The following is a 72,089-nucleotide window of genomic DNA, read 5'->3' as shown; positions in this document are numbered from 1 at the left end:
GACCACAAGGTAATGAAGCAGTGGTCAGCACGTAATGTCCACGAGGCCCTCAGGGGAAAGGCGACTGTGGAGGACGTTGGACGGTTCCCTGAGCAGACTGTCAGAGTCATCTGGCAGAACGCCTCATCACCAGAACTTACAAACAAGCACCAAGACCTAGCTTGGCTGGTGGTGAGAAGGGCCCTCCCTGTCAGATTCTTCATGTACACCCGAAGACTCAGCGCCATTGCACGCTGTCCTCAGAGTGGCTGTGGGGGAAATGAGATGGTCACCCACCTCCTTGTGGAATGTGCCTTTGCAAAGAAGGTCTGGAGAGAGATGCAGTGATATTTGTCAAGGTTCTTCCCGAGCAGCTCTGTAACACAGGACTCTATGCTCTACGGACTGTTTCCAGGGACACACACCGAGACAAACATCAACTGCTGCTGGAAGGTCATCAACTCGGTGAAAGACGCTCTTTGGTCTGCCCGGACCTTGCTGATCTTCCAGTGCAAAGAGCTGTCCTCGACCGAGTGTTGCAGACTGGCACATTCCAAGATCCAGGACTACGTGCTGAGGGACGCACTCAAGCTTGGGGCAGCTGCCGCTAAGGCGCAATGGGAAAAGATCACTGTGTAAGGTCTTACCAGCAAATGTGCACTGAGGGGTGGGTAACAGTGTAAATCCCCCTTGGTCTGGGTCATTAACGCTCCAAGGTATAAAAGAAACATGACAATGGAAATATTTGAGAAGGAATTGTAACGTAAAGAGCGATTGTAACGTAAAGAGCGATATGTGTGTAAGGTTAACAAAATTGAATAGAAGAAAGTCAAGGGAATGTGCAACTCTGATGGAAATGTGCAGTCAAGACAATTCGAAATGTTCTGTAATGTTTATGATAGATTTTATGAATAAAGTATATTTTTGGAAAAAGAAACTTCCCACAAACTGAGACCAGACAGAACGGCACTCGTGGGGGTCTCCCAGGGGATCGGAGGCCCCGAGCTGCATGCTTTTTGTGCAGAGTGGTGCACTGGCAATACCGTGGCATAGCCACCTGGTTGCCATCCTGGCATGGCCAAACTGCCATTTTTTGTGTGCGTGTGAACGGGCCGAGGGGTGCCTGTCTGAGTGTTGGGGAGCAGTGTGGGAGCCGGGGACCCTCGCAGTGTGTTCGGGCTGGGGGGGGGGGGGGGTCGCGGGGAGGAGATTGCAGTCTTGTCGGCGCAGAGGGAATCTTAAGAACCAGTTTTAGTGGAAATCGGTTCGATTGGCAGTCTAGCAACCTGTGGCAACCAGGGACAGTGTTCTGGCTGAGAACAATCAGTGATTGCTTCCTGCGGGTTGCTTCTGAGAGAGCTGTGCAAAAGTGATTAGACCTTGAACGAAGAAGGAGTTCTCTGCTGAAGTAAAGGATTAGTTTATTGTTCTGAAGCCTGTGAGCATTTGGCACATCTTCACTATATATTTGAAATTCTCTTGAATTTACAGAGAAAGTAGACAGCCTTGCCAGAGAAAACCCTCAAGCTCAGAAGAAAGAAGCATCAAACCAAAAGCTTGAACTCCTTAAAGACTTTAGCTGAAAGCCATCATAATACATCGGAGATTTTTATCCCTTTTACTTTACTGTAATAATCCGCACGAAACATATGGGGTGGGAATGCTTGTCTTCCCTGTTCTACTGGCGGAGTACGAGCTCCCCCACTAGGAGCGGAGTATCTCACCTAACACATGTATATAAGGGTCAGCTAGTAAGGCACCAACAGACTAGGAACCCCAGTAGGGATCTATCGGGTTATGTAGGTATCATTTGTGTAAATAAAACTTTGTTTCTTATAATACTCGGTGTGGACGCCCCATGTCCTTATTAAACTGGCGATGAGGAGTAAACTGGTTTACTGTCGACACTGCAACCTACCCCAGCTGAGCCACCTCCCCGATTTTCTGGACCCAGGTTTGGAATTGTTTAATTTGCCATGCTCTGTTTGGTTGGTTTGACAGCAGTGTTGAAGACTGGGACCAATATGCTGAACGAATGCATTACTTTTTCCAGGCCAACAATACCATGAAGAATGAGCGCTAGACAGTCATACTGTTGATGACCCGTCGACCGCATACATTTAGGGTGATCCGGAGTCTCGTGTACCCGCACACCGGATATGCAATCATTCAACCAGCTCGTGACACTTGTGACGCAACACATTAACCCAACCCCGTCGATTATCGTTCAAAGATATCGGTTTAATACAGCAGAGAGGTCCTCCGGTGACTCACCGAGTTCGTATCTTGGCTATGGAAGATAGCTGAATTTTACCAGTATGGAACTCTTTTGTCCAAAATGCTCTACAGTCATTTGGTCTGCGGTATTAATTATATGGAGACTCAGAAAGAACTTTCGGCTGAAATATCCCCGACATTTCAGCCGGCGCTATCGATCTCCCTGTCCTAAGAAAGCATGGAACATGGCATCCAAGAGATACAAGGGATGGAGGTGAACATCTTGGGCATTGCCCCTCACATGGTATCCTCGTGTCCTGGACCAAATGGCGCTGTGACTCTGGCCCCTGGGCGAAGAGCCAGCCATCGAGACCTGCGACGTCAGCGAACTGAGCTGAAGGTGATTTTGGTCCATGTGAGACGTGTGGACGCCTGTCCAGGTGCACTCGCAGGCAGCAGGAGGGCCAGCGATCCAGGTGCCCCGGTCGATGTACGTGTCAGCCCCAGGGCTGGGCCTTGCAGCTGGATGACCCAGAAGAGGCAGAGGATGAGGCTGAGATGCAGCTGAACTGTTTGGTAGAGCCCCCATGTGGCCCCTACTCACGTTCCGAGACAGGTGGATGGTCATATGCACCAAATGGAGCTGGATAAGGGAGCGGCCGTTTCTGTGGAAGTGCAGAGCACTTTTGATCTTATCAAACGAGGAGTGCATATTGTGGCTTACACAGCAGCTCATTTGGCCCCTTATACAGGCAAATGGCTTAATATCGTGGGGTCAACCCTCACTCCGGTGGTATATTTCCCCTCATTGTTGTGCAAGGAAATGGCCCTAGCCTGTTGGGCTGTGATTGGCTACATCAGCTGCAGTTGGATTGGCAGCATATCTCCAAATGGGGTTTGGTGGTTCGTGTACGGCACTGAGAATGTCCAGCCATTAACGGGGTATCATTAACGGGGCCGTGACCAAAATCCAAGTGGACCCGAAAGCCCAGGCCCGATATTTTCATGCTCGCCCAGTTCCTTACGTTGTAGTGGAGAAGGTTGAGACCGAACTTCGGCGTTTAGAGATTTTGGACATTATTTTATCTATGCATTTCGCTGATTGGGCGGCGCCTGTGGTCCCCATAATGAAGCCAGATAAGACAGTCTGGGCATGATTCTCCGTCTCGCCAGCCAGCCAATGGGGTTTCACATTATGGGCAGTCCCTCGCCGTCGGGAAATCCCCGGGCTGCCGGAGAAACGGAAAATCCCTACAGAGGAGAATCCAGCCCTCTGTCTCTGCAGAGATTATAAATTGTCAGTGAACATGGCTTCGAGATGGACCGTTACCCTTTACCATATATCGAGGATTTGTATGTCTCTCAGCTGGCAGCTGTACATTCACAAAATTGGACATGAGCAATGCTTATCTACAGCTCGAGCTCAATAAATCCTCCCGGAAATACGTCACAATTAATACCCATAAGGGATTCTATGAGTACACCCGGCTCCTGTTCGAAGTATCCATGGTGTGCGGAGTCATCCAGCGCTTCATGGAGAACATCCTGCGTGGTTTGCCGCACATTGCAATTTACGTAGATGCTGTGTTGGTCACAGAGGCAATGGACCAAGAACATTTGCAGAACCTTGAGGCGGTGTTGAAGCTGTTTTTCGAATATAGGGTCCACCTACTCCGCACAAAGTGCGTGTTTCACACAAAATAAATGGTATATTTAGGATATCAGGTGGACAGAGATGACCTATACCCAGCTGCCGAGTAGGTACGGGCGAACAAAATGGCCCCCGCCCCCCCACTCCGCGAGATGCGGAGAACTTTGCTGTTTTCTGTGAGTACTTAATTACTCTGGCCAATTTATTCAAAATTTGGCTACTATCGTAGCCCCCTCCATTTGCTCTTCAAGAAGCACCAGCCTTGGGTCCAGAATGTGGCGTTTAAAAAGGTGAAATGGTGGTTCGCCCCTTCGAAGGTGTTGACACATTTTCACTCCTCAAAACTATTGTACGTCATGTGCGATGCTTCACAGTATGGCATTGGGGCAGTTCTGTCCCATTGGATAAGCAATGGCCATGATCATCTGATTGCTTTTGCAACCTGGACACTGTCAGTGACCGAGAGAAAATATGTTCAGATCGAAAGAGCAGGTCTGGCGGTCGTATTTAGTGTAAAGCGGTTTAATCAATACGTCTATGGCTGCCATTTTCTTATCGTCACCGATCACAAGCCATTGTTAGGCCTCTTCCATGAAGACAAGGTGATTCCTCCAATAGTGTCTGCGAGGATCCAATCCTGGACTTTATTATTGGCTGCTTACGAATACTCTTTTGAGCACCCCCAGGGACCCAGATTATGCATTGAGCCGTCTTCCCTTGTGATCGAATCTGCGAACTCCCCTACAGCGGACAAAGTGATTGCTGTCCCAAATTATATGGACTACTTGCCCGTCATTGTCTAGTGGGTTCGTGACTGGACACAAACCAACCCTGTGCTTTCCAATAAAAACAGAAAATACTGGACAATCCCAGCAGGTCTGGCAGCATCTGTGGAGAGGGGGCTAATGTTTTGAGTCTGGATGACTTTTTGTCAAAAGAGTACTTTCCAAGGTACGGCATCTGGTGCTGTAGGGTGGGCAGCAGCAACATCTACCAGGGGAGTTGAAGGCGTTGTCCTCCAAATTGTTGGAGCTGACCGCACAATACAGTATCCTCTTATGGGGCATGAGGGTTGTTGTTCCAATGAAGAGTCAGGCAATCGTGTTGACGGACCTTTACAACGGACATCCCTGAGTGTCCAAAATGAAGATGCTGGCACAAAGCTACATCTGGTAGCCAAGTTTGGACATGGATATTGAGACATTGGCCGAGCAGTGCTCCATCCGTCAAGAGCATCGGAAGCTCCCTGCGGTGACACCTCTACACCCTTGGGAGTTGCCAATTTTGCCAGTCCCTTCTTGGGTTTTATGTTTCTCATCCTGGTGGATGCCCACTCAAAGTGGCTGTTGGTCCACAAAATGGTATTGATCACTTTTCAGGCAACAACTGAGCAATTATGTATTTCTAATTCCATCCACGGAATCCCTGAGGTGCTCGTGACCGATAATGGGGTCTTGCAAAAGCAATGTCCACACAGCCCTATACTATCAACATTGAATGGTTTAGGAGAGAGGGCCGTGTAAGTGACTAAATGGGGGCTCAAGTAACAGACGTCTGGCTTGATGAACACAAGACTGGCAAGATTTTTATTTTCGTACAGGACCACGCTGTATGCAGTAACTGGGGTAGCCCCTGCTGAGATGTTAATGAGTCATAGGTTTCATACGCGACAGAGTTTGATTCTACTGGACAGTAGCGCAAAGGTGCGCCGTAGCCAAGATTTGCAAGAGCGTTGCCCAGTTCAAGGTCGACCTCTTTCATGCTTCACATCTGATAACGCGATGTTCTTTCATAATTTCTACAATGGTGCTCAATGCCTCTCTGTGATTGTTGTCTGTCAAACGAGACCAGTCTGTTACCAAGTCCAGGTCCAGGGAAACTCATGAAATGGCACCTGGATCACATTCGCTCATGGCGGTTGTTCCATCGTGAAGTGCCTTGGAAGAAACTGTCCTGGATCTTCCCACTCCATTGCCGAAACCAGCTTGCTGTGATGCCTACAGTCTCTCTCAACGCCAACGTGCCCGATGTGCCTTGCAACCCCGAAATGGAGAGGCAAACCTCTGAGGTCTCGGATGTCAACTCTGTAGTTCAGCTGCTTTCTGACGATCATCAGCCACGACGTTCCAGCTGCAGGTGTTGTTCACCAGCGAGGTGTATGCTGATTGACCTGGCACATCAGCTCCATGGTGACTTGCTGTGACCGAAGAGACTCCGACGCCCTCCGCCTGCTCCTCCTTCACCTCCTCATCACTCGTCAAGGGGATCTTCAGACTGTGGGAATGAGGAATGAAATATGGAACCTCCGGGGTGGGAATGCTTGTCCTCTCCTTGCTCCTGGCTGAGTACGAGCTCCCCTGCTTGGGGCGAGGTTTCTCACTTAACACACGTATATAAGGCCGGCCAGTAAGGCACCGACAGAGTAGGGACTCGGTAGGTATCCATTAGGTAGTGGATATTGTTTGAGTAAATAAAACTTTGTTTTATATTTTACGTGGTGTGGACACCCCATGTCCTTATTAAATTCATCATCAGTTTTTCTTTCATTTCCCTCTGTTGACTGTTTGTGTAGAGTGGGGCAAGTTGGGAAGGAATGTTTGAGTTTGTCAGTTGCATTTTTATCAGCTTAATTATATTACTGCTAATTAATAAAAGGTTAGTTGCGTGTCAAATTTACAATCCTGTGACTCTCATCTAGTCCTCAGGTATTTTAAAATAACATCTAATTTCACTTGTGTTATGACTCCGGGTCAAGTGGGACTGGAATTGACCGCACACTAGCCCGGGCAGTCATGACAATAGTAGCATTCAAAATACATGAAGGGAAAATATTTTAAAGGCTATGGGAAAGGGTACAGGAATAGGGTTAATTGGATTGGTCTCCCGAAGACTGCAACAGGTGCAATTGGCTGATTGGCATCATTCTGTGCAGTATCGTTCTCTGATTGTATAGGGTGTAATTTTAACTTACCCCTGGCTTAATGAAGCTGGGAGCCTCACAATTAACCTGTCTTAATCTGACGTATTCCTCCCCCTGTTCCAACCCTGCCCCTTCCCAACCATGCTCCAACCTCCAGTAACAGGTTCTCTATTGACTCCTGCAACCTGTTTTGTAATGTTTCCCTTCTGACTGGGAGACAATAACACTGGCTTCCGGGCAATGTTCCTTCAAAATGAAAAGACACTGACTGTGGAGTCAAAAAACCATGGTTTGCAGGTAACGCATCCTTCCAGATTTCTCAGCTGAATGTCTTCCCAATGGATTTGAAAAGATGCTCTTGTTGACACTGGGGCTTATGATTCTAGGTGGTGAGGACAGGGTGGTGGGGGCAGGGGAGGCTTTTACATCCCATCTCTTACAGATACACTCCTTATCTCATGAAGAGAGACATCTACGTTCCATTCTTATGTAAGCATCAAACTTGACATAAACTCCCAGAATCCTTCTACTGTGGCATTTTTTCTATACTGTGCCCTACTTCTCAGTCAAGTTCCTAATAAAGTTTGATGTCAGTCTCTATTAATAAAGTTAAATATTAACAATAACCTAATAAACTTGCAGAGCCAAGTTGGCTAAAGGCATGGAACTGAATTTTCCAGGCCTCATTTTCTTCTTTCCTGCCTGGCCTCCAATCAGATTGGTTGGCAGCTCTTGCAGTCCCAACAGCACCAGATCTCATTTATGGGTGCTGCAGGAACTGCAAGCAGACCAATGAGGAAGAGCAATAGTGTCTGGAGTGAGCTAAGTCCTAGGCCTTTAGTGCAGGAAGGGATTGGACAATCTAATGTGTGGGGCAGGGGGATTGGTTTTGGATGGTAGGTGGGAAGGAACAAAGGGGAGGTAACATCTTGGAGGACATATCTCCCTTCCTTCCTGCCTTTTAACCAGTTATGTTAAAGAAAATTGGCCTACCCACTCCCACGCACCTGCCCCCACCAATGGTCCACTTACTGTATTATTTTAAAAATAAATTTAGAGTACCCAATTCATTTTTTCCAATGAAGGCGCAATTTACATTGGCCAATCCACCTAGCTTGCACATTTTTGGGTTGTGGGGGCGAAACCCACGCAAACACGGGGAGAATGTGCAAACTCCACACCGACAATGACTCAGAGCCGGGATCGAACCTGGGACCTCGGCACCGTGAGGCAGCAGGGCTAACCCACTGCGCCACCATGCTGCCCTCACTTACTGTATTATGAGGGATTGTATTATCAGGAGTTTGCAGGATGACAGTGGACTACCCACCTATAACATTTTACATTTTCTCCCATGGAAAACACACCTAGTGAAGGGGAGCGGAGCACATGTTCACCGATAATAGGCCAAAGAGAAGGAAAATGATCCAATTATCTTTCTAGCCATATGGCCAAATCTGCCGAAAATTAATGAACCTTTTCCACAAGTCTCTTATTACCTTCATCAAATGCTTTTTGAAAATTCATACAAATCACGTCTACGGCAACTCTTTCATCTATTGTGCATTGCACCACCTGTGTATCAGAAATCATTGATTCACACTTGTTTCTTCATGTGCTGCATATTCCAGACACTAGTCGTTTACTGCAGAATCCACAAAAAGTAACATGTATCAACAGCAGGTAGAAAATACTAGCAATAAATCACCTCCCCACTCCCCTAAGACGGGTCATGGTTTTGATACAAGTGAGGGCTCTCCTTCAGAATATCCAATTCTCCTAACAAGCACGTCTTTTGCGGCTTGTGGGAGGAAACCGGAGCACCCGGAGGAAACCCACCCAGACAGGGGGAGAACATGCAGACTCTGTACAGACAGTGACCCAAGCGGGAATCGAACCTGGGACCATGGTTCTGTGAAGCAATAGTTCTAACCACTATGCTACCATGTCGCCCGTATTCTGTGGATGTCACGGAAAACTGCATAGTCCTTCTCCCTTGGCTTCCATGGGTTATAATATTTACGAACAACTAATGTATGCAATTTGGTGTGAAATTGACACCCGGCGCGATTTTAGCGTCGGAACTGATTCTCCGCCCAATCCCATTTCCCGATTACTGGTCCAGCCGACGGAAAGTCCTGCCCATCTTTAGTACCTTGAATAATAATCCCTACTAACTGTACTACACCTGTTCCCCAGTCACAGAGGCTGCTGACACTGACAGTTAATTTAATTATTGTGCACCACTGAGCGTGTATGTTGTCTGCCAAGCATGCATGTTAGAAAATCATAGGCCTATTGTATCCATTACATTTTCTGATTGGCCTACCATTGGCAAACATTCCTTCGTCCGCCTATGCCTTGCACTCGGGAATTCCCTCCCTTCATCCTTCCGCCTCTCAACCTGATTTTCCTCCTTTAAAAGCACTGTAAAAATTGTATACATACTGCCCATGATTTCGCTCCATTAAAAAAAAAAGAAAATATTTGAAGTTTCTTTGCTACATCGCACCTCGCAGAGAGGTTAAGTTGTAACTCAATGGCTTGGATCTGATGGTGTTTGTGAACTATTTCATCTTGGTTTATGGTAGCATTAAGCCTCCTCAGCTGAGTTATTGCCTTGTAGCTCCTTTTTGGTGGCAAACTTTGTCTAATTCTACACATAATGAGAATTACACGGCGCAAGGTGTTTCGACAAGTGCATCATGTTCAGCTGTTCTTTTACTTTTTTATTCAGCAGTTTGTGAACTTTTCTCAAGATTCAGCAAACCAAAACCCAGGAGATTTGTTCAACTTCAGTACTCACTGATGTGTCAGCTGATTTATCCTTGCGCTCAATAAGAAGATGATTAAAGCTGTTTTCAGTGCCCTAGGCATTTGTACTAACAGATCTGCATTTTTAGTTTAAGATTATTTGTGCCAATTTCTTGGACAAACAGCCTATTTCCTTTCTATAGGACTATGACATGATATGTCATTGAACATTCAGCTCAGTTGAATACAAACTTGCAGCTGACTAAATAAACTACATCCTAGTCGTAAACAAAGATTCCGGCAGCACCAAAAAAACATGTCCTTTAAGCATTTTCTAAGGAACCAATAAATTGTTTCATTTTTCTTCTTTTTGTTGAGGCTGTTTGCCTGACATGTAAACCCAATAATTTTCTTTGAAGTTACAATGCCTTGTCAATGTTTTTAATGAATAAAGGACACCTAATTTAGCAGGCATTATAGCAATTGAGGCTACTTGCCAGTTGGCATTCGATAACACAAAATGTGAGACAGTGGGCTGGATTCTCCATCCGCAGGATGCCCTGAATACGTTCCCCGATGGGACAGAGAATCAGGCATCGGGGCAAAATCGGGATCACTCAATCGAACATGATACTCTAACCCCCGCAGAGTACTGGCCCATTGTGTGTGTGTGTGTGTGTGTGTGGGGGGGGGAGGTGGGGGGAACTCGCTGGCAACGTTGGCCAGTCACAAAGTGAAGGTAAAGGCCCCTCTCCCCCGACCTCCTGATATTGGGACCCTCCGGAAGACAGGGAACACCCAAGACTCCAACACAGAAGGTCAATCTCCCCCACCACTCAATGATCAGGTAACCCCCTCTCATCACACTGCACAGGCATCAGGATGATTCAATCATCCTCCTCCCTCTCCGCAACAGCCTCACCGGCATAGAGGACCCCCCCACTTCCATTCTAAGTGCCCGCTCTCCCATCGCAACTTCCATAAAGGCACAGCATGCCCGCACCATCGTTCCCCCGCCCACAATTGGAGCCACCTGCCATGGGGTTCCCGAGATGCCTAGAGGCCTCACCCATGGCCCAGCCTCATGGCAGGGGATAGTGCCAATGTGTTAGGAGGCTGTATCAGAGCACTGCCCAGCCATGTTCCTCATCACCCGGGGGCTATACTCACCTCCAAGCCCCTGGTGTGGTCATCATGACTGGTTTCCATTTTTAGAAACCAATAGTGGTTTCCGTGATGTCACACGATGGAAGGAAAATCTGATGACCCCCGGAAGCAATGGCATTGAGCCATTTATGAATATTAAAATCAATTCAAATTCAAGGTAATCAGATTCATGCCCTCGTTAGGCGTGAACCTGATTGTGTCACTGGCAGGGGACGGGGAAGATGTCAAACTGAGACCACGCTGCTGCAAATCCTGTTATGGCCCTCTCCCGAGAGTTAGTAGCCATTATGGGATTTGCGCTCCTGGCGAACGGGCCCAGAATATTTCGCCCATCGACAGTTTTCTCACTTTGCTGGTGGGAGGGTTTTCCCACGCAGGAGCTGATTTAATACTAGTGTGTTGGTCAAACGTTTCACGAGAGATTGTGTAGAAATGCTGCTAGTGAAAATTTATTTGCAGAGCAAGTTAGTTATGAGGCTAGTAATGGCAAGTGTGATCCCAAGCTTACCCATGAAAGGGCTAGACCTTTGGAAAGGAAACGACATGGCCGGTTGGGAGGAGGTCACACCAAAGAGTTCAGAGAGGCTGTGACGGCTGCAAAAAAACAAGAGAATTCGGCAGATGTTCAGAATGCTGGGCAAGAGGCAAAGGTTAGGGCAGCACGGTAGTATGGTGGTTAGCACAATTGCTTCACAGCTCCAGGGTCCCAGGTTAGATTCCCGGCTTGGGTCGCTGTCTGTGCGGAGTCTGCACGTCCTCCCCGTGTGTGCGTGGGTTTCCTCCGGGTGCTCCGGTTTCCTCCCACAGTCCAAAGAGGTGCAGGTTAGGTGGATTGGCCATGCAAAATTGCCCTTAGTGTTGGGTGGGGTTACTGGGTTATGGGGATAGGGTGGAGGTGTGGGCTTGGGTAGGGTGCTCTTTCAAAGAGCTGGTGCAGACTCGATGGGCCGAATGGCCTCCTTCTGCACTGTAAATTTTATGATCTATGATCCTGCAAGAGGCAAAAATAAATTAGACGGGATTAAAAGGGACTGGCTTTGAGCCCACGGTGTTCAAAATGGTTCGAGTAAAACCCAAAGGAGTTGAAGAGGCCAAAACTGTGACAGCACATCTGAAAGACGTCAAAGCAAGGCCTGTAGATTCGAAAGAAAATGCTTAGCATATACCTTTCTTCAGTTTTAAATGGGGACCCGGAGAGTTCACAAACAGACAGTGAGGAGACATCTCATCCACTTGAGGAACAAAAAGGCCGTGGGGCAGAAGCTGGCCGGCCACTTGTGGGCAATGGTGTCGCACAGGATATGGGACAGGTTTGGGATCAGCCCATCGCCACAGTAACTGAGATGGGGAATTAATTCCCCTGAAACAAAACCAAATTTGCCAGAACCACAAGGTATGCTTTGGTGCATTTGACTCAGACTCAAACACAAAACATAACACACCCCACGCCATTACCGTAGAAATTCAAATCTCTTAACTAGAGCCTAACTTAAGATGCAGCCTGGGCAAATTCAACACTGCTTTAACAGACAGCCTGAATCCAGAACTGTTTTCAAATCTTAACTGCACTAAATCACCTACACATGGTGAAATCACCAATTTTGTGTACTAATGTTAATAAACATTCACCTGATAAAATGTAACACGGGAATTTTAAGGGAGAAGGAATGCAACAGGAAATTACAGTTGCAACAGGTAGCCAAGTGTGTGTAAATAAAGGGGTGGAATTTTCAGTTTTTGAGATGATGGGCAAAATTCTCCGCCTCAAGACGTCGCAAACGCGGACCAAGATCAGGCGGAGAATCGGGCATCCGACCAAAATCGAGGTCCACGGCATGCGTCAATTCGGGCACCATGCTCCGACCCTCACTGGTGCCGATAACGAGGTTTGCGACCCACTCCGGTGGCGGCATGCAAACCTGGGGCTGGATTCTCCGGTCGCCGACGCCGAAATCGCTTTCGGCCGAAGAATCAAAATTCCTGACCAAATTGCGGGGGCGCCGCTTTCACGATGCTGCTCCCCTTCAAAGCAGCGTACTCGTACGCCGTATCGTCGGCCTTGGGACATTGCCTGAGGCCCACCCCCAACTGGCTGTGTTCCCGACAGCGTTGGTCACGTGTGGTCTCATCGGTCGGGAACATGGCGTGGTGACTACGGACTCAGTCCAGCACCGACACAGTTGTGGGAGGGTCGATCCACGGGCAGGGGTGTATGTTATCAGGGGCTGGGGGAACTGCGGGGAGGGGGTGGTCCGGGGCACACGAGCCGGCTGAAGGGAGGGACTATTCCGCGGGCTGGGTCCGCGGGCGTCCGGCGCCATGTTGCACGATGCAGCCGCTGCAGGCTACCATCATGCGCATGCGCAACCACGGACCCTGCAATTCTCCGAGCATTTTCGGCAGATAGAGCCAGGTGATCTACGCTGCCGGCGTGCTAGCCCCCGGCCAAACGGAGCATCGGTTGCCGTTTTACGCCATTTTTTCTGTTGTAAAACCGTACTCATGCCGGCGTGGGGACATAGCCTCAGAATCGGAGAATCCAGTCCCTGGACTTTGCGTTCATTTAAATGTGATTAGCGGGTTGGACACAGTATGCTCCGCCCTTCCGCGATGCTCCGGTCCTTTCAAGTGGACGTCTTGCGGGTGTGAATTATTACAATATTTTAAAAATATTTTATTGACATTTTCCAATTTTAACAGTTTGACAATTTGATATATAAAGCAAATAATATTTACAAAGTATGACGTTTCTTATGTACAATTTTGCACACACCCCTTCTGTCAGACTTGCCCCCCCCACACCCTTCTCCCTCCCCTCCCCTCCCCCGTTGATAGTCAGGCTCCCTCCTGGCACCGCATTTTGCCCTGGGTGTCGTATTGCTATACTTCTTTCCTTCCTTATGCGATTCCTGCTGTTTCCCTTGTGGGCTCGCTGGCTGGGGGTGGGGTGGGGGGGTTAGGCTGTTTCCCTCCTCCCCCTTTTTCCATGGTACTCGCCTGTGTTCCTTCCATCCCTTATCCTCATTGGTTCCCCCCTCCCCCCTTTCTTGCTAATCACTATTGGCTTCGAGCAGGTCTTGGAACAGGCTGATGAATGGCTCCCACGTTTTGTGGAAGCCCCCGTCCAACACTTAGATGGTGTATTTGATCTTCTGGAGGTGGAGAAATTTCAACAGGTCTGCCAGCCAGTCTGCAACTGTGGATGGTGCTGCTGATCGCAAGCCGTGCAGGATTCTCCGACTTGTGATTAAGGAAGCAAAAGCCAAGGCATTATCCCTCTTCCACATATGTAGTTCTGGCTGGTCCAAAACCCCGAAGACTACCACTCTCGGCCATGGCTCTACCCTCAGCCCTACAATCTTAGACATTGCCTCGAAGGAGGCTGTTTCAGAATCCAAGAAGTCTGGGGAAGGTCCAGTACATGTGGGCATGGTTGGCCGGGCTTCCCTGGCACCGTTCACATTTATCCTCCACCTCTGGGAGGAAAAACCCGTTCATTAGGGTTTTGGCTAGGTGAGCTCTGTGCGTCACTTTAAACTGCATGAGGCTTAGCCTTGCGCAGAAAGAAGTGGAATTAGCCCTACTTAATGCTTTGCTCTCGGGACCCCACCCCACTTCCGTCCCATGTTCATCCTCCCATCTCTAAGTAGCTCCGTCCAATAATGTTCTTGCCCTTTCCAATAGTCATCGGTAGATGTCCCCACAATTAATCTTCTCCTTACTGTCCGTGCCCAGTAGTTCCTCCAGAAAAGTGTCTCTTGGGGCCCTAGGATACATTGTCATCTCGTTGAGGAGAAAGTTTTTGATTTGTAGGTGCCGAAGATCAAGGCTGGGATTCTCCAAAATCCCGGTCAAGTCTTGAGCACCGGAGTGTTGCACGCCGGCGTCAACGGACCTCTTGGCCTGGCGATTCAGTGGGCAACAGGGGGCCAGCATGGCACCGGAGTGCTGTGCGCTGCACCAGCACCGATATGCGGCCCTGTACTGCCGGCGCAGGCCTGCCCATGCGCATGGTGGATGTTTCTGCGCCGTGCAACATGGCAGAGCTACACAGCGGGCCCATGCGGAAGGAGGTAGGCGCCCTCCAGCTCGCGCATGCCTGCCAATCGGTAGCCCCCGATCGCGGGCATGGCCGCCGTGCAGCCCCCCCCCCGGAGTCTGATACCCCCCCCCCAGGACGGCCACCGTGGCCGCGGGTCCGAGCTCCCGCCGGGTGGTACCAGGTTGCAACCAACGGCGGTGGAACTCGGCGGGAACTCGGCGGATCAGCCACGGAGAATCGCCGCAGGGGCCATATTCAATGGCGCCCGGCTGCCGCTGCGTCGACCACATGCGCGCGACTGGCGACGATTATCCGGTTGCCGGAGAATCGGGTCCTGGCGTGGCGGGAATTTCCGACATGCCCGGCGATTCTCCAACCGGGCGCGGGCTTGGAGAATCCTGGCCTATGTCCTTTCAGTAGCGCCAGTTCTTCCGTTAGTCCGTCTAAGGTCGGAAATGTTGTCTCATTTGGTTCCACGTCCTCAATGTAGCTACCACCACTGGGCAGGATTTTGCTGGAGGGGGCCATGGGGAGCAATGCCATGGCGATCACTCAGAGGGTTGTTCCCTTGCAGGAGGACTCCTCCAGCCTCACCTATTCCGTATTCTGTATTCCGTTCTCAAATCTATCCCCTCACTCTCTCGGCTGTGGCTGCTCAGTGGTAGTACTGCAGGTTCGGAAGGCCAGTCCGCCATGTTTCGTCTCCTTTGCAGTGTAGGTTTGGAGATCCTTGGGTTCCCCCCTTGGGTGTGTGTCCCCCTCCCCCCATACACAAATGCCATGATCATTTTGTCTACCCCTTGATAATGAAAAATGAAAGTGAAAATGAAATGAAAATCGCTTATTGTCACAAGTAGGCATCAATGAAGTTACTGTGAAAAGCCCTAGTCGCCACATTCCGGCGCCTGTTCGGGGAGGCTGCTGGCCTTCCTTGGTCTGCTTTAAAAGTCAGCGATTTAGCCCAGTGTGCTAAACCAGCCCCTTGGAAAAAGGCCTTCGGGATGTCGATCAGTATGGGTCTGAACAGGAAGAGGAACCTTGGCAGCATGTTCATCTTGATTGTCTGCACCCTCCCCGCCAGGGAAAGCGGGAGTGCATCCCATCTCTGCAGAACGTTTATAATTTCCTCCGCCAGACTGGTCAAGTTCCATTTATGGATCCTTGTCCAGTCATGTACTATTTGGATCCCCACGTAGTGGAATTTGCTTTGGGCTAGTTTGAATGGTAAGTTCACCGGAAATGCCTCGCTTTTGCCCAGTTGAGCTTGTAGCCCGAGAAGACCCCCAAACTCTTCCAGGAGCTTCATGATTACTTTCAGGCTGTTCTGAGGGTCCAAGATGTAGAGGAGCAGGTCGTCCACGTAGAGTGAGACTCTGTGTTCTCTGCCTCCTCCTCAGATGCTCTTCCAGCCTTTCGGGTCTCGCAAAGCAATCGCCAGGGATTCATTTGCCAGGGTGAACAAGATCTGGGACAGTGGGCATCGCTGCCTTGTGCCTCTGGAAGTATTCAGAGCTGCTGGTGGTTGTCTGCACGCTCGCCATGGGAGAATTGTACAGTAGTTTCACCCATGAGGTGAACCTCGCCCCTAGCCCAAATCACTTGAGTACCTCAATGAGGTATTTTCATTCGACTCTGTTGATGGCATTTTCTGCGTCCAGGGAGACTTTCACCTCTGGTGTTCTCTCCCCAGATGGGGTCATTATTATATTCAGCAGTAGCCTAATGTTCCCAGTTAGCCGTCTTCCCTTGACAAAGCCCGTCTGGTCCTCTGCGATCATCTCTGGTAAGCAGATTCAGACCAGTCCATAAAAGGGTCACTTAGGAGTCTGGTAACGGAGGGGAAGAAGCTGCTTCTGAAACTGTTCGTGCGTGTTCTCAGACGTTTGTATCTCCTGCCTGATGGAAGAGGTTGGAAGTTCCGGAGTAAGCTGGGTGGGTGGGGTCTTTGATTATGCTGCCCGCTTTCCCAAGGCAGCAGGAGGTGTAGACAGAGTCAATGGATGGGAGGCGGGTTTGTGTCTTGGACTGGGCTGTGTTCACAACTCTCTGCAGTTTCTTACGGTCCTGGGCCGAGCAGTTGCCATACCAGACTGTGATGCAGCCAGATAGGATGCTTTCTATAGTGCACCTGTAAAAGTTGGTAAGAGTTAATGAGGACATGCCGAATTTCCTTAGTTTCCTGAGAAAGTATAGGTGCTGTTGTGCTTTCTTGGGCATCGATGTGGGTGAACCAGGACAGATTGTTGGTGATGTGCACATCTAGGAATTTGAAACTGTCAACCATCGCCACCTCGGCCCCATTGATGCAGACAGGGGTGTGTACAATACTTTGCTTCCTAAAGTCAATCCTGAAGCTCTTTAGTTTCCCTGACATTGAGGGAGAGTTTGTTGTTGTTACACCACACCACTAGGTTCTTTATCTCCCTCTTGTATTCTGACTCATTGTTGTTCAAGATCTGACTCACTATGTTCGTGTCATCAGCAAACTTGTGGATGGAGTTGGAGCAAAATTTTGCCACGCAGTCGTGTGCGTATATGGAGTATAGTAGGAAGCTAAGTACGCGGCCTTTTGGGGCCCTGGTATTGGGGACTATCGTAGAGGAGGTGTTGTTTATCCTTACTATTTCTGGTCTGTGGGTCAGAAAGTCGAGGATCCAGTTGCAGAGTGAGGAGCCAAGTCCTTGGTTTTGGAGCTTTGATCTGAGCTTGGCTGGGATTATGCTGTTGAAGGTGGAGCTGTAGTCAATAAATACAAGTCTGATGTAGGAGTCTTTCCTCCGAAGCAAATCACCTGCGAGGCACCCATGCCCCAGTTGGACCTCTACCCACTGCCTCTGGAGTCAGAATCCATCCCATTTCAGTAACCAAAGTGGGATCCCGTTAACCCCCTTGTTTGTGGGCTTTTCATGCAGTCTTGTCAGGATCTATCTTCCCTACCCTCGATCTTCCCTCTGCCTTCCTTTGTTTGCCTTCTATATCCACCTCCTTTACCCTCTGCCTGCCATTGACAGCCCCTGTTCTCCACCCGCCCCCATTCTTGTACAACCCTCGTTCCACATTTCCTCTCATCTTTGTCAGGCTACCACACCACATCTCAACCTCTCAGCCTCACCTAGCACTCCACCCCCGGTCGGAGTTCGTACTTTGGTTGCAGTGACTGCATGAGTCTCGCAGTCCAGTGTTGTTCAGATGGATACTGGTGTGTGCCATCAAGGGGGGTGGGGGGGGACTTCCGGGTGCGGCAATGACCAACTGAGTCGCACGTTTCGGCACCTCCCGTTGGAATGGAATTTTGGGCTCTAGATAGGAGCCCCAACGGCAATTTAAACGGCCAAAATCACTGTGCGGTAAACTAGAAGGGAATCCCCCCCGGACACATATGGAAAAAGTAGAGGATAGCGGCCGGATTGCAGAAGATCCTCTGGAGCAGCGGCAAGGAAGGGAAGCTCAAAGCAAGATGGCGTCGGAAGGTGGCCGTTTGTTATGGGGCCCGGAGCAACAAGAGTTCTGCGGCGCTGTGTGGAAGAGCTGAAGAAGGAGTTGAAGAAGGAGGTGTTGGCCCCGATTTTACAGGCGATTGATGGGCTAAAGGAGGAGCAGAGGACCCAGGAGCTGGAGCTTCGGGTCGTGAAGGCAAAGACTGCTGAAAACGAAGATGAAATACAGGGCCTGGTGGTGAAGACAGAGACGCACAAAAGGTGTGTGGAGAGGTTGGAAGCGCTGGAGAATAATTAGAGGAGGAAGAATTTAAGAGTCCTGGGTCTTCCCGAAGGTGCAGAGGGGGCGGACGTCGGGGCATATGTAAGCACGATGCTTCACTCGTTAATGGGATCGGAGGCCCCGACGGGCCCTTTGGAGGTGGAGGGAGCCTATCGAGTTTTGGCGCGAAGACCAAAGGCTGGAGAAATACCTCGAGCTATAGTGGGTGAGGTTTCTCCGCTACAACGACAGAGAGACGGTCCTCAGATGGGCGAAGAAAACGCGGAGCTGTAGGTGGGAGAACGCGGTGATCCGCGTATACCAGGATTGGAGTGCGGGGGTGGCGAGAAGGAGGGCAAGTTTCAATCGGGCTAAGGCGGTGCTTCACAAAAAGAAGGTTCAATTTGGAATGTTGCAACCGGCGAGACTGTGGGTCACACACCAAGGGAAGCACCACTACTTTGAGACGGCAGAAGAGGCATTTCATAGACATTTCATAGAATTTACAGTGCAGAAGGAGGCCATTTGGCCCATCGAGTCTGCACCAGCTCTTGGAAAGAGCACCCTACCCAAGGTCAACACCTCCACCCTATCCCCATAACCCAGTAACCCCACCCAACACTAAGGGCAATTTTGGACACTAAGGGCAATTTATCATGGCCAATCCACCTAACCGGCACATCTTTGAACTGTGGGAGGAAACCGGAGCGCCCGGAGGAAACCCACGCACACACGGGGAGGACATGCAGACTCCGCACAGACAGTGACCCAAGCCGGAATCGAACCTGGGACCCTGGAGCTGTGAAGCAACATCACTAACCACTATGCTACCGTGCTGCCCATTCCGTGCGTGGACATTCATTGTGGACGAGAAGCTGGAATAGTCTGGCGAGAGAAAGAGCTTCTGGGATAAAGTGGTGGGGTGATTATGTGGGGTGAGGAAGGGGAAGGGAAGGGGGGGGGGGGGGATGATTTTTCAATTTGTTAATTTTTCAATCCTGTAACTTTTCTCTCTTCCCCTCGTTGGGGGCGGGGGGCGGGGAGTATGAGGAACTGTGGGCGCCGGTGGGAAGGAAAGGGGAAGGAGAAGGGAAATGCGCCATTAGGGGCGGGGCCGAGTGGGAAACGCGGGCTTCGCTCCCACGCTATAGTAATTGTGGCAGGAACAGGGACGCAGGAAGGAGGGGGTCTCGCACAGTGAGGGGCCGAGGGCAAAGGGGGAAGCCGAGGTCAGCCAGAGTTCGCTGACTTCTGGGAGCAACATGGGGGGTGCAACTACGCTAGAGGGGGATCTAGCGGAGGCGGAGGTGGGGGGGGAGTTAACTGGGTTGCTGCTGCTAAGGAGAAGGGGGAGCTGTTGTGGGACAGGGTGGTCGAGACGGGGGGGGGGGTGGGGGGTGGGGGGGGGGGGGGGGCACCGTCGGTGGGATATACAGGTACGTGAGAACCGGGTGAGGAGCTGGGTTAAAAAAGGGGATGGCTAGTCGGCAAGGATGGGGGGGTAAAGAGCCCCCCAACCCGGCTGATCACGTGGAACGTGAGAGGGCTGAACTGGCCGATTAAAAGGGCACGGGTACTCGCACACCTAAAGAAATTAAAGGCAGATGTGGTTATGTTGCAGGAGACGCACCTGAAACTGATAGACCAGGTCAGACTACGTAGGGGATGGGTGGGGCAGGTGTTTCATTCGGGTTTGGATGCGAAGAACAGGGGGGTGGCTATCTTAGTGGGGAAACGGGTACTGTTTGAGGCAAAGACCATAGTGGCGGTTAGTGGGGGTAGATATGTGATGGTGAGTGGCAGATTGCAAGGGGAGGCGGTGGATCTGGTGAACGTATACGCCCCGAACTGGGATGATGCAAACTTTATGAGGCGTATGTTGGGGCGTATCCCGGACCTGGAGGTGGGAAGGTTGGTAATGGGGGTAGACTTAAACACGGTGCTTGATCCAGGGCTGGACCGGTCGAGATTCAGGACCGGGGGGAGGCCGGCAGCGGCCAGGGTGCTCAAGGACTTCATGGAGCAGTTGGGAGGAGTAGACCCCTGGAGATTTATTAGGCCTAGGAGTAAGGAGTTCTTATTTTTCTCCCATGTTCACAAGGTATATTCACGGATAGACTTTTTTGTTTTGGGAAGGGCACTGATTCCGAAGGTGACAGGGACGGAGTATACGGCCATAGCCATTTCGGACCACGCTCCACATTGGGTAGACCTGGAGGTAGGAGAGGAAAAAGAACAGCACCCACTCTGGAGAATGGATATGGGCTTATTGGCGGATGAGGGGGTATGTCTAAGGGGTGAGGGGGTATATCGAAAGGTAATTGGAGCTTAATGACAACGGAGAGGTTCAGGTGGGAGTGGTCTGGGAGGCGTTGAAGGCGGTGGTCAGAGGGGAACTGATATCCATAAGGGCACATAAAGGGAAGCAAGAGGGTAAAGAAAGGGAGCGATTGTTGAGAGAACTTCTGAGGGTGGACAGGCAATATGCAGAGGCACCGGAGGAGGGACTGTACAGGGAAAGACAAAGGTTACATGTGGAATTTGACCTGCTGACCACGGGTAAGGCAGAGGCACAGTGGAGGAGGGCACAGGGTGTGCAGTATGAGTATGGAGAGAAGGTGAGTCGGCTACTGGCCCACCAATTGAGGAAGAGGGGAGCGGCGAGGGAGATAGGTGGGGTGAGAGATGAGGAGGGAGAGATGGAACGGGGAGCGGAGAGAGTGAACGGGGTGTTCAAGGCATTCTATGAGAGGTTATATAAGGCTCAGCCCCCGGAAGGGAAGGAGGGAATGATGTGTTTCCTGGATCAGCTGGAATTCCCGAAGGTGGAGGAGCAGGAGAGGGCGGGACTGGGAGCACAGATTAGGTTGGGGGAGGTGGTAAAGGGGGTTGGGAGCATGTAGGCGGGGAAGGCCCCGGGACCGGACGGGTTCCCGGTGGAATTTTATAGGAAATATATGGACCTACTGGCCCCGCTTTTGACGAGAACCTTTAATGAGGCCAGGGAAAGGGGGAAGTTGCCCCCGACTATGTCAGAGGCGACGATATCGCTACTTTTGAAGAAGGAAAAAGACCCGCTGCAGTGTGGGTCCTACAGGCCCATTTCCCTTTTGAACGTAGATGCTAAGCTCCTGGCCAAGGTGATGGCGACGAGGATAGAGGGTTGTGTCCCGGGGGTGGTCCACGAGGATCAATCTGGGTTCGTTAAGGGGAGACAGCTGAACACGAACATACGGAGGCTGCTAGGGGTGATGATGATGCCCCCACCAGAGGGGGAGGCGGAGATAGTGGTGGCGATGGACGCCGAGAAAGCATTCGACAGAGTGGAGTGGGACTATCTGTGGGAAGTGTTGAGGAGATTTGGTTTTGGAGAAGGGTTTATTGGATGGGTACAGCTGCTATATAGGGCCCCGGTGGCAAGTGTGATCACGAATAGGCAGAGGTCTGACTACTTCCGTCTTTATAGAGGGACGAGGCAGGGGTGTCCCCTGTCTCTGTTGCTGTTTGCATTGGCAATTGAGCCGCTGGCCATGGCACTGAGGGGCTCTAGGAAGTGGAGGGGAGTACTCAGGGGAGGAGAAGAACACTGGGTATCATTGTATGCAGATGATCTATTGCTGTATGTTGCAGACCCAGTGGAGGGGATGCCTGAGATAATGTGGACACTCAGGGAGTTTGGGGAATTATCAGGGTACAAATTGAACATGGGGAAGAGTGAGTTGTTTGTGGTACATCTGGGGGAGCAGAGCAGGGGAATAGATGATTTACCGCTGAGGAGGGTAACAAGAGATTTCCGGTACTGAGGGATCCAGATAGCCAGGAACTGGGGAACCCTACATAGGCTTAATTTAACACGATTGGTGGAACAGATGCAGAAGGATTTTAAGAGATGGGACATGGTGTCCCTGTCACTGGTGGGCAGGGTGCAGGCGGTCAAAATGGTAGTCCTCCCGAGATTCCTTTTTGTGTTCCAGTGCCTCCCGGTGATGGTTACGAGAGCTTTTTTCAAAAAAATTGAGAAGAGTGTTATGAGCTTTGTGTGGGCTGGGAAGAGCCCGAGAGTGAGGAGGGGTTTTTTGCAGCGTAGCAGGGATGGGGGGGACTGGCACTGCCGAGCTTAAGTGATTATTATTGGGCTGCCAATATCTCAATGGTGTGTAAGTGGATGGGAGAAGGGGAGGGAGCGGCGTGGAAGAGACTGGAAATGGAGTCTTGTAAAGGAACCAGCCTACAAGCGTTGGCGACGGCGCCGTTGCCGTTCTCCCCGAAGAAATACACCACAAGTCCAGTGGTGGTGGCAACGCTGAAAATTTGGGGGCAGTGGAGACGGCATAAGGGAATGACGGGTGCCTCGGTGCGTCCCCGATAAGGAATAATCATAGGTTTGTCCCAGGGAGAGTAGATGGGGGATTTGGAGCATGGCAGAGAGCAGGGATTGTGCAACTGAGGGATCTGTTCCTAGACGGGACGTTTGCGAGTCTGGGAGCGCTGACGGAAAAATATGGGTTGCCCCAGGGGAATGCATTTCGGTATATGCAATTGAGAGCTTTTGTGAGGCAACAGGTGAGGGAATTTCCGCAGCTCCCGATGCAGGAGATTCAGGATAGAGTGATTTTGGAGACATGGGTGGGGGAAGGTAGGGTGTCAGATATATACAGGGAAATGAGAGACGAGGGGGAGATCATGGTGGATGAGCTGAAAGGAAAATGGGGAGAAGAGCTGGGGGAAGAGATCGAAGAGGGGCTGTGGGCAGATGCCCTACGCAGGGTAAACTCTTCATCCTCATGTGCCAGGCTTAGCCTGATACAATTCAAGGTCTTGCACAGGGCGCACATGACCGGAGCAAGGCTCATTAAATTTTTCGGGGTAGAGGATAGGTGCGGGAGATGCGCGAGAAGCCTAGCGAACCACACCCACATGTTTTGGTCATGCTCGGCACTGCATGGGTTCTGGGTGGGGGTGGCAAATGTGCTTTCGAAGGTGGTGGGGGACCGGGTCGAGCCAAGCTGGGGGTTGGCTATATTCGGGGTTGCAGAAGAGCCGGGAGTGCAGGAGGCGAGAGAGGCTGATGTTTTGGCCTTTGCGTCCCTAGTAGCCCGGCGAAGGATATTGTTAATGTGGAAGGAAGCTAAACCCCCGGGCGTGGAGGCCAGGATAAACGACATGGCAGGGTTTATAAAACTGGAACGGATAAAGTTCGCACTAAGAGGTTCGGCTCAAGGGTTCACCAGGCGGTGGCAACCGTTCATTGACTAGCTCGCAGAATGATAAAGGAACTGGGAAAGTAGCAACAGCAACCCGGGGGGGGTGGGGAGGGAGTGGAGGGCTCGGGTGGGTCCTCAGGGGAGTTTTTGTATGGATATTTTTACCTGGGTATGTATATTGGCTTGTTTGACTTTATTATTTGGGAGAGTTAATATTATGTTATGGCAGTTGCCATTTAGTTTATATATTATTTACTTATTTGTTAAAAACGGTCACTATTATTTATATTATTTTATTGTTGTAAAAGTGAAATATGTTTGTACTGTTTTGTTTGGCCGAAATAATTTGAATAAAATATTTTTTTTTTAAAGGGATATGGGGGGGGGGGGGGGGGGGGGGGGGGGTTGGTAGGAGACCCCTGTAATGCCCGACCCCAAGAATGATACTGACCTGACTCGGTGACACAGGAATGTCCATGAGTCTAGCAGCAAGGTGCTGTGCATGAAGTCCAGCTCAGCATGGAGGTGGAGGCAGGAACCAGTGTGCCCTGGCAGAATGGTGAACAGTGCATCAAGAGCAACGCAGCACTGTGGCAGAAAGGCTTTGTTCTACTCTCCTCAAAGCCTGTTGCAACTGAGGAACGCCTTGTGCAGATCCCACTTTAGAAATGGGGTTTTGAGACCAAAGTGATTTCCTGCTGGCGTGACACAAGGTTGGAAGGACCGGCGGGATGCCAGCGAGCAGCTGTTTTAATGGCCACTCATGAGATGCAAATGAATGCAAATGGTATTCACACCAACAACCAATGGGAGGAACAGTCTGCCATTAACCCGGCGTTGAGAGTGATTTAAGGTGATTTAACACCGGCGGTTTTCCAACTTCTTGGCTTCCACTAGATTCTTCACTCTGCTCACCACCAAACAAGCTGCAGGTGGAATGGGAGAACTCTGCCCGAAGGATGGAATTTTCCCATATTTTTTCAGAGTGTCAGCTTCTGGCTGAAACCCGGCGAGTAGCTCTCCAGCAGCACAGTTGAGTTCTTTGTCCAGGTTTTGAGTCTCTCTGAAAACATAATTCAGGGGCTTGGTTTACGTCGTCACTATGGTGGGGTGGGGCCGGCTCCACAGATATCGGGGTGCCCTTCTTCAGCAGAGAAAAATATACCAATCCCAGTCCCCACCACCCATAGACACGAGCCCCACCGCCAGCAATGGGGCTCATGCCCCCCAACCCCCACCCCCCCCCCCCCCCCTCCACCACCAGCATCGGGGCTCCAGCCCCCCCCCCACACCCGCACCACCACACCTGGGCTCACATCCCCCTCCCCCACTACCAGCAAGAGCGCTCTCACTCGCCTCACCCCCACCACCAGTATCGGGGCTCACATCCCCACCCCCACCACCAGCAAGAGGGCTCTCACCCGCCTCCCCACCACCACCAGTATCGGGGCTCACATCTCCCTCCCCCCCCCTCCACCACCAGCACCGGGGCTCCATCCCCCCCCACACCCCCACCACCAGCGTCAGGGCTCACATCTCCCTCCCCCCCCCCCCTCCGCCACCAGCATCGGGGCTCCAGCCCCCCCACCCCCAAACACCCCCACCACCAGCATCGGGGCTCACATCTCCCTCGCCCCCCCCCTCTGATCATCTGATTCATGTTTTTCCAAATCTAGTAAAACTTGCCAAAGTGCCATCACTTTGGTAAGGTTTGAATATTCCGTGAGATGGAATCATGTAGAGAGTTGGCTTGCTAATTATATTGAAATACATGTAAATCCATTAAAATTAGCTTCTCGCCCATTACTTCTCGCCCTATCTCGAGTGGTGTGGAATATCAAGGAACAGAGAACAAAGAATAATACAACACAGGAACATGCCCTTCGGCCCTCCAAGCCTGTACCGGTCATGATACCAACCTTTGCTAAAACCCTCAACACGTCCTTGTGCCGTATCCCTCCATGTGTTTGTCAAGCTACCTTTTGAATGCCGTTAATGTATCTAACGGGAATATATATTGGGGAACATGATCTCGGCAGCGAGAATTTCATTTTCCGATTCCCGTGTGATTTTGGGTCTGCATCAGCGTTCCCTCTTACGGTGGACATGGGTGCAAAATCACCCCCGACGTGTATGCGAGGAGTAAACGTATGCATTTTATCTTTTGCGTTGAAAGCAAACCATGTAAGAAATGTAATAAGATTGCATGCTGTCTCTGTGCTGAGAGGTGTATCATGACATAATGCTTGCAAGATGGTATTATATATATTTAGAAACATAGAAAATAGGTGCAGGAGTAGGCCATTTAGCCCTCCAAGGCTGCACCACCATTCAATATGATCATGGCGGGTTATGCAAATTCAGTATCCCACTCCTGCTTTGTCTCCATATCCCTTGATCCCTTTAGCTGCAATGTCCATTGAAGGACATCTTTTTTAAGTACCTTATTTTAAAATAAATACAACTGAAACTTAGGATGGCTCATCGGGGCCACCAGACAGTTTTTCTGGATTAAAACATTGTCTCTGCCAAGAAGACAGATTTCCTTTCTGATATTGACTGCCTGTTGTTTTGGTCAGGAGATCAATGAAACTCCATCAACACCTTCACTGGAGACATGAAAATATGTCTTGTCAAAGCTAAAGACTTTGCCCACTTAAAAAAAATACAGGTAGGAGAAGACTTCAGAGTTAATTAAATTACTAACTCCCCTTATTTGGGACCATGATTTGACACTGATCTGAGGTCACATGATACAAATGTCATTTTGGCTCCCTGCACAAAAGAAGACAGAAAATTTAAACTGCTTTTTCTTCAGAGACGGCGGCAGAATCCCATCAGAGAGAAAAGGTCCGACAGGCAATGCCATCGACCACTGCAGCCAGTTAAGCAACAAAATAACAACCTACATACAGTGCCTTGAAAGAGAAACAAAACCTCTCTCTCTCCTCTAATTTGTTCCATCTTCAAGTCTACCAGTGAAAACAACCTTCGGGCAGATCAAGGAACCATCACAAGTATTGAGAAATCTCTGCATTTTTGAGACCTTCACTACAGCTAAAGTAACAACTTAACCACACTATAGGATGGAAGTGATTGCACTAGAAAGGGTGCAGAGGAGATTCACTATGATGTTGCCTGGGCTGGAGTGTTTCATTTATCAAGAGAGGCTGGATAGTCTGGGATTGTTATACTTACAGCAGAGAAGGCTGAGGGGGGACCTGATTGAGGTTTATAAGATTATGAGGGCCATAGAAACAGTGGATAGGAAGGAACCTTTCCACTTAGCGGAGGGGTCTATAACCAGAGGCATAAATTTAAGTTAATGGGCCGAGGTTTAGAAGGGATGTTAGGAAAAACATATTTTCCCAGAGAGTGGCTGTTCTGGAACTCACTGCCTGAAAGCGTGGTAGAGGCAGGAACCCTCATAATATTTAAGAAGTATTTACATGAGCACTTATGCCCGTAACAGCCTCCCCGAACAGGCGCCGGAATGTGGCGACTAGGGACTTTTCACAGGAACTTCATTTGAAGCCTACTTGTGACAATAAGCGATTTTCATTTCATTTTCATTTCATTTCATGCCATTGCATACAAGTCTATGGGCCAAGTGCTGAAAAATCGGGTTAATGTAGATGCTTGTAGGTGCTTGATGGCCGGCGGAGACACGATTGGTTGAAGGGCATCTTTCCATGCAGTACAACCTCTATGGCTTGACTGAAATAGAGGTTGAGTTACATTCCATTTTTACAATTGCTGTTGCCCGGTGTGAGATTCTGGCAAGAACAGGGATCAGAGCTGGAGAGCCTTCTCTTCCTTGTCGATTCATGGAAAATTCCAGCCAATGTCTCTCTTTATAAATCCCAGGATCCCGTATGCTTTCTCAACCATTTTCAAAACCTTCCTGCCATCTTCAGCGTTTTGTATGCATCACCTCTCAGGTCCCCATGTTCCTGTGCCCACTTTAGAATGTCTCCTTTAATGTGTATTGCTTCCGCTTAGTCTTTCTACCAAAATGAAGCACTTCATCTAACTCTGCATTAAATTTTATCTCTCACATACATGCCCATTCCATCAGCCTGCCGTGTGCACTGGAAGTCTATAACTATCTTCCTTTTAGGTTCATAAGTTTTGTGTTGTTTGAACATTTTGTAATTGTGACCTCGATACCCAAGTCTCTGGCATTAGATATAGATCAAGAAAAGTAACAATCCAAATACCAAACCCTGGAAACCCCTGTATATACCTTCCTCCTGCCTGAGTAACTGAGATGTGTGGTCCTAAAGGGCCTTCTGGAGGCGACTCACAAGGCAGGAATATCCAAGGGGGCAGTAGAAGTCTGCGAGTTATCGGCGCTCTGCTGCCTTGTATACTGGCCCACTGACCGTGCCGACACAGGCCCATCACCCTGGGATCATGTTACACAGACCCTTGGAGGGTGGAACAGGGTCGTCGGGGTGGGGGGGGGAGGAGGGGAAAGGGGGGAAAGAGAAAGATGGGGGAAGGAGGGAATTGGGGGGAAAGGAAGGAGGGGAATTGGGGAGGAGAGGAAGAAGGGGAAGGAGAGGCAAAGGAGGGGAAGGGGGAGGGGGGGAAACTGACGGACAAAACGTCGTCCTCGGAGAAAGGGGTGAGGATGAAGGTCTCCCTGGTACTCGGGGCATACCAGACTCTTGCCACCGCCTGGCCTCCATCATTTGCGGCTCCTCTCCAGGCTCTTCTACCATCCCATCCTGCTCTGCCATGTCCTCAGACAAGGCCACATGTCCCTTCTCCTCCTCCTCCTCCAGATAGTGCCCTGCTGCTATACCAGGTTGTGGAGGACATAACAGACCACTACAAAGCGGGAGAACTTCCGGGGGGTATACTGCAGTGCACCACCAGAGCGGTCCAGGCAACAGGACCGCATTTTGAGCAGTCCGATGCCCCACTCAATGATTGCATGGGTGGCAATACGGGCCTCATCAAATCGGGTCTCCACCTCGGTCTCCGGCCTCAGCATGCCGTCATCAGCCAGGATCTCAGTGGGGACCCCTTACCCTCCAAGAGACAATCTGATATCCTGGGGTTGTCCTCGAAGATGCTGGGGATCTCCGAGTGTCCCAGGTTGTAGCTGTCATGCATGCTCTCAGAAAAGCGTGCATGCCCGTTCATGATCCAGAGGTTCCTCACGAGTTGAACATTCAGGGAGGGGAACCCCTTCATGTTAATGAAGGGCACTCCCTGATGCCCTGGTCTGCGCAAGACGACATATGAGCCATCAATTATCCTATGGACCTGGGGCATCCCGATGATGGCAGAGAATCCTGCAACCCAGACATCTTGGTTGGCTTGATCCAGCTCAAATTTAATATAGTCAGCTGCCTGGGAATACAGGCAACCATGATCTCATTGAAACACTTGTGGGCTGTAGAACAGAATAGAATAGAATAGAATAGAATTTACAGTGCAGAAGGAGGCCATTTGACCCATTGAGTCTGCACCGGCCCCTAGAAAGAGCACCCTATCCAAGCCCACACCTCCACCCCATTCCTGTAACCTAGTAACCCCACCCCACCTTTTGGACACTAAGGGCAATTTAGCATGGCCAATCCACCTAACCTGCACATCTTTAGACTGTGGGAGAAAACCGGAGCACCCGGAGGAAACCCACGCAGACACGGGGAGAACGGGCAGACTCCGCACAGACAGTGACCCAAGCCAGGAATTGAACCTGGGACCCTGGAGCTGTGAAGCAACTGTGCTAATCGCTATGCTACCGTGCTGCCCTTAGGAAGTGCCAAGTCCTTGCTCGAGCCCGGGAATGAACCGGTGGCATAAAGGTTCAGGGCTGCAGTGACCTTCACGGCCCCCAGGAATGGGTGTCCTCCTTCTGCATGGGGCGCCAAGTCCACGAGAACATGGCTCAGGTGCCACACTGTCTCTTTTTTTGAGATGGAGTTATTTATGTCACATTTGTCTGTCATCTCCTCGAAAGATCAACGACGCCTACACACCTTAGGCTGTTGCTGGCGCCCCACCCCCTCTGTGTGGATCAGGGGTGGGCATCTGAGCACGGTCTCCCCAATGTTCCCGTCTGGAGTCAAAGGACTCCTGCTGTGGCCAGGGGTGAGTGTGCACAGCGACCTTTTCCAGCACAACTGGCTCGGTGGATGGCACTCTGAGAGAAAGCGGGACACGTAAGGGTGGGGAGGCTTGGGGGATTTGAGGATCCCGAACTGATTATCAGTCTCTCTCCTTCTCCAATTCCTTACAGATACCTGAATGGCTGCTGTTACCGATCCTGCAGGGAATGCCCTTGCGATGATGCTGTCAGCCCAAGTGGCTTGACACTGGTGAAGGCAGCAGCGTTGACGCAGGATGGAGGCGGCACCACATGTGCAGGGGACCGTTGCACTCCCTGAAGATTCAGCCACCCATCAGGCCGAGGAGAGACCCATGGACCCACGAGAATCCACTTGACAGCTGTGAATTGGTACTAATTGGGATTAATGTTCTGCTCGCCATATTTGGGTGTGATGCGGAACTCGCTATCAGGAGCGGGCTGGTTAGATGGCAAACTGATTCGCACCTGGTACAGATTTCAATTTTGGCCTTTCCTGCTATTTAACCGGTGCGCCCAAATCCGCGCCAGCCGCAACACGGTGGTTAATTCTGATGTGTATCTCTCTTTTGTGCATCTATGAGGGTCCTATGAAAATAATAGTAGAAACTCTTGTCTCTATAGAAGTGAAATTGACACTCACATTTATAGGCTGCGATTCTCTGGTGCAGCGGCAGAGTGTCGATGCCGGTGCCAAAACGGGAGTACTTTACTCCGGCGCCCGTTCCGGGACCCGATTCTTGGGTCCTGGGGGGGCCAGCACGGCGCTGGAGCGGCCCACGCCACTCCAGCTGCCGGTCCCGGCGTCGACCCGGCCAACTAGCGCATGCCTTCTTCCCCGCAGGGATCCAGGAGCCGGCACGGAGGAAAGGAGGCTCCCCGACAGAGAGGCCGGCCCGCCGATCGGTGGGCCACAATCGCGGACCAGGCCACTACGGAGGCCCTCCCCGGGGTTGGACCCCCCTACAGGCCGCCCCCGGACCCTTCAACCCCGATGTCCTGCTGGCCCAGAGCATGTTAGAACGGCGCCGGCGGGACTTAGAGTCTTTTGGACGGCCACTCGGCCCATCCGGGCCGGAGAATCGCGGTGCCGCCGGAGGATCGCCACTACGGACGTTTGCGGCGATTCTCCGTGCGGCCCGGCGCCATGTGCGCTCGCCCGTTTTTTCATGAGACGGGCGAATGGAGTCCCGGCGTCGAGGCGGCTTGGCATGATTCGCGCGGCCCCCCGCCGATTCTCCCGCCCGGCGGGGATTGGAGAATCGCGCGCATAATCTTTCATAGACTGTACTGTAAATAAGTACAATCCTTCTGTTATTTTATCCTGTCTCAGCTTGATGTACCTTTATAGTGAATGTTAATATATCAGGGAGGTGCTTTTGTGCAGGTGGAAAATGAATGCAGAAAATCAGTAATAAATTGCATCTGATGATTATTCTCAGTTTTATGCTCAGTGCGTGGTAATCCCAGTGAGAGTGATTTATGCACCTGGCTAATCAGCTGTTGAAAGGGCCATCACATTGTCCAAAATGAAAATTACAAAAGTGGACTGACAGTACTGATTCTCCTCAGTATTTCAGTCAGTTCTCGTTCAAAGAGTTTTAAGTTGTAATAGAAGACAGAATTCCGTATTTTCCCATGGTTTTTGAGTTTTGTTAAGGCTGGTTAGCAAAAGATGGAGGAAGACTGTTACAACTTTGATCTTGCACAGAGCATTATTTTCCAACTCTATGGCCTGACATGAAGTTTAGCCTGGCAAAAACATCTTGATGGAATGTTCTGCCTCCCCATGGCGGTTCCACCCATGTCGACAGCATTTTGTGTGGCTTGTCTGTTCTGCCACTGGGGAACCCACTGGAGGTTGGAGGCGGGGAGTGTGAAGTTGGGAAGGGGGGGGGGGGGGTCATCTTTGGTGGGACCGGAAAACATGCCATGGGGAGGGGCTAGAAAATCCTTTCCCATGATTGAAAAATTGGGGTAAATTTTACCAGCCCTCTAGGAATGGACTGGGGAACAGGGTGGGAGGGGTTGGAGCTGTCAAATGCTGAGGGAACGTGCTGGGTGAAGTGCTGGTCACCTACCCAGCACCATGGAATTTATCAACAGGTGAAGGATGGTCTTTCCCCCAAGACGTCTGATAAACCCCTTACGTGTCCATATTACCAGTGGCAGGTGGGTCCCCCATACATGAAGAAATGCCCAGTAAATCCTGGTGACCTCCCTGTGGGCAGGGGTGGGCGATGGGAATGTCCCCTGATCAGGCACTCTGTGGCCCATGGAGGGTAGCCCATCGGAAAGGGCTGTCTTGCAAACAAAACTCTCTTTCCCTTACAACTCTTTTCCTCCTCACTGAGGACTTCTGTGGACCACCTAGTTGTCTTCATAGGCTCCTGGCCCCACAGACCATGGCTTCCATTTTTGACAGCTACAGCCCTGGCAGTGACCACCAGCTGCAGAGATTGGAGAGCAATCCACCCTTCAATTAATCACCAGCCCTTGGGGACAATCTTTTATTGGGATGGAAGCCCCGATCCTATGCAATTAAATATCAGTGTGCTGAAAAATATGCCCGGGAGCCGTCAAATGTCTGAGGTGAGGTTGCCACTGGCTTTCCACCCTCGGATCGTAGCTTCTGCTGCACCAACAAAATTCAGCCCATTGTGTACAAGACGTCCCAAAATTTCCAACATGACTTTTTAATCAGGTGGCATTCCTTGCTGGAAGTGCTAAATCAGAAAACAATCCCCCACAAACCAAATTAAACATATTTCCTAAATTAATCACATGAAAAGGCAATTAGCAGGAATGTTAAATATACTGATCAAGAAACTAACTATCTTTTCTAAGTGATTGTTACTGATTACTGGGGCTAGCTGTGAGAAGACACTAAAAATAAGTATTTATTTATAAAAACATAAAACATCTAGTATCATCAATCACTTAGTTAATGTCAAGAACTCAAATACCAATTCAAACTGTGTTACCAAGGCCCTCATTTTTAGCTATTTTCTCATCCATCACACCAAGTTGCTTTAACACTTTGAAAGATCAAAGAATGGGGTCACATTGCAATAGTGTTTTTTTGTGATCTGAAAAGAATATTGTGTACAAAGACAAATTCAGATTTTTCAATAATGCTGGTATCACACAAACTACTGGAAGAAATTACAGTAAATGACTTTATCGGATTCAAAGCCACAAATAATGGGAGAATGAATTGTGCTTTATTATTACCACTTCCATTGAAAAATGGGAATTCTGCACAAGCATTTTTCCACTTTGCAGCTGACTGTGGATTCAGGTGTGAGTGTGATATCTTTTGTGCCTAATTTCTTATTCATTGTTTATGGAGCCATTCCTAATTAAGAATTCACCTATTCCCGGGGACACACAAGAGTGTCTTGGTTATTGCAGGGGTGATCTAGGTGATTGTAGGATAGCATATAATTTCTTTCATCATTCTTTACAATTTGGAAATATATATTTCTGTGGCAACGTTTTTCAGACCATCGGTTGACTGGAATTCCAACAATGTTGCTCTCGGGTACAAACTGTTCAGTTTTCTTTGCCTATCCTCCTGATGACCTTGTTGAGACCTTGAAGTCACCATATTAGTATTCACTGGTGTGAGTTCAGTTACTGCCATTCTGCATCATGCCAGAGCCTCACAATATTCTGCTACTGCATTACAATCAAATAGATATTTAAAAAGTAGTGATGTGAACACAATTCCCAATGTGGAACTGAGTCATGCAAACAGGCAAGATTTCACTTGCAATGACTCTTACCTCCACCATCCGCCTGGAAACCGTCTCCACTGCCTGCAGATGTGACAATTGCTCCCTAATGCATTCCAGAAATCTGGGTCCTTCACCATTCTCCTTTGCTTTATTCTCACGAGCATCATCCAGTGATAACCCTTTTTCACTTGCAACTTGTGTGTTTTGGGGCCACTGCTGGAGTAGGTGAGATGTTATGAAGGAGAAGGGGCAACAAGAACTGTAGATCTGAAAGTGGTTGTGGTTCTGGAAGGGACGAGGTGGTTAATGGATGGGCCAGATTCCATTTAGTACACTTGCACATCCAACCATGATGCAGTGTCTGATGACCATTCCAGCATAAGCAGAAATTAGCAATATGTGGGTAATAGCAAATTATTGCGGACACTGGAATCTGAAACCAAAAGAGAAAATGCTGGAAAATCTCAGCAGGTCTGGCAGCATCTGTAACGAGAGAAAAGAGCTAATGTCCAGATGACCCTTTGTCAAAGCAGTCCCCAGAGAGAATAAAAGGTGTGAAAAGCCAAACAGCAGAGAAACTAAAATCCGAGGTTAAGCTGTGACAGATGTGGGGTGAAGGGGTAAGCAAAGGGGAGAAAAAGTAAGGAGAGGGGGGATAAAATAGGGGGGAAATATATATATAAAGAAAGACAAGAAAGAAAATATTAAAGAAAGTTAAAATGAAATGGAATGAAAACAAACGGGTCGAGGTGGGGTAGAGCTAATCATCTGAAGATGATTATGTGTGGGTACTGCTGGGGAAGTTCAAACTTCTATAATGCAAGGTCAGTGTACTGCCATGGAGACTCCGACTACTGTCATATAAGCTCATCTTGCTGTCTGCAGGTTCAGACTGCTGCCATTATGGCTGCAGAGAGCAGTGTTCAAAGAGGCTTACAGGGTGTCACAGCATCTGTCCTCCAGCAGATTGCCAAGATTGCTGAGGGACTGTCTCAGGGGTGTGACACTGGCTTTGTGGTGCACAAAACTGCTGCCCGCTGTTAGAATACCAGTCCTCCCAGCACGGCCACTCCGACGTTGCCCTTGCTATCGCTTTGCATGCATTCAACTGGCCCTTATTGACCTGGTGCAGACCAAAGTTGGCCCTTCTAGAGCTCGAGCTGCTCAGGGTGGTCCTGCAAAATCGTCGAGAATCTTTTGCACTAAAAGTCAGAGCCTTCCATTAGCCAGTCTGCTGCCAGTGGGGTAACACCTATGTCAGAGCACTACAACAACAATCAACATAAAACATCCCGAGGAGCTTCACAGGATCATTTTTACAACAAAATCTACTGACAGATATTGGGATCTTCTGATCACCGTCGGAATCATTGTGTCCAATGCTGATCAAACAGAAAACTCCTCACCTACCTGTATATATTACAAAGGCCAGACTTCCAATCCACAATGCAGAAGAATTCCCTCATTGCAGGAATCCTCGTAAACAGCACTGAAGAGAATCTGTGCTGAAGCCAGGAGGGTAAGGTGGCAAGGCTGGCAGGTGGACAAGGTGGCATGTGCATGAGGTAGTAGGGTGGTAAGCGGTAGCATGGCAGGATGGCAAGTGAGTAAGGTGGAAGGCGCATGAGATGACAGGATGGGCAGGTGGGTAGAGTGGTAGGGTAGCAGATGGATGAGTTAGCAGGGTGGCAAGTGGGTAGGGGGCAAATGGCTGAGGTGGGTGAATGAGTGGGTAGATTAGGAGGGGTTGAATCACAACAGGAGGGGGCTAGTGGAGCAGGGAAACCTTTGTGGGGTCCCAATGTGCATCCTGGAACATAAATCCTACGATCTGGAGACCGGAGGGTCTGGGCCATTAGGTCAGATGTCTAAACGTTTGGTCAAAGAAGTAGGTTTTAAGGAAATGTTGAAATAATTATTTCTGGAGGTAAAAAAGGCACTGGGGTAACAGTATGGGACTGGAAAGAGGACCGATGTGAAAGATGCTCTGACTACGATTATATAGGAAAAATGGAAGGAGGTGTGAGCAATTGCACCCAGCTGAATGACAGCACTGAGATATTGAAGAAGGATGCTGTAGTTAACCATGACAAGGGCTGCAGATAAGTCAGCAAACCGGGAGGAATAGTTTACCATTGTCACTGTTACATAGGATGCCATGTGTGACTTTGGTAAAAGCTGTTTCAGTATTAAGAAGGATGGTGGGGGTGGCGTCTTGTTGGACCCTGACCGGAGGGACTCAGACATGGAGTTCTGAGAAAGGGGGGGCACAGATTTTAAAGATGACAACATATTTGAAGCCTCTGGAGTGGAATAGGAGGTCGGAGAGGGGGCGATACTTTGCAAGAATGGGATTGCAACAATGTGTCCTTCTACGCGGCAACAATACTGGGGCCGGGATTCTCTGAAACGGCGGCTAAGTGTTGATACCGCCGCAAACACCGGAGCGTTTCATGCAGGCATCAATGGGCCACTTCCTGGGATTCAATGGGATTCACTTACCTGAATGGGGTCAGCAGGGCGTTGGAGTGCTCCGCGCAGCTCCGGCTGCCGATACGGGGCCCTGCACTTCCAGCCGCGTGTCTGCGCATGCCTGTGCCAGCCCCTGTGGTGGCGGTCCGCCGCAACATGGCGGACCTACAGAGCAAGCCGTCCCCCACAAAATAGGCCCCCGCCCAGATCGTGCGCGCCCGCCGATCGGTGGCCCCCGATTGGAACCCTGGCCGTCCTGGAGGATTGCCCCGGTGACGGATCCCCACCCCCAACAAGGGCGGCCGCGGCAGCCGCCAATCCGAGTGCCAGCCGGGTGGAACCATGTTAGAACCACGCCGGCGGGAATTCGGCCAGCTGCCGGCGGGGAATCACTGCGGGGGCCTCTTTCAGTGGCCCCCGACCGGCAGCGCGTTAACCGCGCTCACGCGACTGGCGGCGATTCTCCGGTCCACGGGAAAGCTTCGGACCCGAACGCGGGTCTGACGCCCCATTCTCCGCCCCTGCGCCGTGCGTGATTTCGGCTCGGAGACTCGGAGAATCCCGGCCCGTGACTTTATGATCTGCATAAGGGATTTTCCGATTTGGATCAGAATCCTAGGGATCTTGTGCAATGTATGTGCTATATATATATTGGTACAAATGTAAAATATAGCATCTAATCAAAGTGAGAAAAAGTAATTTTGTTAAACAGACATTGGGCACGATCTAATGGGAAAAGCATTAACTGTGGTACCGAGCGCGACTTGCTGAGTGCTTCCCAACAGCCGACCTGGAGTGACCACACTGATATCTGATGTCAGTTTGGGCCAATAATGATCCCTGAGGTACCCTCAATAATGAAGTTTAGAGATTAAACTGTAAAGAAGGCTTTATTAGACTAAGAACTATGTTAGAGCTGAGACAAGTGCTGACTGCTACACAGCCCATGAGGCAGCCCTTTATATATGGCTCACAGATGGGCGGAGCCAGAGACGGAGTCCCCAGGGTTCCAAGCCCGGTCTTAAAGGGGAAATTACCTTACATGATGATAAGGAATTAACCGTTCATCACATTCACCCCCTGTTTAAAAAGAGTCCGGCGGGGGTGAAGTGCCATCATAGGTCCATCCGTCTCGGTGGCCGGATCGTCCTCAACGACCTCCTCAATTCGGGCGATGGTGCGGCGGCACGGACGTCCCGGTTGAGGGCACATCCGTGAGCACAGCGGTCGGAGCTTCAGTCCGGGTCGGGGCAGGGGGACTAGGCAGGGCTGGGGGTAGCGGTGCCGGCGCCGGCGGGGTGTGTAAAGGGGGGGGTACACGGTAGGTGCTCACCAACGGGGGGTAGGGCCGGAAGGGGGTGTGTTGTAGGTCTGGGTCCTTCAGGGGAGCGGTGCGAGAAGGGGCGTCTGTGGTGGGGGATCCAGCGGGTGCCAGATCCCGGAGGGAAACCGTATCTTACCTGCCATCGGGGTACTCAACGTAGGCGTAACTGGGGTTGGCGTGGAGCAGTCGGACCTTTTCAACCAGGGTGTCCGTTTTATGGCTCCTCACGTGCCTCCGGAGAAGAACAGGTCCCGGAGCCATCAGCCAAGGTGGAAGCGAGACCCTGGAGGTAGACTTCCTGGGGAAGACAAACAATCGGTCGTGAGGTGTCTCATTCGTGGCCGTGCAGAGGAGTGACCTAATGGAGTGTAGGGCATCGGGTAGGACCTCCTGCCAGTGGGTGGTTGGGAGACTTCTCGACCGCAGGGCCAGAAGGACAGCCTTCCACACTGTCGCGTTCTCCCTCTCCACCTGCCCGTTTTCCCGCGGGTTAAATCTGGTCGTTCTGCTCGAGGCGATGCCTTTGCTGAGCAGATACTGATGCAGTTCATCGCTCATGAACGATGTACCCCGGTCGCTGTGGATATAAGCGGGGAAACCGAACAGGGTGAAGGTGCTGTGCAGTGCCTTAATCACAATGGCTGAGGGCATGTCGGGGCAGGGAATGGCGAATGGGAAACGGGAGAACTCATCGATCATGGTGAGGAAATAGGCATAACGATTGGTGGACCGGAGGGGTCCCTTGAAGTCCACGCTCAGTCGCTCAAAGGGACCCGAGGCCTTCACTAGCCGAACCTTGTCTGGCCGATAGAAGTGCGGTTTGCACTCCGCACAGACTTGGCAGGCCCTGACCATGGCCTGACCTCCTTGGTTGAGTAAGGAAGGTTGCGGCACTTGATAAAATGGACGAGCCGGGTAACCCCCGGGTGGCAGAGGTCATTGTGGATGGCTTGCAGGCGGCCCTCCTGCGCGTTGGTGCATGTGCCGCGGGACAGGGCATCTGGGGGCTCGTTGAGCACCCCTGGATGATACTTGATATCGTACGAGTAGGTGGAGAGTTCGATCCTCCACCTCAAAATTTTATCGTTTTTTATTTTGCCCCGTTGCGTGTTATCGAACATAAAGGCGACTGACCGTTGGTCGGTGACTAGGGTAAACATCCTACCGGCGAGGTAGTGTCTCCAGCGCCGCACAGCCTCCACAATGGCTTGTGCCTCCTTTTCGACTGTAGAGTGTCGAACCTTGGAGGCGGTGAGGGTTCGGGAGAAGAACGTTACTGGTCTGCCTTCCTGATTGAGGGTAGCAGCCAGGGCGATGTCTGATGCATCGCTCTCTACCTGGAAAGGGATGGTTTCGTTCACCGCGTGCATAGCAGCCTTGATGATGTCGGCCTTAATGCGGTTAAAGGCCAATTGAGCCTCAGCCGAGAGGGGAAAAATGGTGGTCTTTAGGAGTGGGCGGGCTTTATCCGCATTCTTGGGGACCCACTGGGCGTAATAGGAGAAAAGTCCCAAGCACCGTTTGAGGGCCTTGAGGCTGCGGGGGAGAGGGAGTTCCTTAAGGGGGTGCATGCGGTCGGGGTCGGGACCTAGGACCCCGTCTTCCACGACATAGCCGAGGATGGCCAGCCGGGTGGTGTGGAAAACGCATTTGCCCTCGTTATAGGTCAGGTTAAGGGCTCGGGCGGTCTGGAGGAACTTTTTGAGGTTAGCGTCATGGTCCTGCTGGTCATGGCCGCAGATGGTGAGATTGTCCAAGTACAGGTATGTAGCCCGCAAACCGTACTGGTCCACCATTTGGTCCAGCGCCCTTTGAAAGACGGAGACCCCATTTTTGACACCGAAGGGGACCCTGAGGAAGTGGAAGAGCCGGCCGGCTGCTTCGAAGGCAGTATAGGGGTGGTCTTTTGGTCGGATGGGGAGCTGGTGGTAGGTGGATTTGAGGTCGACCGTGGAAAAGACTCGGTATTGGGCGATCCGATTTACCATTTCCGCTATGCGAGAAAGGGGGTACGCATCAAGCTGCGTGAATCGGTTTATGGTCTGGCTATAATCCACGACCATCCGTTTCTTCGCCCCGGACCGGACTACCACCACTTGCGCTCTCCAAGGGCTGTTGCTAGCCTCGCTGACCCCCTCTCCCAGTAAACGCTGGACCTCTGACTTGATAAAAGCCATATCTTGGGCACTGTAGCGCCGGCTCCTGGTGGCGACTGGCTTCCAGTTGGAAGTGAGGTTCGCAAATAGCGAGGGGGGTGCGACTTTCAGTGTCGCTAGGCAGCATACCGTGAGGGGGGGCAAGGGTCCGCCGAACTTCAGTATCAGGCTTTGGTGGCTGCACTGGAAATCCAGTCCAAGCAGCAGGGGGGCACAGAGGTGAGGGAGGATATAAAATTTGAAACGGGTGTATTTGGCGCCCTGGATCGAGAGATCCGCAATACAGTACCCCTTGATTTGCACCGAGTGGGACCCAGATGCGAGGGCTATGGTTTGGGATGCGGGATGGGTGCGTAGGGACCAGCGCCGTACCGTTTCAGGGTGGATAAAGCTCTCCGTGCTTCCGGAGTCGAAGAGGCATGCAGTGTCGTGCCCGTTGACCTGGACCTGCATCATGGAGTTCTGTGGGTGTTTTGGCCGAGTTTGGTCGAGGGTGATCGCACCGACTCGCGGGAAGTCGGAGTCCTCAGCCGAGTCGGACTCGTAAAATGGCCGCTGCTGTCGGTCACATGTGTCGGGTCGAGAAGATGGCCGCCGACAAGATGGCCACTCCCATGATTCGCACGAGGCTGATGACGGGTCAGAAGGGGGCGTGTCGGGTCGGTGCGCAGCAGCATTGCGAGGCCTGCGGGCCTGAGAGCCTGATTTTCGGGCCGGCTGTTCTTTGTTTTTCTGGCCCCTGGGTCTGGCCAGGCAGGCCTTCGCAAAATGCCCTTTCTTCCCACAGCCGCTGCAGATCGCGGATCGGGCTGGGCAGTGTGGGGGTGGGTGCTGGCCCTGTCCGCAGAAGTAGCACGGTGTGCCCCCATGGTGAGCGGGTCACCGAGTCGCGCAGGCCTGTAATACGGCTGAGTCGGAGGAAGTCTGGGGGGGGGGGGGGCTCGCAGAGACTGCGGGGTACGTACCCAAGTTATGTCGGGCCACCTCCAGCAAGGAGGCGAACGTTAGCATGTCCTGGAGGTCATTTGCCCCGTTTTCGAGCAGCCGCTGCCAGATGAAGGTCGAGCGGATGCCGGACACGAAAGCGTCTCTGATGTGCAGGTTCATATGGACTTGCCCTGTCACATCCTGATGGTCACAGTCCCTGGCAAGCGCGGTGCGTTTCTCAACAAACTCGTCTAACGATTCCCTCGAGCGCTGTCAGCAGGTAGAGAGCAGATGCCTGGCGTGTACCTCGTTGATGGGTTTGACAAACCGCTTGCGGAGTAACTCGACAGCCTCATCATAAGTTGTCGCCTTTTCGCGCGTGGCGGAGATTCTGTGATTCACCCGGGCGTGGAGTAGACGCAGCTTGCGTGGCCCCAGGATGGGAGTCTCTGCGGAGTCCAGGTAGGCCTCGAAGCACCGCAGCCAGTATTTAAAAATGTCCTTCGCCTCCGGTGTTCGTGCTTCCCGATTGAGCTTCTTTGGTTTTAGGCCTGCGTCCATCCTGAATCTAGTTTTGCCGAATAAATTGAGGTACCCTCAATAACGAAGCTTTGAGATTAAACTGTAAAGAAGGCTTTATTAGACTAAGAACTATGTTAGAGCTGAGACAAGTGCTGACTGCTACACAGCCCATGAGGCAGCCCTTTATATATGGCTCACAGATGGGCGGAGCCAGAGGCGGAGTCCCCAGGGTTCCAAGCCCGGTCTTAAAGGGGACATCACCTTACATGATGATAAGGCAGTAACCGTTCATCACACTCCCCCATGGGCTTCACTGTGGAAATAGCTGCCCCACCAGCTGCTTTGCTTGGACTGTGCCTAGCATCTCCCTGCTAACAAGGGGGAGCAGAACATAAACTGCTCCCTCCGAGAAATTCCCAGACAGCACGTAGCCATGGCACCGCGCAGACCAACCCCATGTTTCGGTGATGCCAAACTGGCCTGACTGTTGGACACGGTGGAGTCGAGATAGGACAACCAGTTCCCCCACGGGGGTCGGAGTGTCAGCCACAGGCCAGCTAGTGCCACCTGGGAAACAGTGACAGCAGCTGTCAGCTCGGGGAGTGTCACAATGAGGACCTCTATCCTGTGCCATAAGTAACTCAATGACCCCACCAGGCCACACGGGTGAGTTGACATCGGTCTCCTGCCACCGGTCCAACCTGTCGCTCCCAGACCTCCGTACTTGGGGGGGGGGGGGGGTGGTGACACAGACACTCAGGGCATGGGGGGCGCTGAATCGCGATGTCGGGCGCTGGGAGGGGCCGCCTGCTGAAAATGGTGGCCTGATAGCGGGATTCCCTTTGGAATCCCTCGTTTTCCTCGCCATGCATAAATTTGCATGGCAAGAGATACTGAATCACTTCTTGATGGGAATGCAAATCAGTTCCAATTCACCTCCGGCAGGAGCGTGGGAACTTCCCTGCTATCTAACGGCACTCGGTTTTTTTTCTGTGCCCTGGCGGGAAATGCCCCCCACCCCCCCAGGCTGGGCTCAGTGTCATTTCCTGTACTGAGGAGCTCCGACGAGCGAAGCTCCTCCATGCAGGAAGCTATCGAGACGCCATTTTTAAATGGGGCCCTGATCTCTCGACCCCCCCGACCTACACCCGGACACTCTCAATGCCCCAACTCACCTGTCAGGGTGTCTTTGAGCCCTCCGGCACCCCACATCTCATGGGCAGCGCATCCCCAGGCCTAATCCCGGCATGAGAAAAAGGTCAGCCTGGCACCTTGGCCCTGCCAGCCTGGCACCCTAGCAGTGCCAGCCTGGCACCCTAGTGGTGGTGCCAGGGTGGCACTGCCAAAGTGCCACTCTGCCTGGAGCCCGACCACGTGGGGGCCTCCGAGCACATGGGAGCCCCCCAGGTACCATACCACCTCACCCCCATTTGTGGGGACCAGTACTGAATGGTGCCCAGCTGGAGTCCCCTCAGCGAGGCTATTTGATCTCGGGTAGCTGTTCGATCCTGCAGCAGTGCAGCTTAAGTGAGTCTTCAACTCACTTAGCTGTGCGAGTCAGATTGCAATGTCTCGCAACATGTGGTTCAATCCCATGAGGCGTAACAGCTCTGGGGATGCCCGGGGAAGGTCTCCCCTGGGATCTACCGGCCGCCTCCCGCTCTGATTCTGGCGGTCAGTAGATTGCGCCCATAATCTCCCAAATGCAGAACCCCAGCCATAGTTTCCGTTTGTAGTCAAATATGACTTCTTTAGAACCAAGTTCAATTTCTGATCAATGTAATGGTCTTTGTCTGCACGGACAGCGAGGTCTTTGTAGTTGAAGTGATCAGAGAACATAAGGTTTTGTAAATTAACAAAACTGTTTATTAATTAACTAAAACACTAAAGCGTTTCTATGATTTCTACCAAGATTACAGTTCGATTCGACAGCTACATACAAATGACTATGATTAACTATTATTAATAACTGTTGACTCAGGAGCTGTTCGATAGTGACTGTGTGCCGCTATCCATTTTCTGTCCTACATGAGACTGTGTTCCAGTAACGTTCTTCTGTCGCCACACCACCTGTGGTCGGATGCTAGAATTGTAATCTGTGCATACAGGCACTAATGTTTATATACAGTTTGGTTATTATGTTACATACACAAATGATATTCTACATTTCATTGCAGTCAATGGTCAGGATGTTGAATGTCAATGACTCACAATGCAATTATTATTCAGGATATCCATGACAGGAATAGTAATATTTGAATTTTAACACGATTCAGAACTAATTACTTTTTTGCATTTTCAGAGCAGATTGATATAGCACGTCATTTAAATTGTTCCCATAATAACTATCATATTTTTAAGATTACCCCAATCTCCTACTGGATTTTAAGTTATTTGAAATGGGTTATTCTCACATAAAGTAGGTTAGGATAGCTTGAAGCATCTCTTTAATTCTATTAATCCCTAAGGCTGTTATCATGTTTCAACAAATGCAATCCTACTTTATGGCAATTATAAATTTCACTAAATTTTTATGCCCCGTGTGTGTGAACAAATGGCAGAGTAAGGATGAAGAGGTGATGAAAGTGTTGTTTTTGTGGGGATTCTCAAAAAACACCTGAACAAGGCCTAAGTAAAACAAAATCAAAGAATCTCCAAAGTATTTCCTCTGTAATTGGCATAGGGAAGTTTTATTAACCTTTTCACCATCAAGTGCATGTATAATAAGATTGATTCTGCAATTTACCTATTTAAAAAAGAGAACTTTTATTAGGATAAATATAGATTTCATTATTCGGGCACAGATTGTCCGTAGTAGCATTTGTTCGACAATAAAAAATATGTGGCAATAAAGATTCAAGCAACCAGTGTAGCTAGTATCTTCATGTATGTGATCTGAACTATTTATCTTTTAAAATGCAAGTTCCTCATTCTTTATAAGATATAAGATTTGAAAAAATAATTGTACAGTGCGACCTTCTTTAGCATAACCTTCTTTACTGAGATATCTTTGTACCAGAACCTTATACTGCAGCAGAAATTGAGCGCGACTGACAGTTTGATGAAACGAAGAAAGCAGTGAGTTCAATTACAATAAACCGCTCAACTTTCTATTTTTGACACAGATTCAAAGGACAATTCAGGGTGGGGTAAAAGCTCTCAGCACAACAGACTTGCTGTATTGCCCATTTTTCGAATTCTAAGTATGGCTTGAAACTGACTGCCGACTTTACAAAACCAGTTGCAATCCTCAGATTGACTTTTTCTTGTAACTGACCTAAAATAGATAGTTTTCAAATGAGGAAATCAGTCTTTGTGACTGAAAGTGCCTTTTATTGATCTGTGCGGAAGGTTCCACAACCATTTACACCACATAACAATGGGAGATTGGATTTGCACTATAAGCAAGTAGTAAATCCACCACAGCAGAATTGGAATCCCATCCAGTTACAGCATTACAAGTGTTTTATGATCTTGCAATTATTTTCACAATAAATATATTTTCATTGTTCACTGAAAATAGATCCCATTCCCAATTTCTTCCATATATCGCAATAAAAGCAGAAAGAGTGGAAATGTTGGGCTGGATTCTCTGGTTCCCCAGCCACGTGTATCCCTGAGGCGGGCCACTCACTGGCGGCAGGATTCTGTCTTCCCACAGATTGTCAATGGGATTTCCCATTGAAGCCATCCCACTTCGCCGGAAAACCCGCTGACGGGGAATGCACTGCCAGCAGGACAAGAAAATCCCAAGGACCAGAGGATTCCAGCAGCTGTTTTAACTGGATGCCTACATGATTTCCCAGAAATATTGAGAACAGTTTGAGAAGTCTGTCCATCAGTATTTTTCAGCATGCTTGCCATTCTCCGTTAATTGATGTGCGCAAAAAGTTTGATTCAGTAAGTAGGCAGCTGCAGGTTTTAATGTCTTAAATGATATGGATAATTAATACCCTTCACTTGAAATCAACAAGTTAAATGCCTGGAACTCGGTGCAGTGTTGTAGAAGGCAATGGATCCTCGACAGCCATCAATCCTGCACTGTTCTAAACCAACAGAGGGTGTGGTTGTAGCTGAATGACATGAATGATGACAGCTTTCATTTTTTTCTAATGTGAAACATGCTGCTGTTGTGAACCTGATCAAACACATCAGATTAGAATACTGTGAAATTTGGGAATTTCAATCTGCAAAGTCTAGAGAATGAAGAGCTCTTCAAGCCACATTCCCAGGGCACAGTTAGCTTCCTCGCCAACCCGACAAAATGAACTTTTGCCTTCTGACCTTCTTAACTGACAATAATTGATCACATGAAGAGACACTGGGTGAAATTCTCCGTTATCAGCGCAAAGTCCGCCGATCGGCGCAAAAAACGGCGCAAATCCGACTTGCGTCACGTCGGAAAAATGGGTTGAAATGGGCTAGCAGCGACGTAACGGGATCCACGCTTGCACACGTGGTTCACGCCGTGCAGCGTCATACGCGCCGCACGTGACGGCTCATAAGGCCGCGCTGCTTCCCCCCCACCCGACAGGAACACGCGACCGGAACACCCGGCTGGATGGCTGGCCGCCGCTCAGCCCCGAGGTTCGAGTCACGGGATGTGGACGCAGTGGAGCAGAGAAGGGACGCCCTGTATCCCGGGCACGGCCGCAGAGTTGCCCCACGCCACAGCCGGCGTCTGTGGAGGGAAGTGGCAGAGGCCGTCAGCGCTGCGGCCCTGACACCACGGACAGGCACCCAGTGCCACAAGAAGGTGAACGACCTCGTCAGAGCAGGAAGGGTGAGCCTCCCCGTAGCCCCCCTCCCCATATCCCCCCTCCCCCATATCCCCCCTCCCCCATATCCCCCATATCCCCCCTCCCCCATATCCCCCTCCCCATTTCCCCATATCCCCCCTCCCCCATATCCCTCCTCCCCCATATCCCCCCTCCCCCATATCCCCCTATCCCCCCTCCCCATATCCCCCCTCCCCATATCCCCCATACCCCCCATATCCCCTCTCCCCATATCCCCCCTATCCCCCTCCCCCATATACCCCCTCCCCCATATCCCCCCTCCCGCATATCCTCCCTCCCCCATATCCCAAATATCCCACCTCCCCCATATCCCCCCTCCCCATATCCCCCCTCCCCCATATCCCCCATATCCCCCCTCCCCCATATCCCCCCTCCCCATTTCCCCATATCCCCCCTCCCCCATATCCCTCCTCCCCCATATCCCCCCTCCCCCATATCCCCCTATCCCCCCTCCCCATATCCCCCCTCCCCATATCCCCCATATCCCCCATATCCGCTCTCCCCATATCCCCCCTATCCCCCCTCCCCCATATACCCCCTCCCCCATATCCCCCCTCCCGCATATCCTCCCTCCCCCATATCCCAAATATCCCACCTCCCCCATATCCCCCCTCCCCATATCCCCCCTCCCCCATATACCCCCTCGCCATATCCCCCATATCCCCCCTCCCCCATATCCCCCCTCCCCCATATCCCCCCTCCCCCATATCCCCCTCCCCCATATCCCCCTCCCCATATCCTCCCTCCCCCATATCCCCCCTCCCCCAAATCCCCCTCCCCATATCCCCCTCCCCCATATCCTCCCTCCCCTATATCCCCCCTCCCCCATATCCCCCATACCCCTCCCCCATATCCCCCCTCCCCCATATACCCCCGTCCCCCACATCCTCCCTCCCCCATATCCCCATATCAACCCCTCCCCCATATCCCCCCTCCCCATATCCCCCCTCCTCCATATCCCCCCTCCCCATATCCCCCATATTCCCCCTCCCCATATCCCACCCCCCAAATCCCCCCTCCCCATATCCTCCCTCCCCCATATCCCCATATCCCCCATATCCCCCCCATATCCCCCCTCCCCCATATCCCCCATATCCCCCCTCCCCCATATCCCCCTCCCCCATATCCCCCCTCCCCATATCCTCCCTCCCCCATATCCCCATATCCCCCCTCCCCCATATCCCCCCTCCCCCATATCCCCCTCCCCCATATCCCCCCTCCCCATATCCCCCATATCCTCCATATCCCCAAGTGAATCCAGCCCTAACCTTAACCTCTGCAATGCACGCGCAACCGATGGAGTGCATTCATATACCTGCCTAACAGTGTTGCCTTGTACCCCTGCCACCACCCCCACCCACCCCCCCCCCCCACAGGAGAAGCGCGCACACAACAATAGGGAGCATGTGAGGACTGGAGGAGGCCCCGCTGATGAGAGGCCACTGACCGAACACGAGGAAAGGGCCCTGGAACTGGCTTGCGGACCTCATGACCGGGAGGTTGCTGATGCAGAGGTCGGGGGTGTACTAGCAAGTGTGCCACTGGCAGCCCGTCCCCATATCCCCCCTCCACCATATCACCTGATCACTGCCGGAGTGTCTAACCATGCATGCTTCATTGTGTATCGCAGGACCAAACGTCCAGGCACCCATCCACGCAGATGCAGACCGCCTGCAGGATGCCCCTCGGAGGCCACGGGAGACAGAGAGACCCGGACCCTCCAGCAAGTGACGCCCGCAGGATGCCCCTCGGAGGCCACGGGAGACAGAGAGACCCGGACCCTCCAGCGTGCGAGGCCCGCAGGATACTCCTCGGAGGCCACGGGAGACAGAGAGACCAGGACCCTCCAGCGTGCGACGCCCGCAGGATGCCCCTCGGAGGCCACGGGAGACAGAGAGACCCGGACCCTCCAGCGTGCGACGCCCGCAGGATGCCCCTCGGAGGCCACGGGAGACAGAGAGACCCGGACCCTCCAGCTTGCGACGCCCGCAGGATGCCCCTTGCACACCACGGGAGACGGAGAGACCTGGAGCAACAGGGAGACGACACCCCTGTCACGTGCGGGAGCGACCACCCAGCGACGAGGGGGGCAGCCACAGGCCCCCGTCACATCCGAGCCAGGACACCACTACCCAGGACACCACTACCCAGGTCACCACTACCCAGGTCACCACTACCCAGGACACCACTACCCGGGACAGCACTACCCGGGACAGCACTGCCCGGGACACCCCTACCCAGGACAGCACTACCCAGGAAGACAAAATACCGGACAGTGACTCAGAGTGGATGGGTGGAGACGAACCCCCACCCCAAAGTGCCATGGACTCAGAGTGGGACGAAGAGCATGACACAACGCCACTGCTGTCACCAACACCCTCCACCATCGCAGAAACACTCACCACGGTTGGGCACTTTAGTGATGAGGCGTCTGGTACACTCACTGGTGCGCACAACACAGCCGTCCCGGTACAGCAGGTGGAGGTAGGAGCAGCAGAGGGGCCGGGCGGTCGGAGGGCAGCCCAGCCCAAGCGAACATCTGCCGCCCAGATGGATCCCGGGTTCCTGGAGTTTCCACACCCACACATAGATCCGATGCAACCACCGACCCGGAGACGAGCGAAGAGGGTGACGGCCGGCTTGCGGCGGCTGCAATCGCAGGTGGAGGAGTCCACCCGCGTCCAGGAGCTGGAAGTGGTGCCGGTCATGCGTGCCACCCTGGCCGACACCGCACGGGTGGCGTTGGCGGTGGAGGCAATGGGTGCGACGGTGTCAGACATGGGGAACGGTTTGCGAGGCCTGGGGCTTTCCGTGCAGGCGGCGTCTGTGGCCAGGACATGGCTGCCCTCTCACAGGAGGCCATGAGCCAGTGCCAGCGCCAGATGGCAGAGGCGCTCAACACCATAGCCCAGTCTCAGCAGGCCATGGCCCAGTCTCTGCAGGCCATCGCTGAGGGCATCGGCGCCAGTGGCCATGTGCGAGCCGGCGTCGCACTGTCACAGACAGGGTTTGCCAACCCCCTGGGCTCCATGGCTGCAAACCTGCAGACCCCTGTCGATACCAGCACGGGCCTCCAGGACTGGCAGCGCCAGATGTCGGGGGGGCGTCGGATGGCCAGTCCGTTCGCATCCCCCACCCATGTAGAGGCCTGGGGGCCATCGGGCACCCCGAGGGAGGAGGAGGTGGTGTGGTCCGTCCCGGCTCCCCCTGTAGGGGAGGTCCCGGAACACCGCGACACCTCGGACTCCCCCCCTTCCGTCCCAGGTGCATCGGGTGGGCAACGGGCAGGACAGGCTGGCAGCTCGCCATCCCAGTCGCCCGGGCCGCAGCCTGGCCCATCTAGGCCAGGACGCCCCAGGAAACGGCCGCCAAAGGGATCCAGTGTCAGGGGGCAGGAATCACAGGAGTCCACCTCCAGTTCTGCTGTACCGTCTGGGGAACCACGTAGACGTAGATAGATAGAATTTACAGTGCAGAAGGAGGCCATTCGGCCCATCGAGTCTGCACCGGCTCTTGGAAAGAGCACCCTACCCAAGGTCAACACTGCCACCCTATCCCCATAACCCAGCAACCCCACCCAACACTAAGGGCAATTTTAGACACGAAGGGCAATTTATCATGGCCAATCCACCTAACCTGCACATCTTTGGACTGTGGGAGGAAACCGGAGCACCCGGAGGAAACCCACGCACACACGGGGAGGATGTGCAGACTCCGCACAGACAGTGACCCAAGCTGGAATCGAACCTGGGACCCTGGAGCTGTGAAGCAATTGTGCTATCCACAAGGCTACCGTGCTGCCCCCTGTAGGGGAGGTCCCGGAACACCGCGACACCTCGGACTCCCCCCCTTCCGTCCCAGGTGCATCGGGTGGGCAACGGGCAGGACAGGCTGGCAGCTCGCCATCCCAGTCGCCCGGGCCGCAGCCTTTGACGTAGTCAAAGGGCCCGTAAGGCCAAACAATTAGACACTGAGTAAGTTGGCACGGGTGCAGGGCACAGATGAGTTTTAGGGGCTAGGGCACGTGCATGAACTCCTTTGGTTATTAAAGTCAATGTTACACCTACAGAAGCTGCCTTTGTGCTCTGTCCAAAGCGTGCGGGGGTGTCATGTATGTTGAGCGCAAGTGTGTGTGTGAGGGGTGGTCTTACCTCAGCCCCAGGTGAGTCTGCCCCCTTCCCCCTGGGCCGCCATCAACATCCCCCCGGGCAGAGAACGGGACCGTGCGCTGCAGTGTCACAGCCGCATGCAGGGATGGTCCGGGTGGATGGTGGTACTGTGGCCATGGGTCAGACATAGTCCAACGATGTAGAGCCAGGAGCTCACCGCAGGGCGGGTTGTCATCATCCTCCATGGCCTGCAGCAATAGACACGAGTCCACCCGCAACTGTGTGAGCCCGGCCGTTGTGCCGCAGGTGGATCGGCAATGGGGGGGGGGGGGTGGTGTGCATGCGGGTGGGGTGGGTGGGGTTGGGGAGGGGGGGTGAGGGTGCTGGGTGGGTGGATGGGTGTGGGGTGTGGGTGGTCGGCTGTTGCCATGATGTGCGGTCTGTGGCCATACTACCCGATTCCCACGCCCATCTAGTCAGTGAAGCGGGCGGCAATCAGTCTGTCCCATGCCCGCTGGGCCAGCCGGTAACGGTGGACAGCCACCCGCCTGTGTCTACCCCGTCTGCCCTGACCATTACCCCCATCCCCCTCATCTGGGGAGGACTGCGCCTCTTCCTGCTGCTCCTCCACTCCGCCCTCCTCTGCCTGCGGCACATCGCCCCTCTGTTGGGCTATGTTGTGCAGGACGCAGCACACCACAATGATGCGGCCAACCCTATCTGACCGATACTGGAGGGCGCCCCCAGAGAGGTCCAGGCACCTGAAACGCATCTTCAGCACGCCAAAGCACCTCTCTATCACTCCCCTTGTCGCTACATGGGCATCATTGTAGCGGTTCTCCGCCTCATTGCGTGGCCTCCGTATAGGCGTCATCAGCCACGATCGCAATGGGTAGCCCCTGTCACCCAGCAACCGGCCCCTCAGCCGTGGATGGCGTCCCTCGTACATGCTGGGGATGGATGACCGCGACAACACGTATGAGTCATGTACACTGCCTGGGTAACGGGCGCAGACTTGCAGGATCATCATGCGGTGGTCGCAGACCACCTGTACGTTCATCGAATAGGTCCCCTTCCTATTGGTGAACACGGCCCTGTTATCTGCAGGTGGCCGCACGGCGACGTGCATCCCAGCAATCGCACCCTGGACCATGGGGAACCCGGCCACGGCAGAGAAGCCCACGGCCCAGGCATCTTGGCTGGCCCGGTCCACAGGGAAGCGGATGTAGCGGTGCGCCATGGCCTATAGGGCATCTGTCACTGCCCGGATGCACCGATGCACCGATGTCTGCGATATGCCGGACGGGTCCCCACTCGGTGCCTGGAATGACCCCGTTGCATAAAGGTTCAGGGCCACCGTAACCTTGACGGACACGGGGAGAGGGTGTCCCCTGCCAGTGCCACGCGGTGACAGGTGTGCCAGCAGGTGGCAGATGTGTGCCCCGGTTTCCCGCCTCATCCGGAGTCTCCTCCTGCATTCCCGGTCCGTGAGGTCCTGGTATGACTGCCGGGGCCGGTATACACGGGGCGCCCTCGGGTGCCTCCGTTGCCGTGTGGCCGCGACGTCCTCCTCCCCCTCCTCGTCCTGTCGGTCAGGTGTCCCTCAGTCTGGGCGGCTGCCGCCTGCCCCTCTGCGGCACGCTCCTCCTCCTCCTCCTCATCCAGGGCAACATAGACATTAGTGGCTGCCGCCACGGCGGCCAACATCGCTGGATGATCGGAAAACATGACGGCCTGGTTGGGGGGGGGGGGGGGCACGACATGTCATCATTGCCCATATCCCCTCCTCCCCCCCAGCCAGGTGGCATGGACCGCATGGGTCCAACTGTTGGAGGCTGGCACCTGGCCAGGTGGACCAACTCTCTTTCCCGCGCACCCCCCCTCCCCGGCACGGACCACCCCCCATCCCTCTCCCCGGCACGGACCCCCCCCACCCCCCTCCCCGGCACGGACCCCCCCAACCTCCTCCCCGGCATGGACCCCCCCAACCTCCTCCCCGACACGGACCCCCCATTCCCCTCCCCGGCACGGACCCCAACCTCCTCCCCAGCACGGACCCCCCCATCCTCCTCCCCGGCACGGACCCCCCCAACCTCCTCCCTGGCACGGACCCCCTCATCCTCCTCCCCGGCACGGACCCTCCTCCCGGCACTCCCCCGGAGCCCAGCACACTCTAACCACCCCCCCCGCCGCACACACACACACACAACCCGAGACACACCTCTCCCCACACATTCAGACTGCGGCCACGCCATCGCCTGCCCAGAGCCAACTCCCCAGGCCGTCACTCACCTCCACGCTGGTCGGCGTGAACCTGGAGCACAGGGTCACGCCGATGAAAAGGAGGTTTGATTTACGCAGACCCGTGCCATTCTCCGAAGTCAGCGGCGCCATTAACGGCCCGCCGACCTTTCTCCCTTCGGAGACTTCGGCAACCGGCGGGGGCGGGATTCACGGCGGCCAACAGCCATTCTCCGACCCGCTGGGGGACGCCCACTGTTTTTTTAGGTATAAACTAGTAACCAAAATTGAGGCATTCCTTCAATTCGTACATTGATCACTTCCTTAAGATGAGTGCTGAGGTGCAGGAATTAATTGATTCATGCTAAGAAGCACTTAGAACATAGAACATAGAACATTACAGCGCAGTACAGGCCCTTCGGCATTGTCTCTGAATCTCCCGCTACAAGTTAATCCTTAAAAAACATTTTGAGCACTTTTAAAAACCATTTATGCATATCTTGTGAAATATTCTGTAACCTTCGAGGTCCCATGTACATTGCATGCTTAGCACAAAACAGAAGCAAGTGCTCGAATAGCTGATTCTGCCAGTGAATATAGCAGCCACAGAATGATTCTCTGTGTGCAGTAACATGTGTCTGCTGTTCAGTGCTAGACTTGGCAGACATGTCGAGGGGAAATAAGCATGAGAGAGTGACTTAGGAGGCCAGTGTACAAAAAAGATGAAAGAAACCTTATCGGCAAGATTTCATATGGCAGGTGTACTACAAATGAGTGAGCTATCTGGACCGCACAAATGATTGGTATCTTAGGAGGCTGCCCTCAGAGGCTCCTGCTGATTTTCACCATCGAGCAAAAAAAACCACCTGGAAGGACAGTTGACCACTTGGCTGCTGCTAGCAGTGAAAGTTACCGTGGCAGTCAAACATTTTGCCACACAATCCTTCTAATCACTCAAAGGACACAGTTCTGGGGTCAGTAAGCATGCAATGCTGCATTAACGAAGCCATAAATGCTGTATTTCAGCATGCAAACATCTATATAAAAGATCGACCATTAAATTACAGCGGTAGCAGGACAGGCAGGGACAACCTTTTACAGTTATACAGAAATAGCCATCTGCACCTGTGCCCAGGTGCCTTCGCGTGTCTCAACTAATAAATGATGTTTTTCAATGAGATCACCTCCCATTTCTCTAAACTCCAGAGAATATAAGTCCAATTTGCTGAGCAGCTCTTTATAGGCCAACCCTCTCTTCCCAGGGACCAATCTAATGAAACTTTGCTCTACCGACTTAATGTCAAATATATTTTTCCCTACATATGAAGATCAAAACTTCAAGGTGTGGTATCACCAAAACCTTGTCCAATTGTAGAAAAACATCTTTATTTTTGTATTCCAATCCTTTTGCAAAAAAAGGCCAACATGCCATTTGAGTTTGAGTTTATTTCTCAATAAACATGTCGGAATGATGCTTTGTTGTAAATGCATTATGCACCAAGGATAAATAAGTGTTGCAGATGGATTTCTGGTGCTAAAATTGATCACAACAGAGTGAATTTACCACATAAATTCACACAATACATTTTACAAATAACAGATACCAGAATATAATTCCAAGGCTGCATTCTGGTCTGAGGTTAGGTATATACAATTTGAACCTTGTTTTTCCAATTGATGGTATTTATTGGTTAGTATATTAGATGCGGCAATGACATTGCATCACTGATCATAGATCTTAATTGAATTTTACTCTTGCGAAAGATTAAATAGTAAAGATATCTTTGCTAAAACTAATCAGAAAGTTCACAATTTGACATATGTGATGGATCATAGTATTTTTTTTCCTTCGTTCTGACCATAGTATACATGGGAGAAAAAGCTGACAGAGCAGGACACAGCTTAGAATAAATAGACTAAACCTCAGAGCATAAATGTTACATTGCTTCATGTGCCAAAGAAATAGCCTACTTTTTCATTTCAAATGCAAGTTCCCTGAGGTTTTGGTTTGAATGGTTGCAGTTTCAGAGTTTTTTGGTTAATAAACACATATTTACAGTTTTCTTGCCGATTATTTTTTGAAGAGTTGTCCTCAACTTGTCTTGTCCTTGTGAAGCCATGTGAGAACGAAATTAGATAGGCTGGGAGTCCATGGACAGTGAGCATCAAACTACTACATAAAGGTTAACATTAAAATAATGTGTGCTGGTTCAAGTCACATTGCAGTTTAGTGCAACTGATGCAGCTATTAATTCCTGTCTTCTAAGGAAGGATACTTAAGCTGTAACTACTGGAAACCGACAGTGTGTCATTGCTTCTGTTCACTTATCCATTTACTGCTTAATAAATCTGGCAGTTTATAGCCGAAGACACACTCTAATAATTCTATTTTACCACCTTCCAAAGTCAAAGAACAGCATGTGGAGGGGCTGTGATATAACCAGTAAACCAAAATAAGGTAAGAATGGTTTTCAGTTTGATCCCTGGGCTTGCTCTGAATTAGTTACAGTTTTAGTTAGATATTGTTAGTTAGATATTGGGTGTGATTGGCACGGGGCCAGGCGGGCTGGGTGAATCCCAGGAGAACATAGAACATAGAACATAGAAAATACAGCAATTGGGTTCCGTGCTGGGCCGACCGCGGGTCGCCCAGCTCGCTCTGTCTGGTGCAATCTGTATCTGCATATTTAAATGAGCCATGAGGTTCATTTATATACCAGGATGCAGGATTCACCCAGGAGTCAATGGCAGTGCCTGCAGGACTTTGCCAGGGTGCCGTTTAGCACTGGTCTGCACAGACGTGGGCCAGATGTAGGAGAATGGCTCAATGCATTAGAGACCCCCAGGTAGTCAGAGACAGGGCAGGGTAGTACCCTTGCAGCGCCAAACCAGCACTACGGCACCCTTGCAGTGCCAGCCTGGCACCTGGCAGTGTCACCCAGATGCCCTGGCAGTGTGGACACAAGGGTGGCACTGCCAGAGTGCCCATGTAGCTGTGCCAGGGTGCCAGGCTGGTAGTGGCAGGGTGCCAGTTTGGTACTGCCAGGGATCATGCCCAATTGGAGGAGAGTGGGCGGGTGTCCCAAGGTCCTTGACAAGACTGGGGAGAGAGGTGCAGAATGTGTGTGTGGGGGGGGGCTGCTGAAATAGATGGGAAGATTGGAGCTGCCATGCAAAATGGCACCCCGATCTACGAACAGCTATTCCTGCTGGTGGGATCAGTTCGCCAGCAGTTAATCATTCTCAGTGTGGCCTTGACGAGTCAAACTCCCCAAGGCCCCCAAAAAATGGGAAAAGGCCATTGAATAGCGGGGTGATTCTCGATGCTATAGCCATTGAGAAATACACTGCCATACGAGCCCAAAAGCAGACTTAAACCTTTGTCCGCTGAATCGCTCCCATTGTCAGTAAAAGAACAATACTGGCAATAGGGGACAATAGTACTGATCTTAAATGGTGAACATTTTTTAAGGTTTCAGGACTAGAAACCCTACAATGTCACAGGCTGTTTATTTGATGCTCTAGAAATTGAACCTTGTGATGAGCTGTATCCTGTCGGGAGAATTTTTGTCCAAAAACAATTATATGATTAATCATAAAAAAATGAATGCTTGTACAAGGTCTGCATGAATCTAGATGTTATGTGCAACATAATACTGGGAAGGCAGTCAGGAAATCTGTTCCTTGAATTTTATGACCTTCAAACCGTAAAATGGAAATGTGGAATCAAGAAGGTAAAATCAAAGTGAATGCAATAAACAGAGTTACAGCTTATCTTGTGGTTGTAGTCTGCATTGTTAGAAAGTTCAATCTGACAGACAATTTAGGAGATTCACAAAAATGAAAGTAATTCTCCTAGTCCGCTGTTTCAAATCACTGGAAATAATAACTGGAACTGTTTGGTCTATGCTGAATCATCTGCTACACAAAACAGTGGTAGGAATAATACAGTTCACTGGTGTCATGGATTTGCCTAGCAACAGCAGTAACACAAATTTAACAAGGCATAATAGGATGCGACCTGCCCAGCAACAGGTAGAAATCTGCCTAGCAACAGCAGTAGGCAATATTCAAAAGGCCGGATACAACCCAGTCGTGAGATTAGAAATCATTTAGATAGAATCAGATGTGAATAGCTTATTAGGGATCTTTGTGCATGAGCAGTGGAAGATAACACATCTGGAGTGACACACAGCCAGAGGGAGTGTGGGCATCGGGAATTTGGAGCACAGGGGGAATTTGGTGCAAGGGGAAAATGGTGCTGTTTTCTTTTTTCTTTGCTCTCTAACCTTTCATCTTCAGAGAGTGGTCTTGCTCTGCTGCAACAGTAGACGCTACAAGAGAGAGAGCTGATTGGTCAGCAGTGGGTAAGGTTGGGTAAGTATTTACTAATTTTATCACTAATAGTTTGTAAGTGCTATATTCTGTAATAATGAGGACCAGGAAAGAAGGGGCAGAGAGTAATTGACATTATTTGATGTTAGGATGTAATTTATGACTCTCAGCAAAAGTATATTCCAGTGACGGGGAAAGATTCTAAGAGAGGGATAAAGCATCCATGGCTAACCAAGGATGTTAAGGAGACTACTAAGTTGAAAGAAAAAAGGGTGGCATGGTGGGGCAGTGGTTAGCACTGCTGCTTCACGGCACCGAGGACCCAGGTTCGATCCCGGCCCCGGGTCACTATCCGTGTGGAGTTTGTACATTCTCCCCCTGTCTGCGTGGGTCTCGCCCCTGTTGCCCCGTTTTTATCCTAACACATCGCCAATACTGTTGCTAATATTAATGATGTTGTTGAACCACAAGCCTTTGCTTATATCGATCAAATGACCACACAACCAGTTAGTTAGTTCAAAAGATGGTTTATTTACATACACAAGAGTTACCCCAACATGCAAACACAATGTCTACTACGAGTTAAACTACACCTATCAGCTACAATAACCTATACTTAACTTCAGGGCGACCGGCACTGTGCAAATGGATAGGGCCTTTATCTGGATTTCACTTGGCTGGTTCGAAGAAAGCGGCTCTGTCTCTGCTGGGCTCATCCATCAGGTAGCGATCGTTGGTCTTGAACTTAGCTGGCTGTTCCTGCTGCAATTGGTTTGGCACAGGCCGGATCCAAAAGAGACAGAACACATGGCTGTGTCTTCTTTTATCCCTCTGGGATTTCGCGCTCTTTGGGGCGGTCCTTAGCCTTGGACCCAATAGTTCAACAGGGCTCTGATCAGTCTCTTTGATTTCGGCCAATAAAGGGCGGGTGCCTTGTTAGCTGGTGGGTCCTAGCGGTCATTGACCTTGGCAGTTGGGCTTTCTGAGTAAAGGGAGTGGTGCCGATCAGTCTGTGGCTGTACCGGTTTCTTGATTGGAGTTCTATTGTCCTGGGAAAATGGGCCATTAAAATGCAAACGAGCGGGGGTTTCGATCAGGTCTGGTTACCTGTGTTTCAAATACACATCGGCTTTGTATCTGTCGGAGTCCTGGGTTGGCCATAATTCCCATGGTCCTTTGCAGGTGGCCATCTTAGATGGCTACACCCCCACAACCAAAAGATGTGCAGATTAGGTGAATTAGCCACATTAAATTGGCCCTTAATTGGGAAAAAAAGAATTGGGCATTTTAAATTTTAAAGAAAAGTTGAAGGGAAAAGCATATAGGAGGCAAAAGTCAGTGATAGCGCCAAAGATTGGGATGAATTCAGAATTCAACAAAGGAAGAATAAAAAGATAATAAAAGAGACAAAACTGACAATAAGAGCTTCCTTAAATATAGGCAGGTCAAGGGCGGCACGGTAGCACAGTAGGCAACACTGTTGTTTCACAGCGCCAGGGTGCCAGGTTCGATTTCCGGCTTGGGTCACTGTCTGTGCAGAGTCTGCACGTTCTCCCTGTGTTGGCGTGGGTTTCCTCCAGGTGCTCCAGTTTCCTCCCACAAGTCCTGAAAGACATGCTGTTAGATGAATTGGACATTCTGAATTCTCCCTCTGTGAACCCGAACAGGCACCGGAATGTGGCGACTAGAGGCTTTTCACAGTAACTTCATTGCAGTGTTAATGTAAGCCTACTTGTGACAATGAAGATTATTATTAAAGTGAACATCGGCCCCTTAAAAGAGGAATTAAATACCATCACTAGAGAAATAGTATTAGACAAACTAATGGGGCTAAAGGCAGATAGGTCCGCTGGCCCTGTTGGCTTGCATCCTAGGATCCTAAAATAAATAGCTACAGAGATAGTGGATGCATTGGTCGCAATTTTCCAAATTTCCTTGGGTTCTGGAGAAGCACCAGAGGATTGGAAAACTGCCAATGTGACACCCATATTCAAAAAGGGAGGGAGGCATAAAGCACGTAACTATAGGCCAATTAGCCTAACGTGTTGGAAAAATGTTGGAATCAATTATTAAGAAAGTAATAGCAGCACATTTGGAAAATCATAATTGAATCAAGCAGAGTCAGCATGGCTTCATGAAAGGGAATTTGTGTCTGACTAATTTATTAGAGTTCTTTGAGAAATTCTCAACCAGAGGATAGAGGGGAACCAGTAGATCCGTTGTATTTGGATTTCTAGAAGGCGTTCGACTAGGTACCTCACAAAAGGCTAAGTCATAAGATAAGAGCTCATGGTGTTGGAGGTAGTATATTAGCGTGGATAGATAATTGGTTAATGGGCAGGAAACAGTGAATGGGGATAAGGGGTTCTTTTTCAGGTTGGTGGCCTGTAACCACTGGGGTTCCGAGAGATCAGTTCTGGTGGCGACTAGAGGCTTTTCACAGTAACTTCATTGCAGTGTTAATGTTATCCGACATGTGACAATAAAGATTATTATTATTATAGGATCCTAATTTATCGGAGTCAGAACCCCTAATTTAATACTGACAGGGTAATCTGACAGGAATTTTCTTTTTTCCAATTAAAGGGCAATTTAGCATGGCTAATCCACCTACCCTGCACATCTTTGGTTTACGACACGGGGAGAATGTGTAAACTCCTCACGGACAGTAACCAGGGGCTGGTATCGAATCTGGGTCCTCGGTGCCGTCCACTTAATCTGACATGAGTGTGCTTTCCACCATATATGACATTTCCTTTTACAAAGCACTCATTCCAACTATAATAATTCGCAATGTTAAAATGATCAATTGTCTACGGATTGCTGAGTACCCTACATGCTGCAGCTCGTCCCAATGGTCTGTCCACTGACAATTTCTCCAGTGTGTCTTCCAGTGACATAGAACATAGAACATACAGTGCAGAAGGAGGCCATTCGGCCCATCGAGTCTGCACCGACCCACTCAAGCCCTCACTTCCACCCTATCCCCGTACCCAAGTAACCAAATAACCCCTCCTAATCTTTTTTTTTGGTCACTGAGGGCAATTTATCATGGCCAATCCACCTAGCCTGCACGTCTTTGGACTGTGGGAGGAAACCAGAGCACCCAGAGGAAACCCACGCACATACGTGGAGAACATGCAGACTCTGCACAGGCAGTGACCCAGTGGGGAATCGAACCTGGAATCCTGGCGCTGTGAAGCTACGGTGCTATCCACTTGTGCTGCCCCAATGACTAGGTCATTCTTGCCGACTGCAGTATCAATGTCTCTGTGGGCTCACCTTTTTAAGCTGATTAATTTTTGCCCTTCTCAACTCTGCAGAACCTGCATATCTATCCATACCCCTTACTGAACCACCAGCCAGACTCCAGTGACCGCACCTTCCTTTTTTCTCAGCATCATTTGACCAGGTCTGTGACAATTTCCCTGAAACTGTGATTCACACCCATTCAGTCCTGCTATCTCTTTAGTCTCATGTCTCCTGATCTTGATTTGCTTTTACCCCACCCCTTTGCATGCAATCTATGCTACAATTGGTTTCCAGTTTACCATCAATGCAACATGGCATTTACACTCAGGCAATGTTGTGCTGCAGCAGAGTTAAATCCAAAATACTACTGTTAAAAGTACATAAGTTGCCTGACACTTAAAACTGGTCACAACTCAAGGATCATCCTGGAATGCGAACATGACACCCTACTTTTTTTCTACTGAAAACAGTCTTCTTAAAACTCTCTCTCCTACCTGCCCACCTTCATCTCCAAACACAATTGCAGTGAGCTCATGGACTTCAATGTCACTAAGTCTGAGACCATCTAATCAGCTTCCTCTGTCACTTCCCTCTCTTCCCCTACCCCACTGGGTCAATTTTCCACTAAAGCTACCCCCTTCCCTCAGCATGAAGTCACACCATTATGAGTCCCATCTTCCCCACATGCCTTCACCAAACTCATCCTGTCCATGAAACTCACCTCCTGCTCCCTCATCCCTTTTCCCAATGAACTGCAGACCACCCAACTTCCTTTCCTGCCTTCCACATTAGCTGATATTGTTAACGTTTTCTCTTTTCAGATACTGTCACCTCTCTCTTCAAAGAATGTCCTTGACCCCCATTGCCCCTGCAAACTACGGCGCATCTCCAGCCTCCCTTTCCCCTCCAAAACCTTGAACAGATTTTCATCGCACAAATCCATATCCATCTTATCTGGAGCTCCATGTTTGAATCCCTTCTATCATATTACCATTCCTGCCACATACATGAAGTGGTCTTTATCAGCCACAAATTACATCCTCTTTGACTGGCGTGACTGTGACATGTATAAACTATCTCTTCTAATCCTTCTTGACCTGTCTGCAGTGCTTGACTGGGCTGAACATACCATTCTCTTCCAACACTTTTCCACCATTGTTAGTTAGATCAGATTGCATTGGTCTGGATCAATTCTAATCGATCAGATAGCAGCCATCAAATTATTCCCAATGGTTTCTCTTCTCAATCTCACACTGTTACCTCATCAAAGAATCTATCCTTACCCCGCCTTATTTCTCATCTATATGTTGTCTCTCTGTGACATCATCCCAAACACAGGATCACAGGGAACATTGTTAAATTATCAGACTGCTTGTCCAGCGTCCAGTATTGGATGAGTAGAAACTTCTTCCAATTAAATATTGGGAAGACCAAATCCATTTTGTCTCCGATTCCCACTCCAACTCCATTCTTCTTTCTGGCAACTGTGTGAGATTAAACTAGACTGTTCACAATCTTGGTGCCAAACTTTATTGCAAGATGAATTTCTCACCATTTATCGCTGCCACCCCAGGGACCTATTACCAACTCGATAGCATCACCTGACTTCATCCTTGTCTCAGCCCCTGATCTACACCTTTGTTACCTCTTGTCTTGATTATTCGCAGGCACTCCTGGCTGGCTGTTCAAATTCTACTCGTCAGAGACTAACTTGAGGTCAAGTAAAACCCTGCCGCCTGCATCCTAACTTTTCCAATGCTGGTCAACCATCAGCCTGTGCTCGCTGACCTCCAGGGCTTTGGCTGAAGCAATGACTTGATTTTAAAATGTTAATTCTTGCTTTCAAATCCCTCCATGGTCTCACTTTCCCTATCTCTGCAATCTCCTCTGAGATATCTGCTCTCCCATTATTATGACTGCTTGAACATTCCTCGTTTTAATCACTCAACCTTTGGTAGTTTTGATTTCAGCTGCCATGTCCTCAGGCTGGAAAATGCCCTCTCTAAATCTCTCCATAATTCCCTCAGCCTCTCGATCTCGCTTTCCTGCTTTAAGTCACTCCATAAAAATTACCGATGCAGGTAGGTTATTGTGAGGATGTCTCAAATTGGGGAAACTCTCTAAAACCTTAGGCTGAATTTTCTGCCTCGCAAATGGCCAAAATCGAGTTTTGCGGCCAGCGCTGATTTGGCCACTATACCCACGTCCCTCCCTAGCATTGATAATGAGGATTGCGCCCCGCACTGGCAGAATTTTCATGCATTTAAATGTGATTAGTGGGTTGGACACAGTATGCTGCGCCCTTCCGCAATGTTCCGTTCCTTTCAGGCAGAAGTCTCGCCGGCGGAATTACTGGAAGTATTTACAAACGTGGACTGAGCACCATGGCTGCGGAGGGTGAGCGGGAGGCTAAAAAAACATTGAAAAACTGTTGAAAACGGGCTTTCTGGGGAATGGCTGCCTGGGCCAAGGGCAGTAGTGGCGAGCGACTTGGAGTATCCCCCTCGGAATTGGGATGGCCTGGCTCAGACCGCCGTTGCTGCAGTCTGCCTTTTAAATGCACCCTTTGCTGCTACTTACAGGCTCCTGGCTGCTCACACTGCTGAGTGCTGCCTGTAGCCTTTAAATGCTCAGAGAGCCTCTGGTCATCTGGGATCCCACCCTGGCCACCCCTATGGATACCCTCACACCCCAGCTTTATCGTCATGGGCCAAGCTCAATCAGGAGCCCACCAGGTATTGGCAGTCCTCAGAAATGCTGCCCCATTGCAGAGGAAGCAGGGGATCAGCAGAGCTCACCCTAACCAGAAACCATCTGCACCATGGCCTTTGGAGCCCTACCTGGTTATATGTCCCTCTCCGGTTATATGCTAACTCCGGCCCCAGTGGTTAAAATGCCTGTTGGGCCGGGAATTGCTCGGAATCCGTGCTGGCGGAGTGCTGGTTCATTAGAATATCCTGACTGGCTTACCGAATAGCTCCCCGATATAAATGCGAATTGCACAAAATTTAGTCCCAGCGTCAATACTAAGGGCGGGATTCACCATCCAGCAATGTCGGAATTGGGCGGAGAATCGGGTGTCAGCCGAAAATCGAGGTTGGCGCTTGGTCAACCATTGGAGTCCATGCTCCGGAGCCTCGATGGTGGCGTGTACGTGTTCCACATACCTCGCCAGCATTGGCTCGCAAAATGTACAGCAGCATTCATTAACATTTCATTAACGGGTCCAAACTGGTAGTCTCTGGCATCCCGTGATGCCCCGCCTCCGCAAGGTGCAAGTGACGTCAGCATGGTTCACTTATGGTATTTAAAAATGGGGACTGGGCGGGCAGCACGGTGGCACAGTGGTTAGCATTGCGGCCTACGGCGCTGAGGACCCGGGTTCGAAGCCCGGCCCTGGGTCACTGTCCGTGTGGAGTTTGCACATTCTCCCCGTGTCTGCGTGGGTTTCACCCCCACAACCCAAAGATGTGCAGGCTAGGTGGATTGGCCATGCTAAATTGCCCCTTAATTGGAAAAAATAATTGGGTACTCTAAATTAAATTTGAAAAATAAATGGGGGCTGGGCGCCATGGGTGTTGAGGATGAGAGAGGAGGTAAGCCATGTCTCCAAAGGCACAACCCTGGGCTGACAGTTGTGCCGCTGGCTGGGGGCGGCGTCTGCCAGAGCTGGGGGGGTAGCGGGGTAGGCCAGGTGGTAGGCCATGGATTAGTGCAGCATGGTAGCACAAGTGGATAACACTGTGGCTTCATAGCGCCAGGGTCCCAGGTTCGATTCCCCGCTGGGTCACTGTTTGTGTGGAGTCTGCACGTTCTTCCCGTGTCTGCGTGGGTTTCCTCCGGGTGCTCCGGTTTCCTCCCACAGTCCAAAGATGTGCAGGTTAGGTGGATTGACCCTTGGTGGCCCTTGGTGACCAAAAAGGTTAGGATGGGTTATTGGATTGCGGGGATAGGGTGAAAGTGAGGGCTTAAGTGGGTCGGTGCAGACTCGATGGGCCAAATGGCCTCCTTCTGCACTCTATGTTCCATGTTCTAGGGATGTCCCCCCTGGGACCGGGCATGGTCTGATATTGCTGCAGCCTGCAAGACAGCCATTTGACTGCGCACTCTGCCGACTGCCCATGACGTCCCGTGAATGTGCAGAGCACCACCGACCGTATGGATGATACCCCCCCCTCCCTCAGGCCATCCCCCTAGGAACCCACAGACCTGGCCGCCCTGCCAATAGGATGGGTGTGGCCCAGCGCAGCCAGTGGCCTACTAGCTGCTGGCACTCAGTGCACCCATCCAAGGTGCTGCCTCACTGCAGGGGGAGCAGGGGAAGAGAAAAGTGCACCTCGACCAGTGGACACACGCACCGTGGCCTTTGCCACCCACCCTGGCACACTGCCCCCCCCCACCACAGGGCAGATGCTCAACTAGCATCACTATCAGCTCGCCCACTCCAGAAGACTACCAGCCATCACCAAGCCCCGCCTGCCTACTGCGCCCCTGCCCCATCCATCCTGCCCCCAGACAGGTAGGCACAGCCTGTGCGTCGCACACAGAACCCCCGGCACACTGCAGCTCCAGTCCCAACAGATGCCCACGCCCCTTGCCCAGCCCCATCCGTGGGCCCTGACCGCATGCATGTCACCAACTATGGCGCCGGTCGGTGGTGCAGGGTTATCCACCCCCCACCCCCACCCCACAACCAGATACCATCCTGTTGGTAGGGTATCACATGGCCCACCCAGGAGAACACCCACAGTAGACCCCACAAGTGGGCGCAGGACAGGGGTCGGGGATCGTACTGCTGGCAAGGGCAGCACCAGCCACCAGTACCCCTGCCGGTAGTGATGATAGCTGGATTAGAAGCCCCCAGTGCCAGGTACCAGTGGGGTCAGGGGTATGGTGCAGAAGGCAGAGTGTCGGGGGAACAGGCGGGGTTGGGGTTAGGAGGGTGAGGGGGACATGCGGGGACAGGGGCTGCAGTGCACCGTATAGCCTGTTGGTCTAAGATGGGCACGGGAGTACTCCCCATGCTAACACGTCTGCCCTTAATTCCCTGCAGACAATGGATTTCAGACTCCAGCCAGAAATGGTTGGCATCTGCTTGGTTGCAGCGGCCCTTGAGGACGCACCAGGGCTGCACGAATAGGAGCTGGTCGGAGAGGACCCTGCAGAACGGGAGCCTGCCAGTGAGGATGGAGATCCAGCTGTCCAACTGGCTGAAGAGGAGGGGGGAAGAAGGCGTCGCATCAGGCCTCATGTATATCAGCAATCCCTGTCATTCGAGGGCCTGCCGGACTGAGCATCCTGCCGCTACTGGAACAGTGGGATATGGGGGTTGACACCTGCTCCCGGTGCCCATCACGGTGACGGTCATCCTGAACTTCTATGCCACGGTGTTCTTCCAGACGCCGAGTGGGGAGCTGTCTGGGATCCCCCAGACCTCTGTACACAAGTACATCAGCATTATCATGGATGTCCTATATGCCCAGGCGGCGCACTATATAAACTTCAATGTGGACCGAGACCAACAGGTTGCCCGGGCAGCGGCATTTACCGCCATCGCAAGCATGGCCAAAGGGTGATTGATGGGATTCATGGGCCCCTACGGGCACCGGCGCACGAGGGGATGCCATTTATCAACCGGAAGGCCTTCCACTCCATGAATGCGCATTTGGTGTGTGACCACAAGCTGTACATCGTGCACGTCCGGGCCCAATAACCGGGCAGTATGCTCGAAGCATTCGTCCTGAGGTACTCTATGGTTTCCGACACCATCAAGGCGCTGCCTCGGTTGAGGGGTTGGCTCTTGGACGACAGAGTTATCCGCTGCGGTCGTGGCTATTAACGCCTGTCCAGAGAACCCAGACCGAAGCAGAGAACCATTACAACAACGTCCATCCAGCAACTGGAGTGACATCCAGCAGTGCATTGCCCTCCAGATGCGGTTCAGGTGCATGGACCGCTCTGGTGGGGCCCACAAAGATAGAACCAGAAGGGTCTCCACATCGTGGTGGCCTGCTGTATCCTCCACGACATTGCACAGCAGAAGGTGACAAGCTGGAGGAGGAGGAAGAGGAACGTCAGGCCTTGTGCGACGAGGAGGATACAGAGGTGGGGCAGGATGGGCCGGGCATGGGACCGAGGCAGGTACAGGAGGCCGCATGATATGTGCGCTTGGGCCGCCGTGCATGTGACAATCTAATCGCCTGCAGGTTTCCCCAGCCCCCCCCCCACCCCTCATACCCCCGTCAACCTCCCCCCACCCCCACCCACCCACCCCCCCTCCGCCCATGGCCACCCACCCCTCCTCCTACCTGCACTCCATCTCCTCACCCAAGAATCACCACAGCATGTTGGCCCTGGGTTGGCAATATCAGTGGGTGTGGTCCGTGAGATGGAGAACATTGACGGCCTGCACTGCGATGAGGTCTGGTGTTCTGCATCATTTGACAGAGTCTGACTCCTTCCACAGTGTCACAGTCCACTGTCGGCCCAGGTGATCCTTCAACATGTGCTGGCCTTTCCATCACATGGGCCCACAGACCTTCATGTGAGGCGGGAGGGGGGATGGGGTCCGGGGTGTGTGGGGGGGGTGTGGTGTTGGTCCTGGGGGTGGTACGCGGTGGTGGGTCTTACATATCTAATGTTCCATCATTCCCCAGGCGCACATCAGATACCTATCGTGTCCCGTGGCCTGTCCTCTGGAGCGGCCGAGCCTCGATGGACCCGGCAGTCTTCCGGTTGTCACGGGTGGCTTAGTGCCAGTCTGTTCTGTCCGCTACCCATCAGATGTGCCAGGGACAGGTGAGGGAGGGATTCAGAGGCGCCGCAGTGTTACAGTGCCTCTCCTGCAGGAGTCACTGGCTCGGGCCCCATTACTTTCTCCTCCCTCGGGGTGCCCGATGGCCCCCGGGATACTCCTTAGGATGGGGGCTCCGCCATCACCTAGCACTGCCAGTCCTGAAGGCCCGCTCTCGTCTCGAACAGAGTATCAATGCTCAAGGCCATGGAGAACAGGGATGAGTGCCATTTCACTCAGTAACCACACCAGATCCCACTGTGACTGACTCACATCAGCCAGTGGCAGACCAATGCTCTCCACGCACCATGTACAGCCCCTGTTTGGTGTTGGTCTGGGTAGCACGCATTGTCGGCGCCTCCACCTGCACCTGCAGCCGTTGGATGGTTGCTGACACCTCCTCATGTAGTCCCTAGCTCTGCTCCTCATTTACGGGAGACTGCCCTTTCCAGAAATCCGAGACCCGTCTCGATGGCAGAAGCCCGAGACCCATCCCTGGGGTCAGGCCGCCCTCTGACTCTCCACCTCCTCGGGAGTTCCTACCTCCACCTGATGTACCACTGTAGTGGTTAGCACTGTTGCTTCACAGCGGCAACGACACGGGTTCGATTCCCGCTTGGGTCACTGTCTGTGCGGAGTCTGCACGTTCTTCCCGTGTCTGCGTGGGTTTATCTGGGTGCTCCAGTTTCCTCCCACAGGTCCCGAAAAAGACGTGCTTGTTGGGTGATTTGGACATTCTGAATTCTCCCTCAGTGTACCTGAACAGGTGCCATAGTGTGGCGACTTGGGGATTTTCACAATAACTTAATTGCAATGTTAATGTAAGCCTACTTGTGACACTAATAAAGACGTGCGCACCAGATAGTGTCCCAGGAGCTTCTTCACTAAAATGACCCATCGCGGTGAGTGTCTCTGGGATGGTGGAGGGTGCTGGTGACAGCAGTGACGGAAAATCAGTGTCGTTGCCGGACTGGTGCTCAGAGATGTTGCGGAGTTGTGGCTGGCAGTGAGGGATATCGGTGACGCTGCAAGACACAAGACAGGACTTATGGTGAGATTGCGGTCTCTGAAACTGAGTATTTCGCCCATCATGTTAATTTAAAAATCAAATATGGCCAGAGCTGTCAGGTCATCATTTTGGAGCAGGTACCCCTCCACAGGTCTGCCTCTGGCTGTGGCTATGATTCTCTGGGCATGGCCCCCTGGGCTTGTACATGGTCAATTCCCCACTTGACCCAGTGTCGCAACAAAAGTGAAACTAGTTGTTATTTTAAAATATCTGAGGACTTTGGCTGAGCCCAATAAATTTCTGTCCTCAAGTTTGTAAAATTTACAACAAAATAACATTTTATTTACTTAACAGTAATATAAGTAAACTGCAAAAAATATAACTGACTACCTAATACCCCTTTCTTTCCCAACCCCTCCATTTCCAACTCGCCCCCCCCCCCCCCCCCCCCGCCCCCCCACTCTACACTCACACACATGCAAACACAGACAACATAAAGGGAAAGGGTGGTGTAGAGGGAAGAAAATAATGATAAAAATTAAAGGATAATGGATTTCCGATGGACTAGGTTGGCTTCCAGTTCAAGCTTTCATTTTTATACTTCTTACTTCTAGGCTTGAGATGGTTTTCTCTGGCAAAATGTTTACTAGCTCTGTAGATTCTAGATTATTTCAAATATATAGTACAGCTATGCCAGGCACTCTGGTTTTATAACAATAATAATAATAATAAAACAGTTCAGCAGCGAGAGAAAGAAAGGGAGAGTTCCTTCTCCTTTCAATGTCTAATCACTTCTTCCCAGCCCTTCAGAAGCATCACACAGGAACCAATCACTGACTGTTGTCAGGCAGAACGTTTTCCCTGGCAAACCAATAGGTTGCCTGCCAGCTAATCAAACCAACCTCCTCCAAAGCTGGTTCTTAAGATTCACCCGATGCCCATGAACCTGGATTCTCCTCTCCAAATTAAAAAAAATCTGGAACACAACGTCCTGACCAGCAGGCTGCCTCAGTTTGAGTCCACTGCTTAAAGGCACATTCTGATTTGGGGTCCATTGACCAAAAATATTAAAGTAAAATAATGGGAACATAGGGAAATCAGAAGGAAGAACTCTGGCACTGTAAAGCACGACTCCCAAATGGAAAGAATTGAAAGGAGGATTGATGGCCGCCTGGACAGCAGTCAGGAGGTTGTTTCCAGGTAATGGCTGGGCTTTGGACTCAGCGGGGCAAATATGACATTGGAAAGTTCTCAGTAGCGGCTACATCTTGCCCCCAGTTAGTATATAAAGTGACTTAATCCTCCACCCTCCACTGCTGGCCAGGTAGCTGTGGTTGCATTGACCCTGCCTCCAGCAAGATTGATCGGAGGTGGGGAGCCAACCTAATGCATTTTCTACCAATTTTATTCCCACTCCCACCTTCAACCTTCTCTCTGCCCACCACGTTTAAAAGAGGAGAAATTAGGGGCGGTATGACATAATGTTAAGCATGGGAAGACAATTGTCCTGAATTGCGCATCGTAATGGGTGTGAAGGCATTGCAGTAGCTGCTTGTAGTTAATGAGCTGCAGGTAATTAAGTGATAAAACATTCTATAAATCAGTCTATTATTTCCATCCATCACTCCAACATATTTCATCCATTCCTAAAACAAGAGACAGGATTATTCGCTTTTGTCAGAGGACTTCACTTAACAACATATTTACATGTGTGGCTTTATGAGTCCCATTAACAAGAGAAGGACATAATGAACCTTACAACAATATAATTACTAAAAACATGGATTACATTTTTCATAATTTAGGAATGACATCAATCATCCTAAATACCATGAAAAATGGTTTCACAATTACCTTGATATTTTCATGTTTCAGACCTCAGAATGATACAATGATATTGAGAAAAATGGGGCTCCAATCTTTCCTTGATTATCTGGATTATGACTACTGCACCCCTGAAGGCTTTCCTTTGGTATTCTGTAACTAATAGATAAAGACTGGGACATATTGAACTTTTAAATGTTATGAATATGGAATGGTACGTTGGATTTATGAGCAATATATGCTTCAATTCATCACGGTCAATATAGTGCTGGTAAGTAGCCAACAAAATTAGACAAATCACAGGGATACTAATTTGTTGATGGAAATTTCATGCATAATTATGTGTTCTACCTTTACAGCCACAGGGGGTGATTGGATGCTGCTTCAGGTAAATTTCAAAACAAGTGGAATCATTGTCTTTGGGTTTGTGAGTGACATAATTGGTTACCCCATGTTGGAGTAATCTTGAATCAGGGCTCAAACACATATTAGGTTCTTATTACCCTGGAAGCCTATTATTTTTCTTTCACTAACATGCCAGGTAATGCACCTGCTCACCAGATTGGAGTCTTAGTAGGCTACGGAGTGCCTGAAGACAGATGCTGCACTGACAAATTTATCGGCCTTTTACGTGTTTACACAAACTGGAACTGTCCATCACTGAAAACTTGTCCAGTACACCCACTCTCTATTTAAACAGCAGAGCTGAAATAGTCCCTAAAGGTAAACAGTCACTTTATCTTGATTTGCTAAATTGTCTGTATCAGAAAAGCTCTGTTGTAATCTGTGCCTACCCTTTATCTGCAGTTGTTACTAAATGGCCAGGCATGGATCTTTCGTGCAACATTTGTGATGTCAAAAGGCCAGTCATAATCAAGGTAAATAATGAAAAACACTTTGCCGCCTGGGAAATTTATATTTTTCTCTGTCAGGAGCCCCTTTTGTTCACTATCTGAGTAGCCATTGTGGGGGTAAAGGGACATTCAACTGACATGAGTCACCTGGGTTCTGGTGGAAGAAGACAGAAGAAACAGGGAGGAGATCTTTTAAAGTGGGAAGGATTTCTGAAGAATTTCCAAAAGATTTGAATGTGGCCTACGTTGCACCGCTGTTTAAAGGAAAAGTAACTTGGCAGGAACTTCTGGGTCAGTTAACTTGGTCTCAGCTATGACTACACTTCTTAACTCCATTATGGCAGATGAAAAGCAGGGAACATGTTAGAAACCCATGAAATAACCAGCACCAGTCAGCATGGATACAAGTCAGGTCATGATTGACTTTTTTTATTTTTGTGGGGTGGGGGGGGGGGGGGGGAGATCAATAAGGAGACAAAGGCGTTGCAGTTGATGTTACAGAAATAGATCTTCACATTTGGCAAAGTGGTACAAGAGATTTGCTCTGAAATAAGGGTAGAACCAACAGTCATAAATGCAGGGTTTGATGCAGCAGGGCCTTCAGTGCTGACCCCACCAGCTTTTGCAAGATATGGGCATGTCCTTTCATTTAAATGTCATTGCTAGGGAGGGTGCTGGGGAGGGGGAGCGGGGGGGGGGGGGGGGGGGGGGAGGAGCATCTTGAGCAGGCTACCAGTGTTTCCTCTACCAGAGAAAGCTTTGAACTATCCTGAGCAGCCCTCCGGTGATGGAGGCATATTTAGCTAATTTAAACAGGAAGTCCCATTTTTTCTTCTGAGGACCAGGTCACTCTTCCAACATAGGTGAGGCCCACACATGCTGCCAGAGATATACCAGATCCCTGGGTTGTTGGCTTTCCCATCACTGACCCTATACCCTCCTATGTCACTTGTCTTATAACAGACAGGCTGTGGCTCCGTCTCTTGCCAGTTACAGAACTTGTGAAATATGGACGGGAGCTGATGTAATGATTCCTCATTTCTAGCTCAAGGTACAGGAGGACTTGTCAAAAGGAAATGATCTCATTTCAGATCAACTGTATTGAAGGGAGTTAAGTTAAATTAAAGGTAACATCAGTGCATGGTTGGACAGGTGGCAATGGGCAGGATGCAATGAATAGGGGGCCAGATTCTCCGATTTTGAGGCTCTGTCCGGAGGAGGTGTCTGGTTTTACGATTAAAATATTGGCGAGGCCCCAGCACCGATGCTCCGACCGATGAGGAGCTAGCAGCCGCGCCAGGTAAAACGGACAGCCTTTCCGATATAAACGCCTGGAGAATTGCCGGATCTGTGGCCGCACATGTGCACGGTGACGACCTGCAGCGGTTGCGCCGTACAACATGGAAACTGAGAGGACACGTGTCCCGCGCCGTCGGAGACTTGGCCCATCGGGAGCGGAGCATCAGGGGAGGGCCTTCAGGTAACGTCCTAAGGCCGTCCCAATGGCGTGCGGCATACTCCACGATGATGCCATTTTGGAAGGGGCGGAGCCCCTGAAAACAGGCTCTGCCCCCGATTCAATCGTAAACAGGGATTCTCCGCCCGATCGCTGATTACAATATCGGTGGCGGGCAACGGGGAATCCGCCCAGGGTTACATTTTGTGAATGCAGTTGATGATATGTCCCGGACATTTCTAATGCTGCTTTATTTGTCTTTCCTTTGCATGAATGGTTTGGACTTAAATACAACAGGAATTATATTAAAGTTTGTTGCTGATACCAAATGAGGAGGTCTTTTAAATGGTGAAGAATGATGCCGGAGACTGCAAGAGCCCATAGAAAGTTAGCAGAGTGGGAAGGTGCATTTCAGATGCAGTTTAATCCAATTATCTATCAAGTAATATATTTTCGAAAAGAACATTCAGAGTAATTCTGCCTTGAATGCAAATTTCCTTTAAGAAACAAGGTAGAGATATTGCTGAAAAATAGATATTT

Source organism: Scyliorhinus torazame, chromosome 8 (assembly GCF_047496885.1).
Source record: "Scyliorhinus torazame isolate Kashiwa2021f chromosome 8, sScyTor2.1, whole genome shotgun sequence".
Taxonomy (NCBI): Eukaryota; Metazoa; Chordata; class Chondrichthyes; order Carcharhiniformes; family Scyliorhinidae; genus Scyliorhinus; species Scyliorhinus torazame.
Note: the sequence above shows the minus strand (reverse complement) of the source record.